The 72,089-nt window shown below is 34.6% G+C and overlaps 2 protein-coding genes and 1 non-coding gene across 3 annotated transcripts; 2 read left to right on the top strand and 1 right to left on the bottom strand.

Annotated features, from left to right (window-relative positions):
• Positions 1-27,707: 27,707 nt before the first annotated feature.
• On the bottom strand, positions 27,708-27,814 carry LOC145161904 (small nucleolar RNA R71). The gene has a single exon (XR_013738761.1). It is a non-coding gene; the product is annotated as a small nucleolar RNA R71 (small nucleolar RNA).
• Positions 27,815-44,125: 16,311 nt separating this feature from the next.
• Positions 44,126-44,701, top strand: LOC145157495 (uncharacterized). The gene has a single exon (XM_079076528.1). The coding sequence runs from the start codon at positions 44,126-44,128 to the stop codon at positions 44,699-44,701; it is 576 nt and encodes a 191-aa protein (XP_078932654.1).
• A 764-nt stretch (positions 44,702-45,465) lies between these two features.
• LOC145159162 (1,4-alpha-glucan-branching enzyme 1, chloroplastic/amyloplastic-like) lies at positions 45,466-57,702 on the top strand. The gene is made up of 22 exons (XM_079078076.1): positions 45,466-45,822; positions 46,773-46,897; positions 47,393-47,625; positions 48,301-48,399; positions 48,713-48,755; positions 49,217-49,276; positions 49,422-49,502; positions 49,756-49,872; positions 49,959-50,042; positions 50,573-50,694; positions 50,843-50,962; positions 51,817-51,946; positions 52,031-52,141; positions 52,935-53,063; positions 53,291-53,394; positions 53,964-54,108; positions 54,895-55,042; positions 55,235-55,335; positions 55,594-55,671; positions 55,891-56,046; positions 56,675-56,749; positions 57,361-57,702. Exons 1-22 carry the CDS (start codon positions 45,687-45,689, stop codon positions 57,484-57,486), a joined length of 2,523 nt encoding a protein of 840 aa, XP_078934202.1. The 5' UTR covers positions 45,466-45,686; the 3' UTR covers positions 57,487-57,702.
• The last annotated feature ends 14,387 nt before the right edge of the window (positions 57,703-72,089 follow it).

Here is a 72,089-nt window from a genome sequence, read left to right as displayed (position 1 = left end):
CTTTTTCGAACTTTTGTGTATCTCCATACACTTGGTCAACAACTATACGAGGAATTTCTTTTTCCTTTGTAACTTCCTTTTTCTTCATTTGTTTCTCTTCTTTCTCATCATCACTATCATTTGTTTGGCTGTCTCTGACTTCCACAAAGTCCACATCACAAACTTTCGAAGTTGAGGGTTGATCAATGTCAATCTCAACCAACAAATCTTTACCTTTTTCTTTTCCTCTAAATGATGATGCAACATTTATAATAGACAACTGAGAACAATCAACATCCTCAATATCACTGATTTCACTAATATTGTCAGAATTATCCTCAATATCAGCAAAATTAGATTGAGAATCAGATGTTGAATTCTCAGTCTTTTTCAAGATGTGAATTTGTTCAGACTTAGTCAAAGTGTCATTTACAATGTTAACCAATTCAGTTGAATCAAGACATTCATCTACTTTGACTATTCCATATCTATACTTATCATTCGGAACTTTGTTAAAATCAGCTATTTCTTTTTCACAGTCATACGAAATGTTATCTACCGTAGCTCTTTCATAAGCTAAAAATGGCAGCAATTTTCTATGTTGTTCTTTACTAATTTCGCACGAATGATGTAGTTCAGTTAATTTCCCATACAATCTTTTAGCCGAATTACAGTAAATGTTCCTCTGAGCTAACAGTTTAGATTCACTAGACAAGTTATCCCTATCAACCATGATATTAGTTATTTGAAGTTCTAAACAATCTATCTTAGTAATTTTCGAATCTAGTTTCTTCTGTGTCTCTAGCAACTGCATAGACAGATTCTTAGCCTCATTGCCAGCAGATACCACAATTGAATCAAATTAAGTAACAGTTTCATCGAAAGATACTAATTCAGAATTATAAGCATGTACTGGAATATTGAAAGATTCAAGAATATTACGTACCTTCGTGGTCATCAGAGATTTGTCAGCGGCTTTTGATACGAAGCATCTCCCATGAACTTCGTATCCCTCCTCATCTGATTCTTCTTCCATCTTTGCAAACATTGCTCCATGGGTTGGATTTCGCATCTCCTCATCATCTGATCCAGATGACCAAATTTGATAAGTTCCATTTTCTTCTTGTTCACCACGAGCAACTAATGAAAGATTTGTTGCCTTTGCACGCACCTCCTCTAACTTTTCCACATAGTACGCTTCATCCTTCGTCTTATTCTTTTTCTCATCTTTCTTCCTCAGCATGCAATCATTAGCTAAATGATTAGCCCCGTTGCAATAATGACAATCAATCCCAGCATCTCCCTTTAACTTCTTCTCTGTTTTTCCCTCAACAAACTTCGTATCTTTCTTCTCTTCCTTCTTCTTCTCATCCCCAGCACTTTTACTCATAAAATTCCCTTTTGTCTCAGATGACTTTGCCTTCGGATTGAATGGCTTTTTGAAGAACTTTTTCACACGATTGTTTGAATAGAAAGCAATCGCCTCATCATCTGAATTCATGATGAACCCTTCGTCTTCATCTGAAACATCTTTCTCAGCTTCCCTTTCAGATATCTTCGAAACCAAAGCTAGTGGACCTCCTAAACTTGCCTTCGATTCTTCAGCAATTTCATTCACTTCGCTTTCATGAGACTTCAGCTGATTGTACAAGTCATTCAAAGTTGACGTATCAAAGCTCTGTTGATTCTTAACCATCATGCTCACACTACGCCACTCCTTACGAAGACCCATAACAAAAATTAAATTGAACTCCATGGCTGATCTGGTGATACCATATCGATTGCATCCATAAATTAATTCATTAAGACGATCATAGTAAACTTCAATCATTTCACCATCTTTCTGTCTGAAGTCCTTCAGTTCCACTAAGCATTGCTTCACAGAGTTAACTTTTGTCTTCTCACTCCCCTGAAATTTCTCCTTGGGAATGTTCCAGATCTCCTTTGCAGTTGTACAACTCCTCACATGGTTGTAAACAACTGGAGGCAAAGCACCTCTTAGCTCTCTCACGCATCTCTTCTCTAGCTTTTTCAGACGATCAGACTGATTCTCAACTTCAGAACTTCCAGAAGATGATCCAATTAGTTGAACATTCGTTGGTGGATTGAGATTCCCAGAAATGCAATTCCACAGTTCTTCATCCAATCCGTTGAGATAATCCTGCATACGATCAGCCCATTGATCGTAATACTCAGGGATTAGCATAGGAATTTTGGTGGATGATCCTAGAAGATGAGAAAATGAAGTCATGGAATTAAGATTGAAAGACGCCATTGATGTACGGAATAAATCCTTGAGAATTTTTTAAGAAACTTTGAGAATTTGACAACAAACTATATGATTCAAATCAGAATCACTAGTAGAACACTCGATTCAATGATTCAAGTGCAGAATCGAATCACAGACTTAGATCCAATGAATTTTTCACTTTCAAAAAGTGCGGAATTTCTTAAACCAAAAAGTTGATTTAAAACCTTTTGAAAAGATGAAAATCAGATCAGAGATGTGATTCCTGCTCTGATACCAATTGATGAAACAATGAATCGAGTATAAAATGAATCAGAGTTTAATGATCAAAGTAAGATTGTGAGATTTGAACACAGATGTAAATATGATCTTGTTTCAGCTCTATTACGCTCTCAAGTTTTACAGAGTACAAATGACAATACTGTAAAGACTCGTATCCATGACTCTAGTAAACACTCCTATTTATAGGAGAGGAAAGCTTACAAAAAATATACTAAGGACTATGCGTTAAGCTTTGAATACAATGCCCTAGTAAAATAGATTACATAAGATACGAAGACTCAGTACATTCGAAGACATGAAACCCTTCGACTGATTACAACTCTATTTACCCTTACAACAGGAAATGAAACGGAGAGCACACATCCTATTACCTGTCGGACTCTATTGGTATATATATATCCTGTGATGTATACATTCAGGAATCATAAGACTAGCATTATGGTCCTTTCTTTTAAACGTAGCCTTCTACCAAGGCATCTTCTGTTACGTATTAGACTCGACTGTTCCGCTTGTCGATTGTAAAAATGTATATTTTCCCTAGTTTATAACTATCTTGACGCGAAAATAGTTTGAGTTTGACTTTCAAGTGGTACTGTCACTTTATGAAAGAAATGGGAAAAATGAAATAGTACTGTAGTGTTGTATTAAGTAACTACCGATGTACTAATTACTTTAAACCTATTGTTATTTAAAGTACCATGTGATCGGCCTGTATCCTACTACCGACTCTATAGAAAAACGACGATGTAAGACGTCGTAAGAAATGACGTTTGGCACCCGTAGACTTGCAAGTCCCACTGTAGCGAGCAGCGAGGTGTAGGATAGTCAATCCAGTATAGATCTATACACAAACTCATACGCTCCCCATTTAAGGAGATTCTGGATACAAAACGGGTCATGACAGGTAGTGTCATGCCCCCGTTAAGTGGCTCACATAACTGAATGTAATGTATATGTATATGTATATGTATATGTATATGTATATGTATGTGCTATCTGTATTGTGTGTTCTTACTCTGTCTAGCCTGTATTGTTTGTTTCTCATCATAGTATCTATTGTTTGTTTCTCATCATAGTATCTATTGTTTGTTTCTCATCATAGTATCTATTGTTTGTTTCTGTACTTCATTGTACTAGAAGTAATGAAAAGTATTCTCCTAAACTATACCTATTATAGCTTACTAATGTTCTATTTGGACTGTTACTGAAAAGACTCGTTTATCTACCAAGTTATGTTTGTACTTTAAAAACGGAGTTTTGTATAACTATAAAGTAACATAACTTTAAAAGAGTTTTTGAAATGTTTTGACAACTTATAAATGACATAAGTAACATTTTGAAAGATGTTTATAACAAACATTTACACAATTATCCTTGTGTTCAACTTGTATTCCCCCCCTTAAAACAGTTAAAACAGTTAAAAGATTCATTACGGGGTATGAACTCACCTGATGTGGGTGATTCAAACGGGTATGCGTGTAAGGATGAGAAGTTCCACGAATGAAGTCCCGAGACACAATAAGTCCTAAATGACATATATTGGCATATATTGACATCAATATAGTGTTTATAAGCAACCAAATGCAAGGAAACACCTTCCGGGACTAGGAAATACTTTGACCAAGTGTTGGAATCACATGTGATTCAAACTAAGGGAGTGTACGGCCATTTTGATGGGTGTGCGGCCAGGGGAGTGTGCGGCCGCACACTCATGGTAGAGTGTGCTCAAAACGTTTTCCAATTGGTGGGGAGGCTTGTAGGGCTGATGTTCATCAAGTGTTGAAGCTAGAAAGGCATTTTGGAAGCCCTAAATCACCAAACAAAGGGGTGTGCGGTCACATGAGTGTGTGCGGCCGCACACTCCTTGATGAACATGTTTTGGACGTTTTCTAAGGCTCATAACTAGTAGTAACAAGCTTTGGGAATGGTCCTTACAATATGGAAGCCTTTAGGGGTGTTTGAAGGGTGATTTGAGGGGTTTTTGAGGGGTGTACGGCCACCACTGTGTTCTCATCAAGTTCTAAGCTTAACGAAAGAATACTTACGATCTGGAAGCTCGAGAAGGTCCAAAATCGCCAAGAACAAATGTGTGTTCTTGGTGTTCTTGGTGAAATGGATGAAGATTTGAAGATCTAGCCAAATCACGATTTCAAATGGATGAAATCAAAGAGTGTTACTAGTTTGGAAGGATTAAAAACAATTTAAGTGAAGAACACTTACATTCTTGAAGATCTAGGCTGAAAATCGGATGATAGTTGAGAGAGAAATCGAGTTCTAAGCCTTGGAGGGTGAAAAGTGATTAAAGGAGGTTGAGTTCTACACTTATACTCGTGAGTATGCTGCCAGGAGAGGAGTGTGCGGCTGCACACCCATGTGTGCGGCCGTACACTCCTTGTGTTGGAGTGTAAGGCCCGGTTATGATGCTAAAAGCGCACACGATCCTTTTCTATGTTCAATGCTTGAATGTACTAACCTTTGGACCTTTAAATGGACTCTAAACAAGGCTAAATGATAGCAGACATGAGTTTGACACTCAGCTGAGTTGACTGGCTGAGCTTTACCAGGCAAAATTTTAAAAAATTTCGGGTTGTCACATCATCCCCCCGTTAGAGGGAATTTCGTCCCGAAATTAGCTTTCTTAGCCATACTACTGGGGTTGCGCTCCTCTGATTTGCAGAATACCCACTCGTAGACCTGGCAACTTTTGCCCTTCTGTTCATAATAGGATTCGTACTTGGTCCATCTATCATTACCTCGTGTATACAAGTCGTATATGATTAGAATTAGTTAGACGGTTGGATGTGCGACTCTGCCCCAGGTCCACAACCAAACAAGGAACAGGAGACAGGGCGGAAACACACATACTAAATCTGCGTAATCATAATCATATACCACCCTCGCGTATACACTGAATAGTGACAGGTGGGCTGTATTCGTCCTTAGCCTCTGTGCTCGAGCTTGGTCTATTGGACGAGTGGTATTTCGTGACGGTCTGTGGACATCTGACGATAAGGCTTCGGAGGACAAAGTACTCTTTGCACGAGTGCTTCGGGGTTGAGACTATGAAAGATAAAAACGAGGTTTAGGTCGTACTTTCGATACGAATGACGGAAGTTTCTAAAACTTGTCGATCGAGGCGATAGAAACATATTAACTCAGTATGGTGAGGACCACGCCAACTCATGACGAATGAAAGTAACTGACTCTTTACCGAACAATATTTTGGTCAAATGAAAGAAACGTCGGTTATACGACGATGTATCCCTTGTATGCTCGATACTGTACTCCTAGTGTGTTCGACAATGTACTCTTTGTAAATGTTCCCGTGTTTCCTGTTTTCTTTTTAAAGTTAACACTCCTACGTATCGTACCGCTATGTGCGCATACATACAAACAGAAGTGCTCTACTAACTGGTGGGGATAATTTATATCATAATCCTCCTTGGTACCACTCCAATCGCCTGCCATATACAAGTTATGAATATTTAAGATGAATCAGGCAGTCGACTGAGTAACTCTGCCTCAAATCCTCAACCAACTAAGGAATGGGGACCTAAGCGGAGTCACTCACTCTTAGTCTGCAACATCTTAGTTATGCACAACTCTGCTGTATATGGTAAGCCATAATAGCTTCTCTAAACGGATCTTTTAGTTCTCTTGAATATTGTGACCTATTTTAACATGTGAGTTGTTATAATTACTTTTAAGTGTTGTCCCCAAATTTAAATCTTATACCAATATAAATTATTTTTAAAAGTAATTACTATTTCGAAAACGTACCTCTACTCGTCGACGACTCCGGCGTAGATTCTCCTGCGGTGATCATCAGAATGCGTCCATCTGCACCTGAGTTCCTTATTATCGGACAGTCCCTCTAATAGTGTCCAGTCTCACCACAGCCATAGCAGGCTTGGTTTTCTTCAGCTCCGGGTACTTGGGAGATCGGTTGAGCCGGTGACCTGCAGAAACGGACTGTGTGTCCCTTCCTGTGGCAGTTCAGACACTGCATTTTCCGGCATACTCCTGTGTGGTGAAAGTTGCACTTTCCACACTTCGGAAGGTTTCCAGCATATCGACTGGAAGGTGCTGAAGCAATAGGCGTCGTAGCGGCGTACATAGTACTCGCTCGTTGCTCTTGTGGGGTGTCTTGTGTTGTTCGCTTCTTCTTCCTCTTGTTCCCCGACTTCTGATTATAGTCCTCGTCCCTCGATGGCTCGGAAATAGGGACTTTTACACCATGGCAGACTCCATGGTCGATGAGTCGCTGTGCCAGGCGTTTAGCACTATCGAACGTGGTTGGGTTAGAAGACAACACATTTCCTTGGGTCAGAGCAGTCAGACCCCAAATGTATCTTTCTATCTTCTTGCTCTCCGAGGTAATCATCCCGGGGCATAGAGCTGCTAGTTCGCTGGACCGGTCAGTATCGGTCACTATGTCTGAGCCGACCATAGTGAGATCCCACAGCTCTTGTTCCAGTTTTTGAATCTCGCCTAACGGGCAGTATTCCTCCCGCATTAACTCTTTTAGGTTTTCCCAGCCTATTGAGTTAGCCACTGATAGAGTCAGTGATTTAACGTGGCTGTTCCACCATGTTAGGGCCTTGCCAGAGAAGGTGCAGGCAGCAAACTTCACCTTGCTTCCTTCTGGGCATAAACAGATTTCGAAGATCGACTCTGTTTTCTCGAACCATTGCATGAGGGCGATGACTCCTTCAGTCCCATTAAAGGACAATGGCTGGCATTTGGTGAGGTCCTTGTAGGAGAACTCTCTCGTGCGCCCGAGGACCTCACCTTGAGTAGAATCAGTAGGCGTTTCACCTCCGCTGGTACTGATGGAGTGATATTGATCCATGGTTGTTGCCACAGCCGCAGCCACTGCAGCGTTTATAGCTGCCATATCGATTTGTGTAGGAGGCGATATTGGAGTTATCGGAGTAGTGCGTCTGTTAGATCTGCGAGGAGCCATCTTTGCTAAAAGAATACAAAGATGAGACGGAATAAGTCTAAAGCAATGGACACAAGCTGAAAGCTGAAAAGGCAAGGTTACCCTAGTTCTGGATGTATCGGGTCCTGACTTCCACAGGGTTCTAGAAACAATTCATAAAAGAGTCTATACCTAATAAACTCTATGAATTTGAAATAACTATCCTCGAATGAATATCTGTTTCCTGAATAATTGTTACCAGCTGCATGTAAGAAAATAATCTCAACATAAAATGTGAGCAGTGTTTCCACTCGCTCATTTAATTAACCAGATTTTTATTTATTAGTGTGACGTGTAAGACGTTTTGGTTACTTCGGCTGATCCCTCTTTGAAAACTTCTCGTGAACTTGTTCTTGTTCCTCCTGGACTCTTCTGTTGTATACTATGAGGAAGTGGTTACATCTATCTGGGCTTGTCGTGCGAGAATGAAAGTAACTAAAGAATCTATGAGCTTTAAGGTAACTTTATGGGGTGATCCTTACGGGGTCCTCCTATAATTGTACAAGGTACACAAGTTTGTATATAATTGAAGATTAAATAGACCTTCGAATAAGTGATCCTACTCCAACACTACACCCTTAAGAGGAATGGATAGCGAAGCGTAGACCACATATTCTAAGTCTATAAGATCTTGATTATATATAAAACTTTAGGAATATACCTTGCAAGATTATAGACCTATCTGTAAGGGTCTTTAAGTTGTCACATAAGTTATTTATATGAACTAAAATACTCCTATAGTATTCTAACGTAATGTACTTGTTCTGGTGCTCAGGTAAGTTTTAACACTGTTGCAACACCACATCATTCCCAAACACATGTCGGTCACATCTCAAATGAATAGAGTTGATCAGGCTATATTGATCCTAGCTATGATTACATAACTGTTCAGGTTAACAATAGTGCCCAACCTTTAAATACTTTTAGTTTTGTTCTCCTCGTGACACTAGTTCTATTATGTACATGAATAAGCAAGTAGGTATATTTTTATAACTTGTAGTTATACTCTAAAAATATATCATTATCCAGAGCACTTAAGCCCCATTGTATTTATAGTTGTATATCTTTTATCGGTTGATATACTTAGTTCACTATAAACAATGCTCTGATACCAATCTGTCACACCCCAAAACCGAAACGGCGGAATCGTTCGGGGGTGGAGGACGTCATGTTTAGTATCACGAGATATGTATATGGTAAGCAAATAATGAACAACCATTTCATTTCGAAAGAAAGTGTTTACAATGTGTGTGTTCACAAAACATAGAATTCATAAACAAATAACAAAACAAGACTTGAAGCTATAATGCTCTTCTAAATTCCCAGCATGAGCACCTGCCTAATAGTCTCCTGAGAATACAAGTTATTTGAAAGAGTTGATCAGCAATTAAGCTGGTGAGTTCATAAGATTTTAGTGATGTAAGTAAGTTGTAAAGTGTTGTTAAAAATGTAGATGTAACATGTAGTTGTAAAATGTTGTAAGTTGTAAGTTCTGTTTTGAAAAGATCGCATGTTCCTCTAGAAAATCCTATATTTCCTACTTTGATGGAAGTTTAAGTAAAATGACACTACAACCCCTTCTATGGGTACTAAGTGGGTACAAGTTATATAAGAATCAGAGTAAACAAACAATCGATTGTGCGCATCTGCCCTAAGCTCACAACCAAACAAGGAACAAAAATTTAGGCGGATAGCACACATCCCATTGGTTGTTAGATCATTGTCATATATAACCCAGGTGTATTCACTTGTTACTCATGGAGTTAATTGTAATGGTTTCTTTATATCTAATGAAAAGTTCTTTAAGAAAACCCTTATTTCTTATAATAAAATGGTGACCACAATGACTACTTTTATAATAGCTTAGTTTATACTGATATATATAATCTAATATCGGATAGAAAGTTAATTGAGTGAATCTGCCCTAAGCCCACAACCAAACAAGGAACAGGAAGTAAGGCGGAAAGCACACATCCAACCTATTGGGTATTAGTTTTATATATAAACATGATGTATAAACTAAGGTATTATAGAGTTACTCACCTAAGGTCCTTTAAATTGTACTGGTTTAATAAAATGGATTAAACCCTTTACTGGGAAGTTTCTAGTTTTGTATACCAAGAGTACTAATTTTGGAAAGTATGTTTTGTACTAGAAAAACTGTGCTTTGACTCTGTGTCTTAACCTAACCCATACCTGGTATCCTTATGATGACTTAATGTATACTGAGCATACATATATATAGAATCGGGTAGAAAATAGATTGGGTGAATTCGTTCCAAGCCCACAACCAAACAAGGAACAGGAAATGAAACAGAGAGCACACATCCTATTACCTGTCAGACTCTATTGGTATATATATCTTGTGATGTATACATTCAAGAATCATAAGACTAGCATTATGGTCCTTTCTTTTAAACGTAGCCTTCTACCAAGGCATCTTCTGTTACGTATTAGACTCGACTGTTCCTCTTGTCGATTGTAAAAATGTATATTTCCCTAGTTTATAACTATCTTGACACGAAAATAGTTTGAGTTTGACTTTCAAGTGGTACTGTCACTTTATGAAAGAAATGGGAAAAATGAAATAGTACTGTAGTGTTGTATTAAGTAACTACCGATGTACTAATTACTTTAAACCTATTGTTATTTAAAGTACCATGTGATCGGCCTGTATCCTACTACCGACTCTATAGAAAAACGACGATGTAAGACGTCGTAAGAAATGACGTTTGGCACCCGTAGACTTGCAAGTCCCACTGTAGCGAACAGCGAGGTGTAGGATAGTCAATCCAGTATAGATCTATACACAAACTCATACGCTCCCCATTCAAGGAGATTCTGGATACAAAACAGGTCATGACAGGTAGTGCCATTCCCCCGTTAAGTGGCTCACATAACTGAATGTAATGTATATGTATATGTATATGTATGTGCTAGCTGTATTGTGTGTTCTTACTCTGTCTAGCCTGTATTGTTTGTTTCTCATCATAGTATCTATTGTTTGTTTCTCATCATAGTATCTATTGTTTGTTTCTGTACTTCATTGTACTAGAAGTAATGAAAAGTATTCTCCTAAACTATACCTATTATAGCTTACTAATGTTCTATTTGGACTGTTACTGAAAAGACTCGTTTATCTACCAAGTTATGTTTGTACTTTAAAAACGGAGTTTTGTATAACTATAAAGTAACATAACTTTAAAAGAGTTTTTGAAATGTTTTGACAACTTATAAATGACATAAGTAACATTTTGAAAGATGTTTATAACAAACATTTACACAATTATCCTTGTGTTCAACTTGTATTCCCCCCCTTAAAACAGTTAAAACAGTTAAAAGATTCATTACGGGGTATGAACTCACCTGATGTGGGTGATTCAAACGGGTATGCGTGTAAGGATGAGAAGTTCCACGAATGAAGTCCCGAGACACAATAAGTCCTAAATGACATATATTGGCATATATTGACATCAATATAGTGTTTATAAGCAACCAAATGCAAGGAAACACCTTCCGGGACTAGGAAATACTTTGACCAAGTGTTGGAATCACATGTGATTCAAACTAAGGGAGTGTACGGCCATTTTGATGGGTGTGCGGCCATGGGTGTGCAGTCACATGAGTGTGTGCGGCCGCACACTCCTTGATGAACATGTTTTGGATGTTTTCTAAGGCTCATAACTAGTAGTAACAAGCTTTGGGAATGGTCCTTACAATATGGAAGCCTTTAGGGGTGTTTGAAGGGTGATTTGAGGGGTTTTTGAGGGGTGTACGGCCACCACTGTGTGTGCGGCCGCACACACCACATGCTCTTGAGTTCTGGGCATTTTCAAGGCTTTAAACAAGTGTTCTCATCAAGTTCTAAGCTTAACAAAAGAATACTTACGATCCGGAAGCTCGAGAAGGTCCAAAATCGCCAAGAACAAATGTGTGTTCTTGGTGAAATGGATGAAGATTTGAAGATCTTGCCAAATCACGATTTTAAATGGATGAAATCAAAGAGTGTTACTAGTTTGGAAGGATTAACAACAATTTAAGTGAAGAACACTTACATTCTTGAAGATCTAGGCTGAAAATCAGATGATAGTTGAGAGAGAAATTGAGTTCTAAGCCTTGGAGGGTGAAAAGTGATTAAAGGAGGCTGAGTTCTACACTTATACTCGTGAGTGTGCTGCCAGGAGAGGAATGTGCGGGCGCACACCCATGTGTGCGGCCGTACACTCCTTGTGTTGGAGTGTAAGGCCCGGTTTTGATGCTAAAAGCGCACGCGATCCTTTTCTATGTTCAATGCTTGAATGTACTAACCTTTGGACCTTTAAATGGACTCTAAACAAGGCTAAATGATAGCAGACATGTGTTTGACACTCAGCTGAGTTGACTGGCTGAGCTTTACCAGGCAAAATTTTAAAAATTTTCGGGTCGTCACAGAGAAGCTTTGATCACAAAGAGTTATGAGGAGAGCATGAAGATATTGGATATAATAGAAACCAGTAATTACAGTGGCCCACATACAAGGTACCAAATGAAGTACAATATTTGAAGCTCGTCTTGCGGCGCAAAATGATACGTTGGCAATTGAGTTGGCTACAATCAAGAGCATGATAAAGAATATGATGTCGAGTGGTGGGTTAAATGAAAAGAAAGTTTTTGCGAGTTAGAGCATGTTTCGAACCACAAAACAGTCCATACTATGAAACATACAATCTAAGATGGAGAAATCATCCTAATTTCTCATGGGTTGGGTAACAAGAACAACAAATGCAACCTCAACAAGACGAGTTTTAGCAAACGCTTCAAAACCTACCTTGGTTTTATCAAATACCAAATCAGCAAGTGAGACAACAAGGAGATGCATTCCACCAAGCATCATGTAGTAGTTCAAAGCCAACGCCACCTCAAATGAAGAGATGTCACATTTCGATAAAACCAAGATGGAGTTTATGATCAAACAAGATCAAAATACCAAGGCACGTGAGAAGCATGAGGCAGTTGCTATGAGAAATTTAGAAAATCAATTAGGGAAATTAGCACAAGCACTAAACTCCCAAGAACCTAGAACGTTGCCAAGTAACACCCAAAATCCATGTAATGGAAATGATAAGAGGCAATGCAATGCCATCACACTTAGATCAGGAAAGAACCGACTCCAATGAATCATGACTTTTCGACAACCAATGACGAGCAACAATTTATAAGTGTTGATGGTGACAAGAAGAATCAAGAATTGAAAAATACTGAAAAAATAGTTTGTCGAGATTGAATACCTTACTGATGAGGAGTAATTCAGAAGAAAGTGTATAAAGAAGGTCCACCAGTTATAAGTTCAAGTGCTAGAAATCAAATTAAAGCCCGAGAAAAAGAGGTTTGTGTTGAATCTATATGCCCAAGAATCATTATTGAGTGACATTGCTAATAATATATGATCCTACAGGGTCACACCTTTATCAAGTTGGCACATTTTGTATATTTATTATTAATAAATAATATCAATTCTTGTATTTTAATTAGGGAATAATTATTGTTTTGTGAAAATAATAATTATAAGAGAGTATAACTAGTTATTATTTCATATGGTATAAATTAATAAGTCATGCACAACTTTTTGGACTAGTTGAATCTTTTTTGTCTTTTACTTAAAGATAAAGTTTATATTTTATAAACTTTGAGTTTATAAAATTTAAACTAATTCTTTTGTAGCATGAAGAAGTTAGAAGACAAGTTTTGTCTCTTTCTTTTGTCTTTGGCCGAAAATGCTTTCAAGCATGGGAGGTTTCTTGTCAACCTCCCTCCCATGCTCCCTATGCTTCTAAAAGCTAGTGAATACTTTATATTATTGTATGGTATAGCTTTGATTTTCATGGACTATATAAAGGAGTGTTTGCTTGCATTTTTGATGATCTTTTTTCTCAAAAAGATGGCATGGTCGAAACTCTCTTCTACTCCCCACCCCTCTTTCTTTTGAAGCTAGTTTGGTGATTAGAAGACCTCTTGAGTTGTCTCCTTTAGTTCTTATTTGAGTTAAGAACTTAAAGGCTTAAGAAACTCAAGAATACAAGAAGGAACTAGCATTCCAAGTGCCTTACTCTTGATGGTAGATACACATAGAGAAAATCATACTCTTTGATTTTTTGCTATATTCATCAACACCCCAAAACATAGTGGGTTCAAAGGCTTCAAAGGTTGTCATTCTGAAAAAACTCTTTGGTTGTTGTTTAATTCATTCTAACCTCTATAAATGGATCCATGATGGTTTGGTTTTGTTATTAACTAAAAATAAATTTGTTATTTTTTAAAGTCTTCTGTTGTCATTCTGAAAAAACTCTTTGGTTGTTGTTTAATTCATTCTGAAAAAACTCTTTGGTTGTTGTTTAATTCATTCCTCATGTTTTTTGTATTATTATTATTATATTTTTATTTTTTAAATGAAAAAAAAATATTCATTACTTTTGACTTATATTAACAGTGTATTGAGGAGGCTCACAGACCGGTGGACTGTGACACTGTGCCAAAGTGGATAATGAAGAACAGTGCAGAATCTGAAAACATGAATAGGTATTTAATTATATTTACTTATTTGCTCCTATACTTTTGTACTTAACTTTACCGGCTTACAAAGGGTTACAAAAAACTTTGGAGTTTGGATCCTCAGATGGCTTGGCAGAATGAAACTGGGTGTCGCATTCTCATTCCAATTCAACGTCTATTTGTTGCATTTATTGAATTTTGTAAACTTTTTTAGCTTTTGATTTGCGTATGTTTTTTAGACAGAGAAAGAATCAACCTGCTTATGAAATTTTCATTCGTCTTATAGAAAGATTTGCATCTACATATGACTTTCACTTTCGTTTACAATTATTACAATTATTTGATTTGGGTATTATTTTCTGAAATTCATTTTAGTTTACAATTATTTGTCAAAATATTCTTTTTAGAGTCTTCATCTACACAAACCATTGTCCCATTGTGATATTTGACACTCAAAAATCAGTAACCTCCTAATTTCTTCATCCTTATAAAAATTGTTGTTTTTACTCATATTTTTTCCTATTAATGGTATACATATCATATTAGTTACAAGATTATCATTTATAAATTATGTGCACACTCCACCAAGTGTGTTTCCACTTTAAACAAGAAAACAACTCTATGATAGTTGTAGTTGACTTGGCAGAATTTCTTTTAGCTAAAACCCATGTTTCTACTATGTCTATTTCAATAGTCTACATTGTATGTTGAGAAAATTCATCATCATTTAATTCTTAATATTCTTTTTTGTGCTCTATAAAATCTGAGTACAATTGATTGGTTATTATTGTTGTAGTCGTATCGGAGGAAATGAATATGAATGTCACTTTTTGTTGATAAATAAGGCATGTTCAATGTTAGTATTGTAGTCCATAAAATAGTCTACTTATGTAAATTAAAGTTTTACATTTTAGGTTTCCACATACGAACCCGTTACATTTTGATGTATTGTGATATTTGAGGCAGAAGTGATGGCGCTCTTCTTGGAAGTAAAGAGAAGGCATCTAGAGGACAAATATGTGGTAACATGACTTCAGGAGGAATAGATAGTATATTGTTAGTCAACTTGTTATATCTTATGTTGATCTGATCAAATTAGTTAATAACATAATTATATAACAAATCTATCAGGTAGCTAAACTTGATTATGTGATTAATAAAATCTTTTTTGTTTCAGCTAATGTTCAAGTCATTACTTGCCATCCACGCCCGACGGACAACGGCCCAGTACACCAGCTGGTAAACCAATGATATGGAGGATGTTTTTGACATGATATCTGAAACAAGAAGGTGCCCTTAATAACAATGTAGTATTAGGTTATATAGTTAGGGAAAACCTCTTAATAACAATGTACAATCAGATCCCCTTAACATCAATGTATTACAATTTTTTGACATGATGTTATTGGATGAAATTGATTATTTTGGTATATATTTGTTTCCATATTTTTGTACTATGCATAAACGAGTATCATAAAGACGCGTCGTAAATGTATATCGTAAATGGTTGCTGAAGTTTATGACACGCAAAATCTTCATTTATGACAGGGGCTTTAATGATACGCAATGCGTGTCCTAAACGCACGTCGTAAGGTTATGTCACACCCCCGGACCAGACGGCGGAAACGTCCGGAGGCGGGTGACTTCATTGTGCAGTATCATAATAATTGAATATAAATGAAACAGAGCAATCCAAACATCATACATTGAGATAACAAACTTACATTGTTTACATATTGTATTTGTCCTTCGAATTACACAAAAGAGACATAAGCAGAAAAATCCAAACTATAGCTAATATTCTTGCATCCGCGTCCCTTGTTACCTGCTTACTAGATCCCTGAGAATACAAGTCGTTTTGAAAAGCGTCAACTAAAAAGTTGGTGAGTTCATAAGCATTTTTGCATAAAATCATTTAGACTTGTTTAGAATCGTTCTCATTGTACTTTCATAAAATCCGATATTTTCTATGAAATCGTTTGAAGTCTTGCCTTGAAAATCATGAATATATGTGTGTGCATATCATTACTTTTGTTCATCCTTATAAGGAGTGATTTTGAAAAGTAGTGTAATTTGTAAAAGCGAGCTGTGTACGAGAATAGTTCTTTTGAATAGTAATAGTCAACCGTTTCCAGAAAAATCCCTTATTTTCAAAAAGATAATAGGGTTAAAAATCTTGTTCCTCTTATCGATTAAAAATGAGTGTGCGTTCTAATTTATCGTTATCGAAATCGTAGAAAATCGTTTTCTCCAGAAAATCCTATATTTTCTGCTATATAATATTCATAAGTTCTAGTTCCAACTATGTATATGTGTGGGTTAGTTTATCGTTTTCAAAACCGTTTACAAACGTTTTCCATAGAGTCCTACACTTTTTAATTTGTAAAATAGCAGTATTACGACTCTATACTTGTTAGGAGAAAGAATCAACATGGCAATTGTGGACACTCTACGCGATGAAAAATGACAGTCAACACAACAAATGCGAACCATCACCTACCACGTGTAGGACAGTCAACACAACGTGCCAAAACTTATTTATGAGGTTTTCCTTACATAAATTTCTAGTTAATATAACATATTCTAATGAGTCGTTATAACCATACTAATCTGACGGAATGCCCGTTTTGGCGTTTCTAAGGCACCCTAGTTTTGGAAAAGACATTTGTCACCCTAGACTGGCCTGTCTAGCTGTAGCGAACAACGAAGGTGCAGGGTGTCAACCCCGTATAGATCTATACACATATCTCCGCTCTCCCTCCAGGAGACTCTGGCTATAACTCCTTACAGGACTTTAGACGTACACTAATATTTTTATATTTAGGTACTTTTGAGATTTGTCTGACTAGAATATTAACAACCTTTTGAGCAATCGTTAAAGATCCATTATTTGTTAGATAAATAATGTAATTCGTACTCATTGAATAGAAATATCGTTCTCATTCCATATCGTTGACTGTGCTCGTTAACTGGGCGCTCGTGTTCGTTCCTTTTCGTTTATTAAAAAAAATACGTCATTTTAGTCAAGAGGAAAAAGTGTCAAGTTATAATTTGTATAAATTTATAACTGCCAGTTATGACACGCATTTTCTGTTTTATGACATATAGAACATTACTTAAGTTAATGGAGGTTTTACGACAACAGTTTACGACATGCAAATATTTATGTCATAAAGGCTCTATTTGTATATTTTCTTGACGCAAACTTTTATATCGAATATTTATAAAATACTCCCTGATAGTTTGCAAATAGTCACAAAGTTCCCATTTTCGAAAATTACTAGAAATAGTGTCAACTTATGAAAGTCCCTTTTTATAACTTTTATCTCTAGACATGAAAGCATAGATAAAGGGGTTAAGTTGGACACACCCAATAGTTGGGAGGCTCTTTTGTACATAAAGTATCCTCTGTTCTTTATGAAGTTGTTAAATCTTACGCTCATGAGAATATTACTAAAATAATGATTTAATAATATTTCACACACATACAAACATACGTATACATGTAATTATTCAAGTATTTAGGCAAGATTTGACTTGTACTCTCCCCCAAAAACATTAAAACATTGAAAAAGGTGGGGTATGAAGCTCACCTTGAGTTGGTTGAGGAGTTGTTTGGAGTTATGGAGTGAAGATCTCAAGCTTAAACTTTTGGCTGAGATGAAGAACTCCTCTGGGAAGAATGTTGTCCTAAGGTTGATTATCACATATTATCATGAATAAGATAATATGGATTCATCTAGAAATTTATATAAAATGTTAGATGAGTGGAGAACTTACTTTAAATTTTCCAGGGAGAAGTTGAGAAATCTTGTTTTCAGCAAGATCCTTGATTTTTGCTCTTGGGAGGAGTAGGTGAGAGAATAGGAGAAAAGTGAGAGGAAATGTGAAAAGCCCAGTTTCCTTCTACTGTCGTGCTTAAGAGTATAAGAAAAGGGAGGGAATCTTTGGTGCATGGGGATCTGATGGTCCATGCGTTGTTATTTGGTGGGTAAAGCATTGAATACCGTGATTTGCATAGAGAAATGGAAGATTACATCAAATCACAAGGTCAAACCTCCTTGTCCTTATCTTGATTTAGGATAGGATCTTCCTAAATCCTAAACTTTTATTTTATGTAAATATGATTTAAATAAGTAAATTTGGCATAAAATAGAGGTTTTAGGGGTCTTAGTTAAGAAAAACATGAGTTTGGTGGGATTCCCGACCTCAAAATACCCCAAAATGGAGAAAAAGTCAGAAATAGTCTAAAATCCGGAGCCAAGAGGTGAATTCCAGAGTCATAGGGTGATTTCCGAAGCTCTAAATCAAATTCTGGAGGGGAGGGGAGGGTCTGTGAGGTTCCGAAGTGGTTGGCAGGGAGGTTCCGGAGGCGCTGGACGAGTTCCGAAAGAAGTTCTCAAGTTCCGGAGTCAGGTGCGAAATTGGCCGGTCCGAACCGAGGTGCGAGATGGACTAGGCAATTCCGAAGTCAGGCTTAAGCGAAGTCATTCCGGAGCTTACTCCTTCCGGAGTCAACCTTCCGGAGCAGTGAGGAGTTCCGAAGCATGCTGAATTCCGATGTGAGAGCCTTCTTAGCTCCTTAGAAGGTATCCGGCCAAGAGGGTTCAGGAGCAAGAGCGTTTCCGGACCAAGATGGTTCAGGAGCAAGAGGTTCATGACTAAGAGGGTTCCGGACCAAGAGGGTTCCAGACCAAGAGGGTTCCGGGAACAAGAAGAGTTCCGGACCAAGAGGGTTCCGACCAAGAGGTTCAGGACCAAGAGGGTTCCGGACCAAGAAGAGTTCCGGACCAAGAGGGTTCCGGACCAAGAGGGTCCTATTGAGTTTTCTCTTCCACTTTTGAGTTGTTTTCGACTGAGGAAGGTACTTAGAGAGATTTGAGACAGATTTGTGATACGTGGAGAGATTTGAGAGAGATTTCATATTCTTGGAGAGATTTAGGAGAGAATTCACATACTTGGAGAGATTTCATATTCTTGGAGAGATTTGGGAGAGATTTCACATACTTGGAGAGATTTGGGAGAGATTTCACATACTTGGAGAGATTTGGGAGAGATTTCACATACTTAGAGAGATTTGGGAGAGATTTCACATACTTGGAGAGATTTGGGAGAGATGTAACATACTTGGAGATATTTGCATTCTAAATTTACATGGTCCATTAGGAGCTCATATTGTACACTTAAATGTGTTAGCACAAGTCTCACAATAGTCCTTGCTTTCCTGAGGACGGAATTTCCTAGCCGAAAATGCTAGTTGTGACATCATCCCCCCGTTAGAGGGTATTTCGTCCCGAAATTCTTTCGAAAGATAGGGTCATAAATATGGGAATATGTGAAGTTACTTTCGATTTATCTGGTCTTCGCGTTCCCAAGTGAATTTCGGCTCAGGTCTGGCGTTCTCACGAACCTTCACAATCGGGATGCGGCCTTGTTTTGTAAACTTAACTTTCTCGTTCATTGCCTTGATAGGCTGATAAATGATTAGGAGGTTCTAGTTCGCTTTAATCTTGTCTATTGGAACTGGGAGGGTTTTGTCCGATAGACACCTCCTAGGTTCGACACATGGAATACAGGGTGTACGTCACTAAACTCGGAGGGTAGTTGGAGTTCCTAGGCTGCCGGGCCAATTCGTGCAAGGATTTCGAATGATCAGATGCATCGGGGATTTAGTTTACCTTTCCCTTCAGCTTGAGTCATTTTTCCCCGAGGGGAGTTCTTAAATAATACCCCGATTCCCTACTTGGGATTTCAAGGTTTTAAGATGTTATCAGTATATCTCTTTTGTCGACGTTACTATGTTTGGGGTTGTGTCGGGTTTGACTATCCTTTTTGTGGTTTCTCGAATAATCTTGGGTCTAGGGAGTGTGCTATTGCGTGTTTGTCCTCTTGTCAGTTGGGTGTCTCTCACCTGAGTCCGACAGAGGATGATCTGCACTACCGGCCACGCAGGGCCTCGAAGGATGCAACTTCTATGCTCAAGTGGTAGTTGTTGTTATGTGAATACTCGATTAGAGGCAGGTGGGTATCCCAAAATTTATCAATGTCCATTACACATGCTTCTCTTTGGGGTGTGGGTTCTTGTTTACCTTGACCTTGACAAGTGAGATTTCTAGAGTTTTGGTGGTCTGACATTTATGAGTGCCGAACACATGGAAGGTAAAATGTTTGAAACTAGGTTCTTAGGTCCATCGGAGGCTATGAGTTATCGGGCCCTTCCTTGGCGAGGCCTTTTGAATGGTTTTCTAGGGATCGGGATCCTGGTGTCCTAGAAGTAGAGTTTTCAGGGCCCTAAGAGTTGGTACTATGGTCACCAAGGTTGAGTTTGTGTGTGATGTAGTTAACTTTATGAGTCTAAGATTATCTTGGGAGTTTTCTCCCAAGGGTTTTCCCAAGCTAATGGTAGGTCGGCCTTTGCCAATTCCTTGCTGGTGGTTGAACGAATCTCCGATTCGGGGTAGGGAGTATCGATCCTTGAGGATGGGTTTGTTTGCCTTTCTCGTAGTCAGTGGTGCTTATGGTAATTTCGTCTTTCTCCCTTATGAGTTAGACAGGTGCTTCCTGTGGTTAGGGACTGGGTCTGATGTTTCCTTTACATAATATGCCGATCTTATGATCAGACACTATTTATTCTTGTGATCGTGCTAAGTGGTATCGGGTGTTTGGTTATTGGGGTGGTTCTAGGAGTCGGGGTGATTCTATCTCTACTTAGCACATGGTTGAGGCTTCCAAAGGGATTTTAGGAACCTTTGGAGGAAGGTTGGAAGCCTTTCGGATTCCCTTGATTCCCTTTGCTTTTTGGTTTTTAATCTTTATTGGGCTAGGGAGGGGCGTGGTATTTCATACACCAGAACTTAGATGTCTGGTTGCTAGGGATTTGTCGTTACCGGCTGGAAGTGTTTAGTTATTCGGCTGCGTAGAACAAAAGTCTATTGGTAGTGCTCGGGGTTTGTAAGGTGAGAATCAAGCCTGTCCGTGTCAACTGATGACATTGGACTCATTTTTGTTACGTCGATTTGAGGAGTATTGGTTGCTAGGAATGTCAGGGTGTTCTATGTTCATGTTCTTATCGTTGCTAGTTTCGTTTTCGTTGTTACTATTGGGTCTATCTTGTTTCTGCTTGTTAGGTGTTCTGATGTTCATGTTCTTATCGTTGCTAGTTTCATTTTCGTTGTTACCATTGGGTCTATCTTGTTTCTGCTTGTTAAGTGTTCTGATGTTCATGTTCTTATCGTTGCTAGTTTCATTTTCATTGTTACCATTGGGTCTATCTTGTTTCTGCTTGTTAAGTGTTCTGATGTTCATGTTCTTATCGTTGCTAGTTTCATTTTCGTTGTTACCATTGGGTCTATCTTGTTTCTACTTGTTAAGTGTTCTGATGTTCATGTTATTATCGTTGCTAGTTTCATTTTCGTTGTTACCATTGGGTCTATCTTGTTTCTGCTTGTTAAGTGTTCTGATGTTCATGTTCTTATCATTTCTAGTTTCATTTTCGTTGTTACCATTGGGTCTATCTTGTTTCTGCTTGTTAAGTGTTCTGATGTTCATGTTTTTATCGTTGCTAGTTTCATTTTCGTTGTTACCATTGGGTCTATCTTGTTTCTGCTTGCTAAGTGTTCTGATGTCACAAGGGCGCTGCTATAAACCAAGGGAATTCGGAATCCAAATTCCGCTAGGTTTTTCTACTATAGATGGATGTGATCTAACCACACATACTTAGGATTTTTATAAGGTAACTGATTGTGGGGTTCTGTCCTAATCAACATCCAGGCCTGGGACAGGAAAATAATGCGGGATCGCACGCTCTTAGTTTATGGAATCCTAACTATATATGATACTAACGATCATATGGAACCATCATGGTCCATTCGTAAGGATTCTCTAGCTTCTCCGTGATTTATGGATTTGCTCGTATGGGGAAATAGTTTTTGATTATGTTTTCAATTTAAAAGACCTTTTTGTGAAAATTCGTTACATAAAGTTTATTGTTCGAAACGTACCAAAAATCTCGGTAGGGTTTCTTGTCGTCTCTTCCTGTCTAGTTGTCAACTCCCTCGTCAGTCATCCCTGTTGGACAATTTCTCTTGAAATGTCATGTTGCACCGCACTTGTGACAAACTGGACTTACTTCTGGGTTGAGGGTTGGGGCGACACATGGGGCCGGAGCCCTACAGTAGCGGGAGGTGTGCCCCATCTTGTTGCACCTATTGCAACAAAATGTCTGGCAGGCTCCCCAATGATGGTATTTGCACTTGTTGCAGGGTGGATTGTTCCCAAGGTATGATTGTCTCGATGTGGAAGGAGTAGGGTTAGTGGGGGTAGGGACTAATTCCACTTGTTGTCTTTTAGTAGGCCTCTGAGTCGAACTGCCTCCTTTTTCATTTCCAAACTTTCGTTTCTTGAGCTTAGGTTTAGGTTTTAGGGTGCATTGGCAAGTTGTCCTTCGTTGGTTTTCCTGGTTATTGTTAGGATTGAATTTACCGGTACTGTTTCTATTTTTGTTCGTGCTGTTGGCATTGAAGTATGTCATGACAGCTGCCACGACAGCTGTTACAGTGGCTTGGAGTGTGGTGGAGTCTATTTGTAGGACTGGTGCATCGCCAGGGTACTCGTTATCTCCATGGGAAGACATGACCCTGTTGCACACGAAAAGTGAGCTCGTAAGTACTTGTAGCTAGTTTCAAGGGAGTTTACTCGTATATACGTGTCAACCTACATCCCCATGATGTAGTTATGATAGAGAGTGGAAACATGTATTGTATGACGTTAAGTCTGTCAAAATAGCACATAGTTAGCAATGTCATTAATGGACTTGGTTATATGGACTCTTGGAGAGCGTACTCCACATGGTTTACTACTACTGGTTGCGATTAAAGGCATTATGAACCTAAGGCGAGTAGCGCGGTGATTCTCTTTTATCGCCATGGTGCACAAGGTACTTGGCCTTTTTACTCCTATCTTTGGTGTTCTTTACTCCGCTAAGGCTGCCCTAGCCTTGATTACAATGAGTTGTGGTCTCCAAATGACCATTTCCTCTTTTAAGGAGTGTACATGGTCTGGATAGTTTTCTGGTCCTACTTGTGGGTTTCGTAAGGCATTTGGAATGGTGTTCTTGTTACTTGTGGGGGATCGGATTTACATTGTTTCATAATGGGCTTCGTCTACGGTCTCCACTACTCCATGAAAGAGAGTTGGAAGTCAGGAGTCAATTCGGGTTACTCGTGGCCCATACGGAGGTGATGCTTGATTTGTGAGGGTGTTGGCTATCGGAGTTCGGTGCATGTCGATTGTGGATCGGGGTGTCTTTCGTGAAGGTGCGACCTAAATTGGATAAGAGTCAATCACTCAACTTGTTTTTGCGTGGGTATCGTTTTATTTCTAGGTATGCCTATCCCAGGAGTACCTACATGGGGTGTTTTTGTATTTGGGAAGAGAAAGGTGAAAGGGTCTTCTGCCAATAGGAATAAGCTTGCTATGAGTTCCCTTGGTGCTTTCATCCTTGTTTGGCCCTTAGTCGAAATCCTTCCTTTCACAATTCATCTCTTGGTATTCCTTAGGATCCAATTTTGGGTTTTCCTCATGGACTTCTTTAGGTCTCTCCTTGCCCCATTCGTAATTTACCGTGACAGGGTAGTAGAAGTCTTGGCGAGGAATTTCGAGAATCGAGGTACGAGATATACGGGGAAAGTTTAGGTGTGGGAGGGGTTTATAGTATCCTAAAATACTCCAATAGTATTTTAAACTTGATGTTCGGTTCGAGTATTCTCTTGTATTCATAGTTGGTAGGTTTTTGGTTTGTTGCAACACCACCATCACTCCCAAGCACATGTTGGTCATATCTCAAATAAATATAGTTGATCAGGCTATATTTATCCCAGATATGATTACATAACTGGCCAGAGTTGACTGTAGTGTTCAACCTGTAGTTACTTTCGTTTTCTTCTCGTTATGATATTGTGTTAGTAGATATGTATACTTTTATAAAATACTTATCTTTTCAAAGTATACTTTTAAGCAGAGTGTGTTTTAGTCCCATTGTATTTATAGTTGTATATCTTGTATGGCTAGATATACCAGTTCACTATAAACAATGCTCTGATACCAATCTGTCACACCCCCGGACCAGACGACGGAAACGTCCGGAGGCGGGTGACTTCATTGTGTAGTATCATAACAATTGAATATAAATGAAACAGAGCAATCAAAACATCATACATTGAGATAACAAACTTACATTGTTTACATATTGTATTTGTCCTTCGAATTACACAAAAGAGACATAAGCAGAAAAATCCAAACTACAACTAATATTCTTGCATTCGCGTCCCTTGTTACCTGCTTACTAGTTCCCTGAGAATACAAGTCGTTTTGAAAAGCGTCAACTAAAAAGTTGGTGAGTTCATAAGCATTTTTGCATAAAATCATTTAGACTTGTTTAGAATCGTTCTCATTGTACTTTCATAAAATCCGATATTTTCTATGAAATCGTTTGAAGTCTTGCCTTGAAAATCATGGATATATGTGTGTGCATGTCATTACTTTTATTCATCCTTATAAGGAGTGATTTTGAAAAGTAGTATAATTTGTAAAAGCGAGCTGTGTACGAGAATAGTTCTTATGATTAGTAATAGTCAACCGTTTCCAGAAAAATCCCTTATTTTCAAAAAGAGAATATGGTTGAAAATCTTGTTCTTCTTATCGATTAAAATTGAGTGTGCGTTCTAATTTATCGTTATCGAAATCGTAGAAAATCGTTTTCTCCAGAAAATCCTATATTTTCTGCTATATAATATTCGTAAGTTCTAGTTCCAAGTATGTATATGTGTGGGTTAGTTTATCGTTTTCAAAACCGTTTACAAACGTTTTCCATAGAGTCCTACGCTTTTTAATTTGTAAAATAGCAGTATTACGACTCTATACTTGTTAGGAGAAAGAATCAACATGGCAATTGTGGACATTCTACGCGATTGAAAAGGACAGTCAACACAACAAATGCGAACCATCACCTATCACGTGTAGGACAGTCAACACAACGTGCCAAAATTTATTTATGAGGTTTTCCTTACATAAATTTCTAGTTAATATAACATATTCTAGTGAGTCGTTATAACCATACTAATCTGACGGAGTGCCCGTTTTGGCGTTTCTCAGGCGCCCTAGTTTTGGAAAAGACATTTGTCACCCTAGACTGGCCTGTCTAGCTGTAGCAAACAATGAAGGTGCGGGGTGTCAACCCCGTATAGATCTATACACAAATTCCCGCTCTCCCTCCAGGAGACTCTGACTATAACCCCTTACAGGACTCTAGACGTACACTAATATTTTTATATTTAGGTACTTTTGAGATTTGTCTGACTAGAATATTAACAACCTTTTGAGCAATTGATATTGCCATATTTATACATATTTTTAGGCAATATTTAAGTACATTTTTATATATTTTTTGGTCATTTGCATAGAATAATGGTACTTATAAGGTTAAATTATATTTTGCAGCCAAAAAGAAGACATTTTGAAGAAAAGGGACTAGAAGCGTTAAAGGATGTAACTTTGGAGGTTGAAGGCTTGAAAGACAAGAAAAACACCCAAAAAAAGACGTACTCACGACGTGAACAGTTGATGGTTCACGACGTGAGTGCAAAGAGTTAGAAGATAAGCATCCGGGTGAAGGAATCCTTGACGATCACGATTACCTCGAGTTCACGACGTGAGTTTTACATTCTCACGACGTGAACGGTGATTTTGGAGAAAATATATATACCCTTCTCCATTACGATTGGGGGACTTTTGGCTGGCTTAGAAGGGTTCCTGGAGACGAAATTCAGAGGAGAAGAAGCTCTGGGAGCTGGTTTTAACACCAAGGAAGAAGAAGTTCATAATTTGTTTTATAGATTGGTACACTTAAACATGTCCTTGATTATAGTTTTTGTTTATTTAGCTGTTAGTATGTCCAGCTAAATCTAGCTGCTTCTGTTAGCTAGATGAAGCTGGAACTCATGGTTTTAATGCGTTAGACTTGACTTTACTTGTTGGTGATACGCTTGTGTTGATTGATTTTACCTAGCATGCTTGAATTAATTATTTGATTGCTTTAAATTCTTGTTCTGTGTAGTTAGTGAACACAAATCTGCATGAATATGAATACCTAATAATATAATGAACACTAGTTATTAGAGCTAAGATCAAACCAATCTTAGATAAATAATTGAATCATTGAATTAAGCTGTATTAGAGAACTCATATTATGACTGTAATTGTGTTTTGATTAATCAATCTTTCATGGCTCCAATCTTATTTAATAATTGATTATGTGTTAACTATGGTATGACCATACATAGATTTACATGAATTGATTAATAATTAGTAGATTTAGAACTAAATTGCTAATACTTCTTAATTTGGTAACCAACAGTAATAGTCCTATCTAATATATAAATATTGAGTGAAAGCGGATTCGAACTAACAGAAGTGTTTTGTTTATAGATTGAGTTTTTGTTAAAGAATTAAGTTCATCTAAACTTGCAAAATTAGATAAAAACCCCTTTTTAGCTCGTTAGTAATTAGGTTAGTTTAGTAGTAAATAAATTAATTAGTCAACACCGTTCCCTGTGATCGACACCCGACTTACCAAACTATTCTATAATTCGACTAGGTACACTGTCTAGGTGCAATTTAGTTAGTTAGTTAGTTAGGTTATAAATTATAAAATTAGTGGGTACTATCGTGCACATCAAGTTTTTGGCGCCGTTACGGGGAACGGCTTAGTTTATTACTTATTTATTTGCTTTAGATTAACCGGTACTTTTTGTGGGATAAAACCTGCAAAAAGTTAATTTTCCAGCAAGGTTTGAATTGTTTTCATCTGTTACAGGACTCACGACGTGAATCTTAAAGATTCACGACGTGAGAACTGTGATTTTTAGTTTTCTTTAGTTTTTAGTTTATTTTTCTATTTTAGTTCGTTTTTACGTTGTTATTTTGTTTAGTTTGCAGGAGTTCATGACCAGAGGCTCTAACACACCTTTGGTGCCACCACATGAAGATCCGGAGTCAGCCCTTCACAAAAATAAGAATAAGAACGCGAAGGAAGATCACACGCCAAAGAAGACGACACTGCAAGAATTAAAATCAGCCTTTTCAAGGAAGTCGGGAAAGAAGACAGGAGAGTCAAGTTCAACCCCAAAGGATAAAGGCAAAGTTGAAGAACTTGATCCAGTTTCTAATCCACACGAATCAGAATACGAGTCAGACCCAGAATTTGAAATATTTGCGAGTGAGCCCGAAGACAAGCAAGAGGACGAAATGGCAAACATTGAGGAGATGTCCATGGGAGCTTACAAGAAGCGGATTCGAGAGGATGTGGGTCCCGGTTTAATCCAACCCGTAATACCTGCCACTGCCACATTCGAGCTGAAGGGGCACATCTTGAATGCACTGAAGGATATCCCATTTTATGGGAAGGATCATGAGGATGCTTTCAAGCATCTCGATGAAGTCAATGACATTGCGGATTACTTCAATGTCCCAAATGTCAATAGAAACACCATCTTGCTCAGGATGCTGCCCATTACTTTTAAGGGAGCTGCTAAAGAATGGTTAAAATCACTTCCACCGGGTACGATCACCACTTGGGCTCAAATGCATGAGCAGTTTCTTGACCAATTTTGCCCACCATCCAAGATAGCTAAACTCAAGAAGGTAATAGCCAACTTTGAACAACAACCGGGGGAGTCATTATACGAAGCATGGGAGCGTTACAAAGGCTTGATCAGAAATTGCCCTCAACATGATCTTAATGTTCAACAAGAGATGTCAATCTTCTATGATGGGGTCAATGTTATCACAAGACAACTCCTTGATTCTCAAGGACCTTTGAAAAAGAAAAATCCAAGGGAGGTCAAGGAGCTGATTGAAGAATTCGCGAAGCACTCTCGTGAGTACCACAACCCTAGGAAAGAAGGAATCAAAGGAAGTGGAGGTGCACAAACTGAAGAAATAGCAGCTATGATGGCTATGCTGAATAATATGGACCGGAGGTTAACACAAATGGACCAATCAATTCATGCTATAAGAGTTGGTTGTGAACGGTGTAATGGTCCACACTTGACCAAGGACTGCAATTTGGATGAGTATGGGAATAAAAAGGCTCAAGTATGCTACTCGAGTGGGGACAAGTACGATGAAGACTGGAGGAAACCGAAGAAAGAGTGGCTGCCATATGAAGAACACAAGAAGCAAAAGGAAGAGAAGTATAGGCAAACAAGCCGAGGCTTCTACCAAAAGGAGCAACCACCAGCTGAGAAAAAACCCAATCTAGAGACCATGATAGTTAAGTTTATGGAAGCTTTAGAAAAGAGACATGAGGCTACTGATTCTGCTATTGATGAACAAAGAACTTTGATGAAGAATCATCACGCAATGATGGTAGAACAACAGGCTTTAATAAAAAAATCAACAAGCCTCTATCAATAATCTTGAAGTGCAACTTGGTCAACTTACCACTTTGGTTCATGAGAAGATGTCCGCGAAAAATCCTGAAAAGAAGACCCAATCTCACGTAATGGCCATCGATATTGAAGAAGAGGCAATTTCTGAGTTCCTGGAAGCCTTGGAAGAAGAGCCACAACAGCCCGATCTAAAGCCAAAGGAACCCAAGCTCGAAGATCATAATGCTGCTGAATTAACGAATTCACGACGTGAGCCATATCAGCTCACGATGTGGGCCCGTCCTGAACAGAAAAATCCTGAATTTATTCCGACATTTCAACCACCTTTGCCGTTTCCTTCTCGAGCTGCCCTTAGTCCACTGGAAAGAGAGCATATAGAGTTTATTAAGCACGTGAAGGGTATCCCGATTAATACTCCCTTTGTCAAGTCGTTATCCAAAATTCCCGAATATGAAAATTTTTTACAAGACTTGATAGACCCTCGTCAGCAACTAAAGAAGAATTCTAAAGTTATTCTAAGTGAACAAAGTTCAAGGGCTATATTGGGAGACATACCTAAGAAGATGGGAGATCCTGGACGCCTCACTCTTCCATGTGAGTTTGGGAACAATATGAAGGTTTATGCTTTAGCAGATTCTGGGGCTAGCATAAATTTGATGCCTTATTCGTTTTATCAGAAATTGAATATTCAGAAGTTAAAAGCTACAAAGATGACTATTCACATGGCGAACCGTTCGGTGACACAACCCAGGGGCATTGTGGAAGATATTCTAGTGAAAATTGGGAAATTTGTTTTTCTAATAGATTTTGTAGTATTGGATATGAAATAAGATCCCAATGTTCCAATTATCCTTGGTCGTCCGTTACTTAACACCGCTGGAGCTCTTGTTGATATACGCGAATCCAAGCTCACCTTGAGAGTTGGAGATGAAACAGAAGTTTTTGGGATAGAAGATGGTTTCCAGGAGAGTGATGCGCAAGAAGAGGTTTTCAACATTGATGAAGAGAATGAACTTGAAGAATTAGACAAGCTCATGGAAGAAGAAATCAAAACAATTCAACAAGTTAAAAGAACAAAACCGAGAGCATCCGTTCCATTTTTAGTTGAAGTTATTACTTACACAAATCCCACTTCTTGGGTAAGCAAAGAGGATGATGAGATGTCAAGTGATGAAGAGGAGGTTACTTCAAAAGTAACAAGTCCAGTGGTGAAAGAAGAAAGGGATACTATGGAGATTAAGAATGAAGAAAACTTGGGCACAAAAGGAACAAAGAGGAAGCTTGATGAAGACGAGGTCAAAGCTAAAAAGGAAAATTCGAAAAAGGCGTACAAAAGACGAGTTCAAGCTTACAAGAGGCGTTTCAAGGAACAAAAGATCCTAGTGGTGGATTCTTCGGATGACTCAACGTAGGAGGCAAGGAGTCCGGCTCATGACTCCAAGAAAAAGAAGCGCTTCTCGGGAGGCAACCCGAGTTTGGTTTGCAATTTTTTTTCTTTTCTTTTTAGTTTTTGCATTTTAGTCTTAGAAACATAGATCATATCATCCAACTCGTTTTATTCATAATTAAACACTGAGTGTGGGGTCCCCAAAAATGAAGTGGTGATAATTAAGAATTTAGTTAATAGACAAACTTTACTTATTAAAAAAAAATTTACAGTATTCACGACGTGAATCCTTAAGGACTCACGACGTGAGTTTTGAAAAACACGGGACCACAGATTAAAGGGTAAAGAACCAGTTTGACCCCCTTTTGTTTATTCCTCACGAAGTGAAACACGAGATCTGGTCCCCCCTTGCTCCGATTTTGGCCGACAACACTCAATTTTCGTTTTTACTTACCTAATACTTCAATCTAAGGTAATGATTCTTAATTATTAAGTTTAATTTTTCTCTTATAGTTGAACTTAGGGTTAGGGTTTGTTAGTTAGATGAAATGTTGAATTTATTTCTTAAAATCCCGTAATAGCCTTGGAATGTTGATGCTTTGTGCTTGGGATTAGTATAAAAGTAAACCCCATTAATATTGTGACCTGATTTGCCTTCTGATTTTAGCGATTTTGGTTGCTGAGTTACGAATTCACGCTGTGAATCCTGAAGGATTCACGACGTGAATACTGGGACTGGACAATTTCAGTTTTATTAATTTCTAATATGTTGGGTTGTTTCTTTCGGATATGTTTGTTGTTTTTTTTTTGCAGAAATGGCTCCCAGAAGAGAGATTCCAACTGGAGTAGCGGGTTTACATCCATTTTACAAATTTCCAACAACTACACCCCGGGATATCTCTATGCGATGGAACAATCGGTTGGGATGGCTTTACAACCGGGAGTTTGCTATTGCCCCCACTATTCAGTGAGCACGGTTGCGGGAGGTTGGGTTGGTGGATCGGATGTCCCAATATCTTACTAAGATATTTTTGGGGGATGGATTTTCCTTCACGTGCAAGGGGTGGTATAATTTGTTTGCCATCTAAGAGCGGGTCTATAAAGAGCTTTGCGTGGAGTTCTTTTCAACGGTGACATTCCATGAGAATGTCCAAGATCCTACTTTCCCGCAAGCTTTGGTTTTTCGTCTAGGAGGGGAATTTCGGGAGTGCAGTTTGGTGGAGTTTTCACGCAGAATAGGGTTATATGAGGCTCATGAGATCATAACTCATGAGTTTATTTTATTTTTGAGGGACGCCACACGTGGTTATGCGGATGGGGTTTCAGGACCGGAGTTTTGGAGCAATATCGCGGCCGGTGTGTTCAATTTCGGTGTATCCCCCGAAAGTAGCATCAAATCACCGATACATCGCCTTATCCATCGCCTTATCACATTTTCTATTCATCACAAACGCCATGGTGATAAGGTTACTAAGGTCAACTTGTTCTTTTTGTGGTGCATTTTACAGCCCGGCGTGTGCTGTAACATTCCGTATTTCTTGGCCCGATACTTGGTGGAGTATGCTACAAGTGCTCGTCCCGGGAGCCCCATTTGTGGAGGGCACTTTGTTACGCTCTTGGCCCGATCTTATGGCCTCCTTGTTTCCGGCATCACTCGTTCTTTGACATGCATGGAGGGGAACGAGTTTAGTATGGGGTATTTAGAGACAATGAAGGTGGTCAAGAATTATGGGACACATTGGGGAATTCTTGAGGATAATGATGATGGTGATGAGCAGCCGACCGACCAACCTGAACCACAACCGAGGCCGAGGCGCAGGAACGTAAGAGGAAGGGGAGAAAGAGGGCAACCAATACATCCACCCGCATCCATGGTAGGAGCACCTTTTGGGGGTGATATGGCTGGTTATTTTGACCAGTTATCTGTGAGTGTCAACTGGATTGGGGGCACCATGGAGAACGTCGTTCGACACCTTGGGGTGGAGCAGCCGCCTCATTTGGGGTATCACTACCCAATTTGCCCGAGGTGGACGGAGTATAGAGGACATGGAGTCGACGGAGCGGGCACTAGCGGGGTGAACGAGGATGACGAGGATGATTGATCGTTTCTTTTAGTTTTGTTTGGTTTAGTTTTATTTTTATTCGTTTGGGATTGTAAAACTATTAAGATATTATGTTACTTTTCTCTTCTTGGTAGTTATTTTTCAGAATTGCTAGGAGCGCATACAAAGGATGTCGACATATGAGTGCATATGTGTTTAGCCGGGAGTGTTTAAAGTCGAGAGTCGAGACCCATAATTTAAATTAAGTGTGGGGTGAGTCAAGCGAGAAGAAAGTTAGAGAGAAGAGTCGAAATTAATAGGGTCAGAACAGTCTTAATCCATTACGACATGAGGGTGAATATAAGAATTGAAAGAAAGGTTGGAAGAAAAATATTTTTGGGATTCCAGTTTTCACGTCGTGACTACTTTGTTATTCACCTCATGAGTCAGTATATGGTGGCTTTCCAGAACCCGCTTCATATCAAATTCACGTCGTGAATCTTCATAAACTCACGTCGTGACTTTGTAATTTTCACAAAAGGAGTCTTATTTTTCCATATTCATTGTGTGGTTCACCACCTTTCATTTTGGGATTATTATGAAGATAATCATGGCTCATTTTCTCTACCATGCAATGTAGCGTATGCTTTCCCACATTGTTCTGTTCATTCTGCACATTTTTCTGCACCACATTTGTTGAAGATTGAAGACTCGATTCCATATTTTGCCGGTACATTACTTATCTCGCGTGTTCAAGATCCAAGTTTCTATTTCGCAAAGTCTGTATTCAAGATGCACATTCCATCCGCACTTTTGGAGATGATCACGCCACTATCCCAGGGAGTCTGTTCCTTTTTCTCCCTTCTCTTAATTTTTATATTATTTTAAGCATACAATGAGGGCATTGTATGAAATAAGTGTGGGGTAGGGGGTAGAAAAAGTAAATTGCTAGAAAAATTTAAAATTTTAAATTTTAGGCGTAGGTTTGAAATAATAATCTAATAATTTATTCTAGTAATAATAATTTAAACTTAAGTTGCTAGTGTTGCATTGGGATGATCCGATAAGAGTTCAAATGTTTAGTTGAGCCAACACACGTTATAGTGCATTTGTGGCCTCCCTTATTTTAGTGAAATCATGGAACAAAAACATAACCTCGCTTAGTTTGAGGGATGCAATATGTTTAGCAGCCTAAACCTGAAATGTATCCAGGAAAGCTATGTCTTAGCCAATAAAGGTTGAAGTTAAGCGCCCATGCTTAAGCATGTAGGTTTTTGAGTGATATAGAAAAGTGAGACACATGTTAAAAAAAAAGAGAGAAATTACCGAAAAGTAAAGAAATTGAAGAATTTTGGAGCATAAAAGTATCAAAGTTTGAAGATCAAAAGATCAAAATTCTAAAAGTTGAAAGTTGAAGATGCCAACAATCATGAAAAAAGTGAATTTAAAGAAATCAGAGATCAAACATCAAAGAAAAGAAGAATTCAAGAGCTCCAAGTTGTGGTATCTTCTAAAAAGCTGTAATTCTATAATTTATGTATGCTTGGGTAGCTTTACAAAAATACCTTGAGGTTAGTAAGATTTTTGGGGATGGATTCAGAGGGTTGCATAAAATGAGCATTGTTCAAAAGAAGTGGGTGCGTGTTTATGAAGATTGTGAGTATTTAGAGTATGGGGGTGCTTTAGGAAAATTTTAGACACAAATGCATGCGTTGAGGTCTTGGCATAATGGCTGAGTTTGAGTTGGATTGTTCTATGTGATGTTAGTGATAAATGTTTAAGTTTAAAATAGTTAGATTTGCTTGAGGGCAAGCAAAGCACAAGTGTGGGGTATTTTGATATTGCCATATTTATACATATTTTTAGGCAAATATTGAAGTACATTTTTATATATATTTTGGTCATTTGCATAGAATAATGGTACTTATAAGGTTAAATTATATTTTGCAGCCAAAAAGAAGACATTTTGAAGAAAAGGGACTAGAAGCGTTAAAGGATGTAACTTTGGAGGTTGAAGGCTTGAAAGACAAGAAAAACACCCAAAAAAAGACGTACTCACGACGTGAACAGTTGATGGTTCACGACGTGAGTGGAAAGAGTTAGAAGATAAGCATCCGGGTGAAGGAATCCTTGACGATCACGATTACCTCGAGTTCACGACGTGAGTTTTACATTCTCACGACGTGAACGGTGATTTTGGAGAAAATATATATACCCTTCTCCATTACGATTAGGGGACTTTTGGCTGGCTTAGAAGGGTTCCTGGAGACGAAATTCAGAGGAGAAGAAGCTCTGGGAGCTGGTTTTAACACCAAGGAAGAAGAAGTTCATAATTTGTTTTATAGAGTGGTACACTTAAACATGTCCTTGATTATAGTTTTTGTTTATTTAGCTGTTAGTATGTCCAGCTAAATCTAGCTGCTTCTGTTAGCTAGATGAAGCTGGAACTCATGGTTTTAATGCGTTAGACTTGACTTTACTTGTTGGTGATACGCTTGTGTTGATTGATTTTACCTAGCATGCTTGAATTAATTATTTGATTGCTTTAAATTCTTGTTCTGTGTAGTTAGTGAACACAAATCTGCATGAATTTGAATACCTAATAATATAGTGAACACTAGTTATTAGAGCTAAGATCAAACCAATCTTAGATAAATAATTGAATCATTGAATTAAGCTGTGTTAGAGAACTCATATTATGACTGTAATTGTGTTTTGATTAATCAATCTTTCATGGCTCCAATCTTATTTAATAATTGATTATGTGTTAACTATGGTATGACCATACATAGATTTACATGAATTGATTAATAATTAGTAGATTTAGAACTAAATTGCTAATACTTCTTAATTTGGTAACCAACAGTAATAGTCCTAGCTAATATATAACTATTGAGTGAAAGCGGATTCGAACTAACAAAAGTGTTTTGTTTATAGATTGAGTTTTTGTTAAAGAATTAAGTTCATCTAAACTTGCAAAATTAGATAAAAACCCCTTTTTAGCTCGTTAGTAATTAGGTTAGTTTAGTAGTAAATAAATTAATTAGTCAACACCGTTCCCTGTGATCGACACCCGACTTACCAAACTATTCTATTATTCGACTAGGTACACTGCCTAGGTGCAATTTAGTTAGTTAGTTAGTTAGGTTATAAATTATAAAATTAGTGGGTGCTATTGTGCACATCAGGAATCGTTAAAGATCCATTATTTTTTAGATAAATAATGAAATTCGTACTCATTGAATAGAAATATCGTTCTCGTTCCATATCGTTGACTGTGCTCGTTAACTGGGCGCTCGTGTTCGTTCCTTTTCGTTTATTAAAAAAAAATAAGTCATTTTAGTCAAGAGGAAAAAGTGTCAAGTTATAACTTGTATAAATTTATAACTGCCGGTTATGACACGCATTTTCTTTTTTTATGACATATAGAACATTACTTAAGTTCTTGGAGGTTTTATGACAGCAGTTTATGACATGCAAATATTTATGTCATAAAGGCTCTATTTGTATATTTTCTTGACGCAAACTTTTATATCGAATATTTATAAAATACTCCCTAATAGTTTGCAAATAGTCACAAAGTTCCCATTTTCGAAAATTACTAGAAATAGTGTCAACTTATCAAAGTCCATTTTTATAACTTTTATCTCTAGACATGAAAGCATAGATAAAGGGGTTAAGTTGGACACACCCAATAGTTGGGAGGCTCTTTTGTACATAAAGTATCATCTGTTCTTTATGAAGTTGTTAAATCTTACGTTCATGAGAATATTACTAAAATAATAATTTAATAATATTTCACACACACATACAAACATACGTATACATGCAATTATTCAAGCATTTAGGCAAGATTTGACTTGTACTCTCCCCCAAAAACATTAAAACATTAAAAAAGGTGGGGTATGAAGCTCACCTTGAGTTGGTTGAGGAGTTGTTTGGAGTTATGGAGTAAGATCTCAAGCTTAAACTTTTGGCTGAGATGAAGAACTCCTCTGGGAAGAATGTTGTCCTAAGGTTGATTATCACATATTATCATGAATAAGATAATATGGATTCATCTAGAAATTTATATAAAATGTTAGATGAGTGGAGAACTTACTTTAAAATTTCCAGGGAGAAGTTGAGAAATCTTGTTTTCAGCAAGATCCTTGATTTTTGCTCTTGGGAGGAGTAGGTGAGAGAATAGGAGAAAAGTGAGAGGAAATGTGAAAAGCCCAGTTTCCTTCTACTGTCGTGCTTAAGAGTATAAGAAAAGGGAGGGAATCTTTGGTGCATGGGGATCTGATGGTCCATGCGTTGTTATTTGGTGGGTAAAGCATTGAATACCGTGATTTGCATAGAGAAATGGAAGATTACATCAAATCACAAGGTCAAACCTCCTTGTCCTTATCTTGATTTAGGATAGGATCTTCCTAAATCCTAAACTTTTATTTTATGTAAATATGATTTAAATAAGTAAATTTGGCATAAAATAGAGGTTTTAGGGGTCTTAGTTAAGAAAAACATGAGTTTGGTGGGATTCCCGACCTCAAAATACCCCAAAATGGAGAAAAAGTCCGAAATAGTCCAAAATCCGGAGCCAAGAGGTGAATTCCGGAGTCATAGGGTGATTTCCGAAGCTCTAAATCAAATTTCGGAGGGGAGGGGAGGGTCTGCGAGGTTCCAAAGTGGTTGGCAGGGAGGTTCCGGAGGCGCTGGACGAGTTCCGAAGGAAGTTCTCAAGTTCCGGAGTCAGATGCGAAATTGGCCGGTCCGGACCGAGGTGCGAGATGGACTAGGCAATTTCGAAGTCAGGCTTAAGCGAAGTCATTCCGGAGCTTACTCCTTCCGGAGTCAACCTTCCGGAGCAGTGAGGAGTTCCGAAGCATGCTAAATTCCGACGTGAGAACCTTCTTAGCTCCTTAGAAGGTATCTGGCCAAGAGGGTTCAGGAGCAAGAGGGTTTCCGGACCAAGAGGGTTCAGGAGCAAGAGGTTCAGGACTTAGAGGGATCCGGACCAAGAGGGTTCCGGACCAAGAAGAGTTCCGGATCAAGAGGGTTCCGGACCAAGAGGGTCCTATTGGGTTTTCTCTTCCGGTTTTGAGCTGTTTTCGACTGAGGAAGGTACTTAGAGAGATTTGAGAGAGATTTGTGACACGTGGAGAGATTTGAGAGAGATTTCATATTCTTGGAGAGATTTGGGAGAGATTTCACATACTTGGAGAGATTTCATATTCTTGGAGAGATTTGGGAGAAATTTCACATACTTGGAGAGATTTGGGAGAGATTTCACATACTTGGAGAGATTTGGGAGAGATTTCACATACTTGGAGGATTTGGGAGAGATTTCACATACTTGGAGAGATTTGGGAGAGATTTCACATACTTGGAGAGAATTGCATTCTAACTTTACATGGTCCATTAGGAACTCATATTGTACACTTAAATATGTTAGCACAAGTCTGACAATAGTCGTTGCTTTCCTGAGGATGGAATTTCCTAGCCGAAAATGCTAGTTGTGACAGGTTACGACACGCAAATATGTGTCATCTTCCTTTATGACAGGGCCTTCCTTGACACGCAATGTGTGTGGTAAATGTGCGTCATAAATGCGCGTCGTAATTGCGCGTCGTAAATGCGTGTCGTCTTTCGTTATGATAGGGCCTTCCTTGACACGCATTTGCGTGTCGTCTGAGCATTTTACGACACGCATTGCGTGTCGTAAAAGGTTGTTTTTGTAGTAGTGTCTCGTGGGATAGGGTCACCTGGGCACTGGTTGAATGTCAATGGTACAAGTTTTTGAAGAGGATAAAACATAGACCTTGCAGTCTATTATATGATGTTTTAAAGAACTATTTACTTTATAAAACTTTGGAATTATGCTCACTGCAACAAATATATATTGAATAGATATATATATATATATATATATATATATATTTTCCAACCAAACAAGTGGGTTAAATACTTTCATTAGACTAAGAATGTAATGGTTTGTCCTTATCTAAAAGGTATGGAGTTATGGAGCTTATGTTAGACAATGAGCTTAACCACTCTAGCATCTACTAATTGCATTTATGTAGACTATCCTAAATGATTGTTTAAGATGATGTTTCCATTAATCCTACTTATTGTCAATCCAGAAGACAAGTGCTTAGAAAGTTCTTTTTTCTAAGTTGGAGCAATTTGGAAATTTAAGAGCTAAAGATTTATAAGATAAATGCATCATAGTTTGGAACTAGCAAGTTTTCAACTGTTATTGAATCTGCTCAATAGTTGATCAGAAACTAATAAAACACATAGAGATGCATTCATGTATGATTATCAAGTATGGGCTTGATTAATCTTCCTCGATATAGTTTGACTATAAAGAGTAAGTGAGTTTTCAAAGGAGAAAACATAGATGAATGAAAATCTTCTCATATTTAAACTTACATCTCAAAGTAAGAATCTTCTTTCTTATAAGATAATTACATAGTGTGATTTAATTATAAATCAAGATGACTCTTGTGTTTCTATGAAGCTTGTGGGAGTGTAGTAACATTCCTAGTCTCATATGTAGTCGACATACTGAGTTCTGGAATAAAGATCTATACAGATAGATCATGGCAACTTAAAGTATTAAGTAAAATTGCATTAATTGTCAAGGATATTAAAGAATTTAAGATAAATAACTCTAAGAGAGTTTACCTTGTCAAATACCACATGACATGATTTTGAACAAAATCCTAGTGCAAATGGTTTGAACTAGATAATGTGATTGTATTCCGTATGCCGTTGCAATTGGATTAATCATATATGTCATGATTATGCATAAAGGCCAAATAAGTCATATGCTTAGAGCATGTCGATTGATACCAGTATAATCCGAGAACAAGTCATTGTGTGAATTATAGAAACATTCTAAAGTACTTGCGAGAACTGGAGAAATATTCCTAATTTGTGGAGTATTTTAAATAAAACTATGTTTAAAGCTGTTACACATGTGCTAAGCTTTCAAATAGATTGAGATGACTCTCAGTCACAATCGGGCATATCCTCATTATGAATGAAGAGAAAGTTACATGGATAGTGTTTCCATGTAAATTTTAATTACAGTTACACATCAGAGTTAGAGTACATTATGGTTTGGAGAACCACATATAAAGATGCTTGATATGTAGTTCATTATGACTATGAGTAATCCCATTACGCAAGTATTGGTATCTAATTCATATTTAAGCAATCAATACATTCTCAATAATTTTCTTTATATATGAGTTATATATATATATATATATATATATATATATATATATATATAACTGAAAATGTTTTGTATTCACAAAGTTATACAAATCAAGTTTTTCAAATCTACTTAACAAAGATCCTTCATTAGCTAAAGCATGAAAGTCAAGCTGGTACTATAGGAACTTGTTGATATAAGTAGATGTATTTGATTGAAATTTAGTATTTGGATATTTGAACAATAAAAGCAATATATATTGTAATGAATTGATATATTAGATATGAGTCTTTCATTGAATACTTGGTGTGTTCTATATTAGCATGTTTAAATCCTTGAATAACTAGGTTATTCTAAATGTGCATAGTCGTTTATAGTTGTGGGAGAATCTATGAGGTACGACTAATATGAATGGATTGGTGGATTCTCATGGAGATGAGAATAGCAAGAGTTGTTACTAACTTCATAGGTACTTCATTAAAGAGATTAAGTATTAGACTTGACCCGCATCAAAATCACTTTATGGATCGTAGTCAAGAGTGATGCTTTAATCAAGGTTGTATCTCTATATTCTTAGACCTGAGATACATATTTGGGACTTGAAGTGTAGGAAATGTTGTGCTTTGACATGGTTTAACATTGTTTCATAAAAGGCAGTCATAAAAAAATTCATTGCGTATGACATAAACGATATTGATGGGTGTATGTAGTCGAAATGTGATTTTTCCCTCTTATTCATCGAGAGTTAGACATCTAAGGTCTTACTAAAAGTTGAACACTAAATGAGATTGATGGCGATCCATATCTCATGTTCGACATGATATTTGAGACAAAGGAATAATTGATACCACACCGTTAGTAACAATTGTAGCTTAGAGCTCCTGGAATTGGCTGTTGATGAGATGACACCCTTCATATGTTGTTAGGGGCAGTAGCCCGTTGCTAGACGTCAGATGCTGTCTATGTCAGTCTGTAATGAATCTTGTGCAAGTGGGAGATTGTTGAATCTATATTCTCAATAATCATTATTGAGTGACATTACTAATAATATATGATCCTATATGGTCACACCCTTATCAAGTTGGCACATTTTGTATATTTATTATTAATATGATTATTAATAAATAATATCAATTCTTGTATTTTAATTAGGAAAAATTATTGTGTTGTGAAAATAATAATTATAAGCGAGTATAACTAGTTATTATTTCATATGGTATGAATTAATAAGTCATGCACAACTTTTTAGACTAGTTGAATCCTTTTTGTCTTTTACCTAAAGACAATTTATATTTATAAACTTTGAGTTTATAAAATTTAAACTAATCCTTTTGTAGCATGAAGAAGTTAGGAGACAAGTTTTGTCTCTTTCTTTTGTCTTTGGCCGAAAATGCTTTCAAGCATGGGAGGTTGCTTGTCAACCTCCCTCCTATGCTCCCCATGCTTCTAAAAGCTAGTTAATACTTTATATTATTATATGGTATAGCTTTGCTTTTGCATGGACTATATAAATGAGTGGTTGCTTGCATTTTTGATGATCTTTTCTCTCAAAAAGAAGTCATGGCCGAAACTCTCTTCTACTCCCCACCTCTCTCTCTTTTGACGCTAGTTTGGTGATTAAAAGACCTCTTGAGTTGTCTCCTTTAGTGCTTATTTGAGTTAAACACTTAAAGGCTTAAGACACTCAAGAATACAAGAAACAACTAGCATTCCAAGTGCCTTGCTCTTGATGGTGGATACACATAGAGAAAATCATACTCTTTGATTTTTTGCTATCTTTATCAACACCCCAAAACCAGGTGGGTTCAAAGACTTCAAAGTTTGTCATTCTAAAAAAGCTTTTTGGTTGTTTTTTATTTCATTCTAACATCTATAAATGGATCCATGATGGTTTGGTTTTATTATGACCTAAAAATAAACTTGTTATTTTTTAAAGTCTCCCGTTGCCGATTTTTGTGAAAAACAAACTTATATTTTATCTCAAAACCCATCAGTTTGAACTGCTGCAACACTAACACCAACAACTTTGCCTTTCCCACCTAGGTAAATAACTCCAAAATTGATGACGGACAATTCAAGAAGTTTCTCGAGATCCTTTCTCAACTTCATATCAACATCCTTTTTTTTATGTTGAAGCTTTGAAACAAATACGTATATATGCTAGGTTTATGAAAAATGTTCTTACAAAGAAAGAGTTTAGAGAGAGTTTGAGACTATTGCAATGACGAACAGTTGCACATCAATAATTCAAAACAAATTACCTGTGAAGAAAGATGATCTAAGGAGTTTCATTCCACCTTACAAAATTAGAAAATTTGACAAGATAGGATTGTACGACTTGAGAGCAAGTATCAACATGACGTGTTTATTAATTTTTCAAAAATTAGGACTTAGTAAAACTAGACCGACCATAATTTCACTCTAGTCGGTAGACCGATTGATAGTATATCCAGAAGGTAAATAAAGGACATCATTATCAAAGTTGATAATATTTTCATTCCAACTGATTTTATCATCTTGGATTATGAAGCTGAAGATTATTGTGGAATAATTTTGGGGATGCGATTGCTGAAGCATTGATTGATATTAAAAAGGGAGAGGTTACACTGAGAGTAAATGTTGAGAATAAGACTTTTAATGTGTTTAAGGTTGTCAAACAACCTTCAAATGTGGAAGAATGCTCGTTCATAAGAGTTATAGATCATTTGGTAAATGTGAAGGAATCCTAATTAAGTAAGGTTACTCATGATGTTGAGGAGAATAGAGAGTGCAAGGCAAAAAAGAAGTGATTTGATTCTAGGAAGTGTTTAACTTGTGGGATAGTGTGATTGGGTTAGTTGTACCATCGACTGAAAAAAGCATCCATTTTAGAGTTGAAATGACCTCGAGAGCAACTGAAAAAAGCATCGATTTTAGACTTGGTGAAGCTAGACCAACCACAGTGCATTCCAATTGGCAGACCGATCGATAGAATATTTTCTAAAATTTTCAAGTAATTTCGATAAAAATATATTCGATCGATTAACCATAAAACTCCAAATTATAGTTGTTCTACATACTTAAATGTATTATGGTTATCAGAAATCCCTTATAACTAGTTAGCAAATTATTTAAAAAAAAAAACAAACTATCAATGATCAAATTAATTTTTTTTATAATAAAATCGAAAAAAACCAAATTAATGGTTTTCATAGAATTTGGCTAAGTATTTATATTTTTTTAACATTTCTGAAAAATTAATACTTGGTTAATACATGTATAATTTCAACCACTTATATCAGATATATACATTTACCTTGGCAAATATATACATTTACCTTGGCAAATTTAGGAGCTCATGCCTTATTGTTTTATTATATTTTTGCAAATTTTTAAAGAGTTCTTATCTTTCACAAATTTCACAAATTTTCACAAAATGATCATTATAAAATTATCTAATGGTCTTTATATTTTAGAAAACAAAAAAACTAATCCTTGTGTTTAAAAAATTTAAATGTTCTTGTAAAATTATCTAGTGGTCCATATATTTGAGAAAGTTGTATAAATAGTCCTTGTAAATTGTCTAATGGTTTTCATACTTGAGAAAATTATAAAAGCCGCGTGTAAAAATCAAGTTTTATTTATTCCTTATGTTTTAGAAAAACATAGACATAATCCCTTCAAATTTATATAATGGTCTATATATGTGTAAACTATAGAAATAATTCCTATGTAATATGCAAATTACAAAAATGGTCTATATAGAAGATAAAATTATAGTAACGGTCCCATGTAAGACAAAGTTACATATATGGTCTTATGTAATACCAATATTATAGAAATAAATCACTGTAATTTACAAAAGTAGAGAATGTAATACTCAAATTATAGAAATGATACCTGTACGTAATGCTTCTGGTGTATTAGTGAAATTATAGAAATGGTCCATATATAAGAAAATATTATGGAAATTATGTTGAAAATATAAGATTAATAAATCTGTCACAACACAGGGATATCCCACTAGTTATTAAACCTATTGATACTAGATAAAATAAATACAACTAAAAGAAAAAACAGCCATCACAAAGTATATGCAAGAGTTTTATAATCTTCTACTTTGTTTCATCATGAAAAAAAAAGTTTTTTATGGACAATAAAAGTGTTAACAAGTAAATATACATGTTATGATCCATCCTAAAAATTTACCCGAACCATCTATTTTACAAACTCACATTAACTATGACAGTATATCTTTCTAGACGATCGGGTGTGGGCAACGCGGACATCGCATTATCTGACGTGGCACACGCCTTAACAGCGCCATAACGCGGAACACCGCCCCAGGTCGCCGTTATGGGGCGTTACGCCATTAGCCGTGACCATGGTAACGCCATTTTTTTTGACCGTTGCACATTTGGTTCCGTTGAAAAACGGTAATATTACCGTTTAATACGGTGAATGTAAAAAAAAATTTACTACTTAAAAAATTAACTATATCAATACATATACCTCATTTTTACACTTCTATTTCTCTATATCTATCTCTATTTCTCTATCTCTATCTCTATTTCATTCAAAACAAAAAAAACCACTATAGATCAAAACCCGAATACCCCTCCTCCGAAGACAAACACATCGACTCCATTAGGTTTTGCGGGATATGAGGGATACATGAACCTTCTAACCTCCCAAAACTCACCACAAATTCCATATTCCGGCAATTTTTTCAATCCTGCCTCACCCCCACTACAATTCCCTACCTCGCCATTTATGCAACAAAATGCAAACATTCAACAAAACCTTTTTAACACATTCGGTCCCATGCGCCAAACAGTCACACAACCCACACCCACGCAAGAACCCGTTGTCGAGACGCAAACCGGGGGTAGTCAGAGAGCATCGGGAAAAAAGGGAGACCAAAAAAGAAAGGGAAAGAGGTTGTCGGGACAGATGAAACGGAAGCACCTCCAACATGGTGGACACCGGAGGAAGAGCATGCGTTGGCGGAGGCTTGGTGCGGTACTTCAAAACAACCAACTATGGGGAACGATATGAAGAGAGTTTCTTTTTGGGATGCCGTAATCGTCAAATTCCGCACAATTTTGAACAAGGGTGACACATATCGCAATAATGATATGCTTAGTGGCAAATGGACTCAAATTAGTCGGAAGTGCACCAAATTCAATTCCATATACAACAAACTTTCTTCGCAACGTCAAAGTGGTGCCAATGATTTCGATGTGTTTAGAGCCGCGATGGAGGAATATCACGTGCAAATGGGGCACGTATTTGAGTATGAAAAAGTATGGGACATAGTGAGGAAAGATCCAAAATGGATAAAAACGCCAACATCATCGGAACAACAATCAAAGAGGTCTCGTGGTTCGGGTTCGGTTGACGTTTCCGACGGACACACGAACATCGACCTCAACGCGGACACCGATGACATCCCGGACGAGTTTGATGACATCGAGGAAATCTCTCCGCCACGACGACCGATGGGGCGCGACAAAGCCAAGCGCGCGCAACGACATGTGCATGAGAATGAAAGTCGGCTTCGAGAGCACGACGAAATGAAAAAAAAAATTCGACGCCCACACGGAAATCGCAAATAAAAGATATGAATTGTAACGGGAGCATTTGGATTTCCTTCGTAAAGAAGCCGAAGAAGATCGTATATCGAAGGATTTGACAGTTCTTACGACAAACGAAGCAAATTTACCACCGAGACGAGCTGAAGTGATACGGATGATGAAGGCAAAGATCGAGAGCAAATACTTGGGCGAAGAATAGTTTGTTGGTGTTTTTTTTAATTATTAGGACTATCGTGTGTTTTTTTTCAATGTTTTTTTTTTGTTTGTATGGTATTTTTAATTTACTATTTAATGAAATTATGTTTTATTAATTTATATGTTTTTTATAGATATATGACATAAAAAAACGAATTAGAAATATATGAAGTAAAAGAAAATAAAACAAATTAGAATAATAGAAATTAAAAACATTAAAAAAAAAATTAAAAAAAAATAGAAAAATACAATGTGTTATCTCATGTTATTTGGTGTTGCCCATTTCCACCTTTGGTGTTATAACACCAAATTGTGACTAGGATGATGAGATGGACAATTTAGGTGTGATAACATGTAATAACATGTTACCCCACCTAGTAGTCTAAGTGAAAGAATATCCTACCATATTCTCATAAAGGCAAAAAAAAAAAAAAAAAAAAAAAAAAAAAAAAAAACTTTCTAAATCAAGTGAAAGGGAAAAACCTTTTGTGTAATGGCCTCTCATATCTCATCTAGTCCCCCCATGTGAATGGGCCATACAAGTAACTTTTCAAGTTTCAAGTTTCAACAATGGAGAATCCAAAATAACCCACAATGGGCCCCACATATGCACAGATTGCAAAATCTCCATCACTCCATGCATGATGCAACACGGCCGAAGCCCATCCACTTTCACATGCTGATGCATCAGTTAATTTATCACGGTTCTCTTGGCGCCTAGAACTCTGTGACTCTCTACCCCATTATAGATCTAAAATCTCACAAAGGGTTCTTGTTTCTTGATTATTAATCCAGAAACCATACAAGAAAAATGGTTTATACACTGCCTGGAATTCGATTGAATACTCTTCCATCAATTTCACACTCTGGTGCTGATCGGAGGAGTACGGTTGCTGCTTCTAGCTCTACAAATCTGTCACTCTTGTTGAGGAAAAGTTCATTAAGTCGTAAGTGTTTCATTTCAAGCATGCAATCCATGAAATCTGTTTTGATGATTTTGGGATTTCCGTCTCCACTTGTTTATGCTTAATTGTGTGCTTGAAAAATGGGTTTTCGTTTCTTTTTGCTTATGCTCAACTGGGTATTAAATATTTGAATTTTCACCGATGTGGGTTCTCGTTTTTGCTATATTTGTAAAGTGAAGGTCTCGATTTGTCGATTTGTTTTATTCTGCTTATGTTGAAGTGGGCATTTAGTGGTTTGTTTGATTGACGATCGAATGTTATGAATGCGCGAGTCTAAACATAAATTATGTCGACATTAATGGTGGAATAGTATTCGCATACAGAACTACCTTTCTTCAAATCCTAATTTTTCCTATCTGACATTGCATTTTGTTAGCGATTTTGATTGAATGTTTGCAAGTTTTTATGCGAACAAATACACAATCATAGGGGCGTTTTCAAAGTGATTATTGCAAATTCCAAAGAATCATAATCAGATAATTAGGTGTATACCACTAGGGCTAGTTAGGTAATTCTACATTTATCTCAATAGTTAATTTTCTTAAAGCAAATTCATATCTGCACATCTCCATATCTGGATCATTTGTCATCAAATAATAAAAAATTCAAAATCATAAGCTGATTACTTTGAAGTCAAATCATAATAATCAGTTTAAATTCACATCCAAACAATCTCCACATAAACAATTGTATCTTATTCAACTATTATGCTACTCTTTCAATCTTATGAACAATTCACTATATGAAATTGAAATATTCTGTTCTTTTTTTTAAGGTTTTGATTGGATCAATGGGGATATAACTCAATCCTGTAAACTATATATAGAGTGTTTTTCTTACTTAATACAAAAAGAACAACTTATTAAGTCCAAACTTTTTACAAATCTGCCCTCATATATGTTTTCCTTGTGTAATTTGATCTTTCTTTATAGGGAAGTTTATAGCTGGAAGATCTGAATCCCAATCATTTATAGTTAGTGCAACAGAGAAAGTGATTGATAATTCTTCTTCAACTGAGCAATTAGAAGCACTTGATGCAGATTCTGAACATTCCAAAGTATGTTTATATGCATGCATTCACATTTTCAAATTAGGGTATGTAATTGTATTATCAGAACAATTTTTATTCCACCAAAATAACAAAATTTTATTTTCATTTGTAGTTTTTTACACTATAAGATATTATAACACCCGTGGAAACTTTCGGGAGGAATGTTTTTAAATGGAAAATGATATGCATTTTGCTTCTTTATCTTTTGTATAAAGTTTTTGGTTGTTTATGTCGATTTTGACTTGAACAATTGTAATCAAGACTAATTCTTGAAATGTTACTTATAATTTTATTAGATCTTATAACACTATTTGTAAACGAATTTGAAAATAATAGTAGTATCAAGTATATGTTTATAAAATCTTATTGTTCTTTCTAACTTTCTAATTGAAGCTCTTTACTTTTGTAAACATATTAAGAGATAAGTTGTTTGATACTTGATTTAAGTAAATCATTTTTCCTCATACATTTTCCATGGTGCTTTCTGATTCTTTGATTCAGATAAATCTTGATGAAGAACAACTTGATGAAATGAATGAAAAGGATTTTGTTGCTTCACCAGTTCTTGTTGAAGATATTGCAGCTATGGAGGAAGTAGATTTAGTTTCTTTATTTGATATTGATAAAGAAAGTGAAGAAATTAGAAAATTATCGATTCCTCCTCCTGGAAAAGGGGAAAGAATATATGAAATTGATCCACTTTTAAGCAATCATCGTGAACATCTTGAATATAGGTGAGATATTTTTATTTTTATTAATTTTTAAAGCATCTTACTTTCATTTCTTTCTATTACAACATTCTACTTTGAAAAGTCTATCCAACTAATCAACTATTGCAATATCATTCAAATACATAGCACTATTCATTGCTATGATTTGGTAGATTTTATAATAAGCAATGCTTTAATAAGAATAACGTGAAATCTACAGAAAAGTCCCAAACTTTTGGGAAAAGTTTCAATAAAGTCATAAAAGATTATTTAACATTTTGCCCAAATTAACAAAAAAGTCCTTTTTTTATATTTGAACAACAAATGACAGATTATATGATTTTCTCAAAATAATGGGACTTTTCTGTTTAAAAAAATTAGGACTTTTTTGAAACTTTTCCCAAAAGTTTAGGACTTTTCTGTAGATTTCCCTAAGAATAACTGTAAGTGCAATGATGTAATTGAGTAGATTTTTGAAAGTAAAATGTCTTGATAAGAAAAAAAGTTTTGAAATGTCTTAATAAGAAAAAAACCGAAAGTATGCTATAAATTGGTAGATTTTTTAAAGTACAATGTTGCAATAGAAAGAAATTAAAGTAGGATGCTTTAATCAACAAATAAATGAAAGTACAATATTCATTTAGCCTTTTTTCTTAATACTTAATAATCATTTTGCTTTATGTATTCATTTTAATACAGATATTCACATTACAAGAAAATACGTGAAGCAATTGACAAATATGAAGGTGGTTTGGAGGCGTTTTCACGTGGTTATGAGAAATTAGGTTTCACTCGAAGGTATTTAATATTTATATTTATATTTATAAATAAATATTGGTGATATAATTATTAGTTTATTACATTGAAGCATATAATGTTATACAAATAACAAATTAAAATGTGATTTCGCGATATGATCTTGAAAGTTTGACTTTTTAGGGTCAAAAAGATTATGGAACCCTTTTAAGTGTCAAACTTTCAACCCATTTCACCCGTTTTGTTTTACTAATTTGACCTATTGAAGATAAAATATAACCCAAATCGACCCGTTTAAGGTAAACGGGTCGAAATTGCTACTTGTATTTGATTCTATTTTTGTTTATTTTTTCAGCAAAACAGGTATCACATATAGAGAATGGGCACCTGGGGCAAAGGTTTGTTATTTTTTCTGAATTTAAACTAATTATTATTGAAAATTGAAGTTACAATAATTATATAAAGATGTTTAGAATTGAGAAATGAAGTGATTATATCTATTTCTTTCTTCTAAATGACATGGGAATAATACAAATAAAATTGTTAAAATCATGTTTATATGCAGAAAAGTCATTATTTTGGGAAAATCACATAATCTGTCATTTCCTGTTAAAATTAAAAAAGGACCTTTTTGTTAATTTGGGCAAAATGTTAAATAATCGGGACTTTTCTGTTCAAAAAAAAAAATTAGGACTTTATCAAAAATTTCCAAAATAATGAGACTTTTCTGTATAAAACCCTAATGCTATTTGTATATATTTATATACATATGTTTGTAGTAGTACCTTATACATTTTTTTATTATTTATTTTTTTTTCTAAATGTTAATTTAACTAAAGTTATGTTTATTTAATTCTAGTCTGCTTCACTTATTGGAGATTTCAACAACTGGAATCCAAATGCTGATGTTATGACCCGGGTATGTAATATATTATTGATTGAATTATAACATATTTAAATTGGAATATTTTGCGATTTAAATCTCCAAAAATCAAAATTCGATTTTTTTAAGCGATAAATGGAGAATAATTTGTAACTTCTGATGCCATTTTTATTATAAACAGAATGAATTTGGTGTGTGGGAGATCTTTTTGCCAAACAATGTTGATGATTCTTCACCTATTCCTCATGGTTCTCGAGTAAAGGTAAAATTTTATATTTTTGATGACGTGGCATGATTTTGTTGCTGATGTGGACATATGATGTGTCAGGCTTATTAAAGAAGTTTCATTAAATAGTACCCAAGTTTTAGTTTTGTTCCAATGTAGTGAAGATATTGAAACATCAAAGGGACAATGTCACTATATATTCTAGTAACCAAATTCACAATTGTTTTATTGTTTTATAAATAAATGGAGTCAATCTTTATATTATATGAATATTTATGACAAATTTTAGATTCGTATGGAAACGCCATCTGGCATCAAAGACTCGATTCCTGCTTGGATAAAGTTTTCAGTACAGGCACCTGGTGAGATTCCTTATAATGGAATATACTATGATCCACCACAAGAGGTATTTATCATTTAAAATTTAAATAATTATTTTTTTAATTGCATTTTGTTATGGATAATTGATGATATGGTGAAAATTTTTAATAGGAAAAATACGTGTTTCAACATCCACGACCAAAGAAGCCGAAATCTCTTAGGATTTATGAGGCACATGTGGGAATGAGTAGTACAGTGTGTATCTCTTTCTCCTCTCTAATGATTATATAGATTAAATCTTTTGTTTTGTAGTGTTGTTAGATAAGAGATAAAAAATGAAAAATAAAAAGTTGTTATTGAACTTATTGGAAGGAATGGAATCCGTTAAAGGAATTGGAATATGAAGGAATTGTAATCTTTCTTGTGTTTGGTTGATAGAGGCGAAAAGAGAACGATGAAAAAGAAAGAATATGTGTGTGTTATAATGGATTTATAAGGACAATTTGGTCTTTTAGTGAAAAATTCAACAATGAATTTCACTTTCTACAACTCCATCCCTAGGAATGATAAATTCCCTCAAACATGGATTTTGAATTCCGGAATTCAATTCCAATGGTTTGGCACTTTGAATGGAATTTGAGATTCCAATTCCTTCTATGAACCAAACATGGCACATTGGTTTTTTAGCGTTAATGTTGTTAGGATGTGATGTTAATATGTGTTATGAATGTAAATGATAAGTTATTATCACAAATATTGATTGTATTTTATATATTTTTTTATAGGAACCAATGATCAACACGTATGCTAACTTTAGAGACGATGTTCTCCCTCGTATAAAAAAACTCGGTTACAATGCAGTTCAAATCATGGCTATTCAAGAGCATTCATATTATGCTAGCTTTGGGTACTTCTTTATCTGTTATTGTTATTGTCATTGTTATTGTTATTGTTTCTGTTATTGTTATTATTATTGTTATTGTTATTGTTCATCTGATATTGTTATTGTTATACTGTGTTTAATGAAAAGTTGAATATATTGTTTGATGAAATAGGTACCATGTGACAAATTTTTTTGCACCTAGTAGTCGATGTGGAACTCCAGATGATCTTAAATCAATGATTGATAAAGCACATGAATTAGGTCTAGTTGTTCTCATGGATATTGTGCATAGGTAAGTATTATATGATTGTTAAATTTTACTAATTTTTTTTATGCCATCTTTACCTGAAAAACAAAATAAAATTTCTGCTACTATGCTTATTAATGTGGTTATCTAAGTTGCTAACAAATTTATAATATCATTTGACCACTTGACCATTTTCTGCAGTGATTAAACATATATAGTTTTTTTGACCTTTTGAAAAATAACCATTTCCCCCATTTTATCAATTTAGCCACTGAAGTATTTTTATAATAAATAAATGTACAAAATGGTAAAGGTAAGTTGTGCTTATTTGTAATTTAGACTTTTTAAAAACCGGGTAACCGTTAAATGTTCTTTTAAATGGTCAAAAAAAAGTATAATCTTTTAATTACTATAAAAATAGTTAAGCAATTATTTGGTTTTTATGCAGAAAAGTCCCATTATTTTGGGAATTTTTTTGATAAGGTCCTAAATCTTTTTTTTTTTTTTAACAGAAAAGTCCCATTATTTCGGTAAAAACACATAATCTGTCATTTCTTCTTAATATAAAAAAAGGACTTTTTGTTAATTAGGGCAAAATGTTAAATAATCAGGACTTTTCTGTTCAAAAAAAAAAAAAATTTACGACTTTATCAAAAAATTTCCCAAAATAATGGGACTTTTCTGCATAAAACCCAACAATTATTACATTTTACTTTGTTTTTTGTATTTTTAACCGAAATTGACCCACTTTTACATAAACATGTCTAAATCTACCCCATCTTATTATAAGATAACAAATGAAGTAAAACTGAAGGCTTTTTTTTTTCCTCTTTCAGTAATATGGTATCTACCAATTTGATTCTATTATTTATTTATATGAATTAATTTTTTAAATGCAGTCATTCATCAAACAACACATTAGATGGTTTAAATATGTTTGATGGAACTGATAGTCAATACTTTCATTCTGGAGAAAGGGGTTATCATTGGATGTGGGATTCTCGCCTTTTTAACTATGGACATTGGGAGGTAAAATTTTGAAAAAAAAAAAAAAAAAACTTAATTGATGATGAATTCATTTGTTATTAGCACATAAAATCAATGTTTTTTCAGGTGTTAAGATATCTTCTTTCAAATGCAAGATGGTGGTTGGATGAATATAAGTTTGATGGATTTAGATTTGATGGAGTCACTTCAATGATGTATACACATCATGGTTTACAGGTAAATTAGTGCATTGTGTATAATACAATGAATTTTTCAAAGTGTAATGTTTTAATAAGGAAAAAAAACTGAAAGACTAATGTTGTAATAGGAATAAATGAAAGTAGAATACTATAATACACAAATAAATGTTGTAATAGATGTTAAGTACTTTTCTTTATCGGTTTATTAATATTATATATAGCATTCTATTTTCATTTCTACTTTGAAAAGTCGGGTTTTATGCAGAAAAGTCTCATTATTTAGGGAAATCTTTTAATAAAGTCCTAAATTATTAAACAGAAAAGTCCCGATTATTTGATTTTACACGATAATCTTTCATTTTCTGTTAAAATAAAACTAAGGACTTTTTCGTTAATCTGGGAAAAATATTAAATAATTGGGACTTTTCTGTTCAAGAAAAAAAAAATTAGAACTTTATCAAAAGTTTTCCCAAAATAATGAGACTTTTCTGCATAAAACCCTTGAAAAGCCTACCAAATTATACCAGTGGCATTCAAATACAAAAGCAACTTTCCCTACAATAATTGGATAGATTTTTCAGTGTTTAATTTCGTAATAAGAAAAGAAAAGTGAAAAGTCAATGCTATGATTGGGTAGACTTTTGTCCTAGAAAGATAATAAATTGAAAGTATAATGTTGTGATAATAGGAAGAAATGGAAGTAGTAGTATATAATACAGATATTAATGAAACTCTGTTGCTATTTAAGTAGCCTTTAATTATATGCATTTAGTATTGAGTGTATCAAATCAAAGCTAATTTTGTAATTAAACTCATTTTATTATATTTAGGTAGCTTTTACTGGAAACTACAGTGAGTATTTTGGGTTAACAACTGATGTTGATGCTGTGGTTTATTTGATGCTTGTTAATGATCTTATTCATGGCCTCTTCCCTCAAGCAATCTCCATTGGTGAAGATGTATGTCTCTTTTCATCCTATATTGTGATCAAATATTATCTTCAATCTAAGTTATAAGGGTAAAATGGTCATTTAGACACGGTTCATTCAGCCCTAGAAGGATCATGTATTTGTTCATACAACACTTTGTTTTTTAGACAGACATCAAATTCATCTATCTGATTAAACACTTAATGAGATAATTTGTGTAAAGCTTTATGCAAAGTTTGACTTTGACTTTTTTGCAGGTGAGTGGAATGCCAACATTTTGTATTCCTGTACAAGATGGTGGTGTGGGATTTGATTATCGTTTGCATATGGCAGTTGCTGATAAGTGGATTGAGCTTCTTAAGTATGCAAAATTCTAAAATTCTAATTTCTTTTATGTCTTTTCTTATGAGTAAAAAGTTTCATATTGCAATAATTAGTTATGATTTTCTGATTATGATTTCTTCACTTCATTCTATGGATAGATGTTGAAAGAAAAGATGAAAGAGATAAGAGAAAAAGTGTTAAGATGAATGTGTGCATATGGATAATAGATGTTTATAGATTTCCTAATTTACCCCTTGGGCATCTACTTATGTGAAATAACAATGCCCTTTTATTCTTCCTACCAATATTGTCTTTTTACACATAAATATACCTATAGTTTTCACTCATAATAGCAACATACTTTTAAGGATATATATGTAATTTGACATTTTACAAGGATATAGATGTAATTATAAAAGTTTACAAGGATATAGAATCTATAGATGGAATTCTCCCTTTAGTTTTGGGAAAGTATTAGGTTTAGGAGTGCTAATACTACTAGCCAATATTTACATATAACTTATATATGACCATAAAAAAATTGCATTTTGAACATTATTATTATTATTATTATTATTATTTATTTATTTATTATTTTTGGCATAGGCTAAGGGATGAAGATTGGAAAATGGGAGATATAATTCACACACTTACTAACAGAAGATGGTCAGAAAAGTGTGTTTGTTATGCAGAAAGTCATGATCAAGCTTTAGTTGGTGATAAAACTATTGCATTTTGGCTTATGGATAAGGTTATAACTATTTTATTTATTATTTATTTTTTTTTTCAAATAAAATACTCTTTTACCATTGTGCATTTCAAAATTTTGATTGTTTTGGGTAACTTTGATACGGAAACTGTAAAGTAATCTTAAAAAAGACATTATATTTTGTGTTTTATCCGGATTAAATCTCAAATTTATTTTTTGCCTGAAAAAGACCTTGTATTATTTCATTTTTTTCTGGCCCCTTTAGTCTTTTTTTTTTTCAAAAAAATTGTAAAATGTGAGGGTTTTTTGAGGAAAGCTAAAAAAAATTGAGGATTTATTTTGAAGCATTTAGAAGGTTTTTGGAAAAAAAAAATACAAAGTTGAGGGCTTTTTCGGAAAAAACGAAAAAATACAAGGTCTTTTTCAATCAAAAAATAATTTTAAGGTTTAATCCAGAAAAAACACAAAATATAAGGTCTTTTTTGAGATTAACCCTTTTTATAACGATTTTCAAAAAGGACTAAATGTTCATTTATCAATAACTTTGTATTTTTTTTTCACAGTTTATGCAACAAACTGTTTTTTATATGAAATATGCATTACTTTATAAGTAATCTGTTTAACTAGTTGAAAATTGTGGTTGCATAAATTGGTTAGAAAGTGAATTATTGTTGCATAAATAAGTATTTAACTGTTGCATAAATGGTTTTAGTAACGTTTTTTTTTTACCAATTTAGAAAAGAAGTGAAAGTGCTTTTTTTATTTTTTATTTTTATTTTCATGAAGTTGAGTCTAAATTGAAATAATATTTTTGTTGAATTGACACAGGATATGTATGAATTCATGGCATTAGATAGACCTTCAACTCCTCTTATAGATCGTGGAATTGCATTGCATAAAATGATACGTCTTATTACAATGGGATTAGGTGGAGAAGGATATTTAAATTTCATGGGAAATGAATTTGGGCATCCTGGTATGTATTTTACCATTTTACCCTTCTTAATATATAATATACCAACATATGTATGTATACCTACATTTCTTTATCCATAATAACAATTCCCTTTAGAAAGAATAGCATCAACATACTTATGTTTCTTTAACAATAAAAGTACATATTGGTAAAATGTAAATATGTTAAATTCCAATTTTGCCCCTTGATCAGAGTGGATAGATTTTCCAAGAGCTGATCAACAGCTTCCAGATGGAAGGTTTATACCTGGGAATGGTAATAGCTTTGATAAGTGTAGGCGAAGATTTGATCTGGTAAGATCAGTTAATATATTAAATATGATTATAATCTATAAACACTAATTAAATTAATCATGTAATTATTTAAATTAAGTAATTCAGAAGGTTGGAATTGGAATTGAGATTCCATTCCATGGCATGTTTAACTGCCAAATGGAATTGGAATTCAATTCCTCACTCGAATCCTTTAAATTTCATGTTTAATGGATTTCATCATTCCGTTTTTCTTTTTCATCAAATTACCAAAATACCCTTTTTCACTCATATTCATAGGGCGATGCCGATTATTTAAGATACCATGGATTGCAAGAATTCGATCAGGCTATGCAACATCTTGAAGAAGCTCATAATGTAAGTAAATTTGTCTTTAAATTTTTCATTTTTTTTCTTTGTGGGCCCCATTTGTTATCATGTCGAGACAAAAGTTGCAATCTTTTGTCCTACTTAAAAAAGGTGGGACATGGATTGTGCAAAAGACCTAAATGCCCTCCACATCTTTGTTATTGAAAATAGATTAGATTGCTATTATGTGTAAAAGTAAAATATATTGCTATTATTGCTATTGTGCAGTTCATGACTTCAGGACACCAATATATATCAAGGAAACACGAGGGCGAAAAAGTAATTATATTTGAAAGAGAAGACTTGGTTTTCGTGTTTAATTTCCATTGGTATAACAGTTATTCAGACTACAGGGTCGGATGTTTACACCCCGGAAAGTATAAGGTATGCTTTTGTAAATTATACTTATCCGATTTTTTTGAATATTTAGTGTCAAAGTAATCAGAAAATTAAATATTAAAGTTAACTGATTATCTGATACTTTAAGGGTTAAATGCAAGAAATAACAATGTATTTTTTTTCCTATATCAACATTATACTTTGACATTTTTACCCAAATACAAAATAATTTCCATTTCTATAAGTGTGTAGACTTTTTAAAGTTTAATTTCCTGATGAGAAATTAAAGATTAAATGGACTAAATAGCAACATATTTCATTTATTTGTTTTTTATAGCATTCTACTCTCTTTTCTTTCTATTACAACAATCTACTTCCAATTTTTTTTTCTTATTAAGGCATCATACTTTGAAAAATGTAGCAAATTATAGCATTTTACTTTTAATACACTATTTAATGAAAGTATATTGATGTTTTTTGCATTTAACCCTATGTCAAAAAAAAAAAAAAAATTGTAAGTACAAGTGATGTTAATAGGAAAGAATGAAATTAGGAACATGTAATACACAAATAAATAAAAGTATTCCTTGCATTTAATCCGATACTTTATTTCTGATTCTAATTACTTTAAAAAAAAAAATACACATTCTATTCTAACTATACATTTTTTCAGATTGCCCTAGACTCTGATGATAGCTTATTTGGAGGCTTCGATAGACTCGACCATGAGGCAGAATTTTTCACCTTTGTAAGTAATTTCAATTCAAAATGTTTCATCCGACGGAATCGGAATTCCAGATTCCATTCCAAGGCATGTTTGGTTGCCATATGGACGGAATCCAATTCCGTCGGACTCCTTCAATTCTATTCTACCTTTTTATTTAGGGTTAATCTAAAAAAAACCCTTATATTTTGTGTTTTTTCTTTATTAAACCTCAAATTTATTTTTTGGCCGAAAAAGACCTTGTATTTTTTCATTTTTTCCGAAAAAGCTCTCAACTTTGTATTTTTTTCCAAAAAAAACCCTCAACTTTCTAAATGCTTCCAAATAAACCCTCTAACTTTTTTAGCTTTTCTCGAAAAAACCCTCACATTTCACAATTTTTTTGGTAAAAAAATGACTAAAAGGGCCAGATCGAAAAAATGAAAACACACAAGGTCTTGTTTAGACAAAATAAATTTGAGGTCTAATCCGGAGAAAACACAAAATATAAGGTCTTTTTTGAGATTAACCCTTTTATTAAAAGACCAAAATACCAATATTATAGAGTTGAAGTTTCTTTGGATTCCAAATCCTTTAACAGATTCTATTCCCTTTTTTTTTTTTTTTTTTTTTTTTTTTTTTTTTTTTTTTTGTAGGAAGGAAACCATGATAACCGACCTCGATCATTTATGGTGTATGCACCTGCCCGAACTGCAGTGGTTTACAAGCTCATAACTGATGTGGTGGACCCCACACCATTAGGGCAGCATCAAATTAGTTGACCGGATTCTGGATGCTGACGTGGCATAAAATTTGGGGGGATTTTTGTTGGTAATCTTGTTGTTAGCACTAATAAAGTAAGGTAATTGCGGTGTATGTGTAGTTAAAATGTTTGTTGCAATGTATAGCCTTTAGAAAAACAAATGTTTTTTACAATGAGATTGTATGTAGTTTATACATCTAGTAATCTTTAGAGTAAATATATAAATGTTTTTAAATTTTTTTTTGAAGTTTGAGGAAACGAGAGTGGAATATTTTGATTTATCTATATGCAGAAATGGGTTAATTTTAAGTTATAGGGGTAAACTTATAAGGCCCGTTATAAGTGTTTGTAATCTCCTAAATTTGCTTTACTTAACAAAAATGGTTCGGTATTTTAGTTTACAATTTTGAAATAATATCTAGTGATGCCTATGAGGTATTCTCTAAAATGTTGTATTTGGAAGCTTACCATATAAAATTGAAACCAATGTTTTAAAATTAAAATCACAAAATGACTACTTATGTTGTGAAAAAAGGTTTGAGATTTTCTGACATAAAACTTGTGAATTTCTTGAACTAATGTTAAAATTGGTTAAGATTAATATTTTTATTAAAAATGCATTTAAAATTGAAAACAAATAACAATCTAAAAAAGAAAACGGCTGCGGTTTTATTATTGAAAGAAAATTATGTAATACAAAGAAAGGTAAATAAGACAATAGAAAAATTATGTGTGATTAACCTAGCTAAATGGCTAAATAAAAGACCCAATATAAATAAGCCCCGAAAAATATTTTATTAAACTAACATCACCCTCAAACTCACAATGTGACCGTAATAAATACCAAGAGTTTGTCAGACAAAAAACAGAATTGAGATGTCGATTGAACCTTCATGAAAAAAAATCAGCAATCTGTAAGGTTGATGGGACATATGGTGGCGAGATAGTCCCGAGCTACAAGTAATGACGAGTGAAATGACAATCAATCTCAATATGTTTTGTCTACTCATGGAAAACAAAATTCTTCGCAATATGCATCGTACTTTTGTTGTCACAATATAAGGTGGCAGGCTGAGAAATGACAACACTCATATCTGCAAGAAGCCATCCTAACCAAATCAAATCATAACTAGTCACAACCATAGCATGATGCTTAGCCTTTATAGAAGAACTAGAGACATCATGTTTCTTACTTTTCCATGAGATTAATGAATATCCAACGAAAATACAAAACCTTGTCGTGGACTTGCGATCATTAGGATCACCATCCTAATCAACATTATTGTAGGCATGCAACTCTAGTGAAGACGTGCAAAGGGACCAAGAGACTATGAAACTGAGTTCCATGAAGATATCTCAAGATACGAAGAACAACTCCCCATTAAATAGTAGGAGGAGCTGTAATAAAATTGACTAACTACATGAACTACATAAGCTATGTCGGGGCAAGTGACATTAAGATAAACTAGAGTGCCCACAATAATATGACACAAGCTCGGATCTGAAAAAGGAACACCATTAGTTGTAAAATACCGAACATCGGTTTCAAGGGGTGTATCAACAATCATTTTTTCAGTGAGCCGAGCACATTCAAACAGATCGGATATGTATTTCAACTGAGATAGAAAATAACCCTTCGAAGATTGAGAAACCTCAATACCCAAAAAAATAATGCAACATTCTTAAGTCTTTCATAGCAAATCAATGAGCCAAATCACACTTTAAAGACTCAATATTATTATCATCATCACTAGTAATAATCATATTATCCACATATAGGGATAAGAGAATGCATCCTACACTCGTACATCTAACGAACAATGCCAATTGTGATTACAAGAAACAAAACCAATAGAAGTAATAATTGTAGAGAAATTCTCAAACCAAGCTTGAGGAGCTTGTTTGAGACCATATACAGCTTTCTAAAGTCAACAAACTTTACCTAGCTGGTGAGCAATACTTTGGGGAAGGAGCCATGTAGACCTCCTCATGAAGATCACAGTTCAAGAACGCATTCTTGACATCCATTTGGAAAATCTTCCACTAACATATGAATAAAACTGCTATAAGAGTATGACTTTTCATTATCTTCTCAACTGGGGCAAAGTCTCTTTATAGTCCATACCATACTTTTGTGAGTATCCTTTTGCAACAAGTTTGGCCTTGTACCATTCAACTGACCCTTTAGACTTTGTTTTAATCTTGTATACCCAACGCCAACCAATCATATGCTTTTTAGGTGGGAGTGGAACAAGATCCCACGTATGAGTGTGGTGAAGAGTCGTAGTTTCTTAGGCAAATCATTTTTCCAAAAGGATTATGTATATTGGTAATAAACGAAGTAAAAAAATCCAAATAGGATGAATAAGAAAACTCTGGGAGGTTGGTAGACTTATGAGTACGAGTGGACTTACGAAGTGGTGGAAGACCCATGGTCACAACAGGTTGAGGACCAGTCTAAAGAGTAGGTGGAACAAGAATAATGTTTGATGTTGTAGGTGTATCATGTACTTAGTCATCAGATTTAATATCATCGTTTTCAACATTAATAGGATCAATAACTTGTATATTTGACTTTATTAGGTCATACGGGTGAGCAGGAATGGAGAAGAACAAGATATGCCCCAAAAAAGAGACATATCGTGGGACATACAATTTTTGACTCATTGGATCAAAGTAACAATATCCTTTCTGAAAAATACCATATCCCAGAAAACACATAAGGCTATCATGGAGACAACCTATTCCGCTCAACATGAGGGTGGAGAACAACACAGGTGTACCCAAAAACTCGTAATAAGGAGTAATCGCGTAAGCAACCATATAACTTCTTGAATGGAGACATACCAGAGTTATGTGAAGTATGGATTTATTTGATAACGTAGAAAGTAGTTAGGAGAGCTTCTCCCCAAAAACCCTAGGAATGTCATATGATAGTAACAAAGATCGGACAATTTCAAAAATATGTCTATGTTTTCTCTCCGCGACACCGTTTTGTTGAGGAGTATCTGTACATAAGAATAGTGTATGGTTCCATTAGATGAGAGTGGTTGTGCGAAAATCATTATAGGTATACTCACCCCCCGAGTCACATTCAAAATATTTTATAACAATTAGATGTTGTGTCTTGACAAGAGCTCTAAATTCTTGTAGATTATAAAGAAATTAGACATGTGCTTCATGAAATAAACCCAAGTATAGAAAGTATAATCATCTATAAACAAAACATAATAAGTGGATCCTCCTTTTGAAGACACTGGGAGACAAAATACATCAAAATACACAAGATCAAAAGGAGAAAAAGAGAAAGACACACGTTTAGTAAATGGAAAACCTAGAAAATTTGGCCAATTTACAATCATTACAATTAGAAATATCACAACTATTCAAATAGCCCAAAACACCTATAGATACTAGAAACTATAAACGTGAAGCTAACACATGCCCAAATGAGAATGCCAAAGATAAAAAAAAAACATGAGACGAATGACTCAAATGGAAAGACGACAAATTAATACTACTGGCAACAACATCCGACACTTTGAATTGATCCAAGACATATAGCTCTCCTGTATTACCGTCAGCCCCAATCACCCTTTAGGAGCGTGAATCAAGTACACAACAAAGAGAATTAGAAAAGAAAACCCAATAACCGTATCTACACAACATATTGACTGAAGCAAGGCTTAAAGCAAGTGTGAGAATATAATAGACATTAGTAAGTGATATATGAGGGATTACAATAGAACCAACACCCTCTACATGCATAGATGTAGCATTGAAAAGCATGATTGGAATGGGCGATCAATGAGACAAAGAAATAAATGATGAAAAATAAGACATCATATGATGAGATGCACTAGAATCCAAGATCTATAAAGATGAAAGAATACCTAAAGAACAAGATAAAGAAATAACTAAATGAGACGTAGATGCAGACATAGTTGCGTAATTGTAAGCAAGGAACTATCTGAACTGTTCAAAAACTTGAGGATCCAACTCAAATGATGACGTGGTGGTACATGAAGAGTAGTTTATACTAGATGTGAAACATCAATAGAATGTGGAGTACAAGGGTTACGTGGATGGAATGATGGCGAAAACAATCCAGATGGTCTGTTTTGTTGCTGCTTTGCCTTGTTCAGTAACAATGGGCACTGAGACTTCAAATGGTTCTTTTGTGTGTAGTAAGCACATTCATCAAAATAAACTTTGAGGGCTGATATATTCTTTGGATAAATACCAACAATAACCACAGCAAACAAACAACAATCAACAAATGGAAAAAGACAACGAAAATTACCAAACATCGATAAACAGTGACCAAACGAACAACTGGTGCCCAAAACAATTTTTTTTTTGATGAACAGTACCGAGTCGATGAATAATACCGAGCAATGAATAGTATCTTTGATGAACATTAGTGATAAATAGTAACCCACGACGAACAATACCCTTTTTTTATCTTTCAACGAACAATAATAAATCGATTTACAATTATAAAATGAAAAAAAGAAATTAATTTTGGATCGGATAACATTTGATACCATGAAAACTAATAACAATCTAAAGAGAACATTATTGAAGGAAAACTGTGTAATACAAAAAAAAATGTAAATAAGACTATAAATTGGAAAACTCTCTAAGTTAAAAGTAGCTAAAGGGTAAATAAAAGGCCCAAAATAAATACGTTTAAAATTACTTTATTAAGGTAACAAAAATAAGGTAAATTAAAAATAAATATTTTGCAAGTTTCTATCTACTTTTCTATTTCCTAGATCAAGACAAGTGTCAAATTAAGAAGATGAAGAATTTAATATATTTCATACATTATTATTTTGTATTTCTATGAGCAGAAAAATAGATAAAAAAATATGAAGATATTTAATTTTTCATCTTAAAATTGATTAAGATAAATATTTTTGTTTATAAAAAAAATAATGTTTTCAAAATAAGATAGGAAAACCTCCGGAAAAGTTCTAATATTTCACCATAGTTTACCAAAAAATCCCAAACTAAAATTTGTTTATAAAAAAATTCCAATTATCGGTAAAAATTACGATTTGATCATTTTTTTTTCCGGTTTCATTACTTACCTGGTTCCATTAAAGTCCTATTATTTTACCATAATTTATGAATACGTGCCAAATTAAAATTAAGTGATGACTTAGTCATTTTCTTCCTGTAACATACATATTACCGGTGTCATTGCTGACCTTGACGCATAGTCATTAAATAAGCTGATGATATGGATATATTGGGTTATATAATATTATGTTAACCATAAAAAAATGATATCCTGATCTACTGTATATTTTTTGAAATATAAAATGCATCCAACGAAAACTGCAATAATTACATAAACTAACAACAAATTCGTCATTTTTAAGTTTATAAAAAATTTCAAATTGTCTATCTAATCTTATATAACCCAGTATATCTATCTCATTAGCTCATTTCCCACCATTTTCCCAAAAAACACACATTTTACCGGTTTCATTGTTGATCTGGATACATAATCATAAATGAGCCGATGAAATGGATATCAAATTTTACGTTAAACGTAACATTATATAACCCATTATATCTATCTTATCTGTTCAAAAAAAAAATTAATGACTAGACGTCCAGATCAGCAATGAATCCAGTAAAATGTATGTTAAATGGAGAAAATGGTCAAATCATTACTTAATTTTATTTGGGACTTATTCGTAAATTATAATAAAATAAAGAGACTTTATGTCACACCCCGCTAAAGCGGAAACACGAGGCGTGGCAGTATAAAGGGTCTCATAGCAAAAGTTTAAAGATAACACCAACCATAGTATTAAAAATCATTACAAATTTACAATGAGTTTGAACAACTTTTAAAAGAAATTACAATGTAAATTGAAATACAATGCATGCGAATGCTCCTAAAAGTGATGTGTCCCTAAGTGTGACTTACTCGATGATTCCTGAAAAATCATGTAAAACGAGCGTCAACTATAAAAATAGTTGGTGAGTACTCACAGATAAAAAAAATATAATAATAATATTGGTTTCTGGAATCGAAATCAAAGTTTTGATAAAAGTTTCCATAAATAAAAGTATATTGTTAAAATGAGTAAATAAATTTCGTTGCTAAAATAAGTATACAAGTTTCATTGCTAAAATAAGTATACAAGTGTCGTTGCTAACATGAGAATACAAGTTTCATATCTGAATAAAGATTCCATTCATGAGTTCACAACCCAAGCCTAATGACCGAGGGTGCCCTATTGACTACTATGTGTATCGCAAACATAGTGTATAAAATGGTAAAATGCACTCAAGCGAATCGTGCGAGTGAGGAGTTGTCTACCACCTGATAGCGCTATCCATAATGACCATGGGCTCAAATGAGTTAATGAGTTGTGTGTAATGATTCCAGGGACTTATCCGCGATATAGTCCTCATAAACAAAAGTAACATAAACATACACGAAAAATATAGCAACCAATTTTGATACGAGTCAAAATAAATACAACAAACATAAATACTTTAGGACATGCTTTTCCACCCCAAAATATTTTAAAACGGAAAATAGGGGGAGTCGTGAATACTCACAATGCTTTGAGATGATGCATATGATGACTTGAACTACATTCCCCTTGTACCACTATCGATTCCTACACGATGTTACACACTAATGAGTCTCTAATAGAAAGCTAATACTAGTATACTTGCTACTACAATAGAATTATGCCAATATTGTGTCTACATTCTAGTTCCCCCTAATTCGAGTTCTACATTCTAGATTGTAGGAAATTAGGATCATGTAAATCATAACCCAACCATGGCGACCTAGTTGAAAAAAGTTCATCTAGTTAGATATTGTCTAAATTAAGAGAGCGGTATAAGTTTTGCTGAAGCACCAACTGCACTGAGCTTTAAATCCGCAATGATCCTTAAGTTGCATTCTAAATTAGAACTAAGTGTAAATTCGCCGCCTAGTAAAGAAGAGATTAGGAACAATTTGCTCACTTCTGGGTTGGCTACTACATCTGGAAAAGATATATTCTGAAATAAGAAGGGGTAGCACGAATGAAAGGGAAGCGATCGAGGGTAAGTTCCTAAAAATATGTACTAAGGGTAGGCAACGAAGTTTTGGTACATCTCAAATGTAAAGGCTACTTAAGTGTCGTCTACAAAATAAATTATGAAGTAATTAAGGATCTCCGAGGCTATAATTACTACTACGGTTACTCTTACAATAATAGAACTATATTCGAAGAGTATATATAATTAGAGAGTCATTGTTTCTAATGAAGGCGGTGAAAGTTTATGATATTTTAAATTACATTGTGTAGATAGCATTTTAAGTGTTTAGAAGTGATAAAAAATCTCACTGTTATCAAAATGTGTGTTTATAAATAATAATTAATCTCATTATTATCAAAATGTGTAATAATTCCAAAATAATGAATATACATGTGTGGCGATCAAACGAAGTAGTAAAATAATATAAAGATTAATTAAGGTTACAAGTTTAAGTCATCAATAAGAGAATTTATACGTAAATATTTTGATTACTCTTTTGAAAAATTGTCTAATTGTCTAAGTCAGGACAAATTCAAGCTTACGAGTCAAAATATTTATGAAAACAAGGTTGAGAGTTTAGGAACTCACTGAAAATTACAAAGTACAATGCTATTTTTGAGGAAGGTGTAAAAATATCGATCATTGAAAATGGTGCATTTTTTATTTAGTGATTCTACCAAAAACAAAAATTTGAAGGATAAATAATCCTAACATTTAAAACTTTCTATGCTTTTAAAGAAAAGAAGAAACATAAGAAAATGTGTTCTTTCGCATATATTTTCTGGATTTAGAAAAATGATAAGAACAAGGGTAGTCATCTTGTGTATTAATTGTAAGGAAAATGCAATGAAAATTACATTTTAAATCAAGTTTCCGAATTTAGAAGAAAGAGCGAATGTAAATAAGGATCACTTACTTACTATAGATTTTATAATAAAAATAAAATGTATGTGATAAAAGGCGTAATTGAATATATCAAAGTTGACTAAATCAAAATTATGTCTCACGACTATACACGTATTAATTGCTCAAAACGAAAGGGTAGACTTCTAGTCTGCATATGTAAGAACATGATACCAACAGAAGCAAAATATACAAAAACCAAGTGAGACAATATATTATGTTATTATCATGGGCGTGCGAGATCTAAAATCAGAAGGAGAGCGAGAAATCAAGTTCGGGGGAAATAAAAAGGAAGATAGCGGCGACAATGATTTCTATTGTTAAAATTATAAGGACAATACCTATAGGTAGATTTAAAACCAGGTTGAGATATATTTCAAAATTAAATATTTGATGTATGTTGATGATTAAATAGACATGTGGGAGTTTTAAAGTGTTTCCTAAAAATTTATGAGTTATCTATTAAGTTAAACTCCATTTGTGAATAAGAAGAAACACTAAAACTTGTAATTGAAAAATCTGACAACTTTGACCTTTTAGACTGAAGTTCAACCGTAGTTAAAACGGATAAGGTAAAGAATCAATATATTTAGAAGTGTAATTATACATTGTTGAGAGTGTATCACTGGAAATTTAACATTGAACACTATGTTTTGTAATGCGATAAAAATCTAGGAACTTTATAGATTATATATCTAATTTGTAATAAAATATACAAATATGGTAAGTTTTAAAATGTAGCCATTAGTGATGTCTTGTAAACAAATTTAGAGTGAAAGTTTGTAAAAATACCATGTTGGGTTTCGAGAAAACACATTTAAGTAAAGTATAATGCCTAAATGAGAAAGTGGCCAAAAGAGCCAAAACAAAACTGGTTTGAAAGATCCGATGAAACTTTTTCATATAATATGAACTTCAATGTCATATGTTTAATTTTTATAGCATAGAGTTTAAACACTTCTATAAAAGAAAATGTTTCTAAGTTTTTCGAAAAAGTGTCAAAATAGTAAGCAAGGTTTAAAACCAACATTAGTTAAATTGAGTTTTGAAGAAAAGTGTTAAGTTAAAGAAAGTTGTAAAAAGATTTTAGAAAGAATATGGCTTACATTCTTAGGAAAGGTCTAGTAAGTTGTATGAAGTGGTGATAAATATTTTATCGATGATAAATAAAACCAATAAAGTGAAATAACTTTTCGATGGAAGATTAAGAAGTAAGGAATAAGTATGTTAGTGTAGCTGATCGTACCTAAATACTAAGGAGAGTACAAGACGAGTCTAAGGCGAGTAGCGGTGTCTTTTCCCCAAAATAAAGGACAAGAAAAATTGTTTGTAAAACGTTTTATGGTGTCAATGTAGTTTACGACCTTTTATAGAGTTCAAAGGGACATCCTATGTTAAGTTTTAAGCTCAAGGTGGAAACAAACTAGAGCTAAATCGTAGCGTAGTAATAAGGTCTCACGTATGGGTTAAACCTTCGTGTCTCCTCGTGAGTCTAATCCGGAATGCCCGCCAATGGTATCCAAGTGATTACTAGTGGCGACTCATATACCTCCTAACGTGATGCTCCAGTGGTCTCCCGTGTTGGTATCGGAACGCTTTCCTAGTTGTAATTCTAGTACGAAGACGATGAAGAGGTATTGAGGAATAATTGGTATAGGTTTCGACTTAATATTATTATTAGTCTATATCTACCTACTAGTCTTACATCTAAAGTCAATAGCTACCCAGGAATACCATTCTCAGTACTAAGTGCATTGCTCCTAGAGTGGCTAGTGATATAACCTAAGTGGTTAACCTAGCACTTGATAAGGGATAAGAATATTTCTACATAAAGGCATTGTTATAAAAGTGCACTTAGTTTCTAAGTGTATCTAGATGAATGCCTATAATATGCAATGCCCGTATGCACACCGAAAATTTTTGTTTTTCAAAAGTTTAAGTTGAAAATTGTTTTGAACATAATTCTACTATAACCGTTTCCAGCCTCTCATTAATTTTCCCTAATTAAACATAGTTGGACAGGCTATACTTAATTAGAGTTCAATAATGCGTACTCGAATTAGTTATACTAGTAGTATGTTCAGTATTAAAAACGTTTTGAAATTTTTGGCTATAGTTGTGGTTCTCCAAAGGAAAACCGGTATTCTCTATAACCTTCGGCTCTGATACCATTTCTATCACACCCCGATAAAGCGGAAACACGAGGCGTGGCAGTATAAAGGGTCTCATAGCAAAAGTTTAAAGATAACACCAACCATAGTATTAAAAATCATTATAAATTTACAATGAGTTTGAACAAATTTTAAAAGAAATTACAACGTAAATCGAAATACAATGCATGCGAATGCTCCTAAAAGTGATGTGTCCCTAAGGGTCACTTACTCGATGATTCCTGAAAAAGCATGTAAAACGAGCGTCAACTATAAAAATAGTTGGTGAGTACTCACAGATAAAAAAAATATAATAATAATATTGGTTTCTTGAATCGAAATCAAAGTTTTGATAAAAGTTTCCATAAATAAAAGTATATTGTTAAAAAGAGTAAGTAAATTTCGTTGCTAAAATAAGTATACAAGTTTCATTGCTAAAATAAGTATACAAGTGTCATTGCTAACATGAGAATACAAGTTTCATATGTGAATAAAGATTCCATTAATGAGTTCACAACCCAAGCCTAATGACCGAGGGTGCCCTATTGACTACTATGTGTATCGCAAACATAGTGTATAAAATGGTAAAATGCACTCAAGCGAATCGTGCGAGTGAGGAGTTGTCTACTTCCTGATAGCGTTATCCATAATGACCATGGGCTCAAATGAGATAATGAGTTGTGTGTAATGATTCCAGGGACTTATCCGCAATACAGTCCTCATGAAAAAAGTAACATACACATACATGAAAAATATAGCAACCAATTTTGATACGAGTCAATAAATACAATGAACATAAATACTTTTGGACATGCTTTTCCACCCCAAAATATTTTAAAACGGAAAATAGGGGGAGTCGTGAATACTCACACTGCTTTGAGATGATGCATATGATGACTTGAACTACATTCCCCTTGTACCACTATCGATTCCTACACGATGTTACACACTAATGAGTCTCTAATAGAAAGCTAATACTAGTATACTTGCTACTACAATAGAAATATGTCAATATTGTGTCAAAATTTAATATTGTTAAGTTACAAATATTTTCTGAAATTGTGAAATTTTATAACTCATGTGATTAAGATAATTTTGGATATTATTTTCCAGATTTTTGTAATATTAATTGAGGGTATTTCAATACATTTAAAGGTGTTTTAAACTCCTAAAAATCCAAAATATTATCAAACAGTTTCCAAAAAATCTCAAACTTTAAACTTTCATTCTAAATACAGTAGAGGTCTTCCATAAATTTTCCGTTGAATTTTTTTTTGATGTGATTAACTATTTTTCCTAATTGTTAAGCCTTCATAACAATATAAATTCGTGAAAAAATAGTATCCAAATGATAAAATTTCCATAACTTTTTATAATACTTCCATTAAAAATACTTAAGCTGGGAAAAATATAAAAATGGGTTTCTAAACAGTTTAACCCGATATTTTTTTTTGTGTATTTATTCTAACAAAAATGGAAATAAATAGAATACAGTTTCCAAAATTGCCCAAACTTTTTGTAACCCTGATGTTGTACATATATAAGCTGTGAAAAATATAAAAGATATTTTTCAATTAGTTTGTCTAATTTTCTTTGTTTTATTCTCTTGAATAATCATTAATTGGTGAATAATTATCAAACTGTTAAATTAAATTACCAAAATTTTTGTAAACTTCATTTACAGTGTATATAATCTGGAAAAAATACAAATGGTGATTTTTATATAGTGTAATCGGATTTTGTGGATTTAAGTGTATTTAATCTTATAAAATAGGGGAAAAATAGTATACTGAATAGAAATATCATCAAACTTTTTATTTAGAGTTTTAATATATTTTAAGGTCTTCTGGTAAACTTTCATGAATTTTGGATGAGTAAAACTATTTTTACCATTATTAGTCCATTATAAATACAAAAATCGTGGAAAAATAGGTATGCATTATAAAATAAATTCTGAAAGTATTTTTCTGAGCCTTCCACATAGGTTAGAAGCTGCGAAAATTATTAGATAGACTTTTCAAATTCCTTAAAGTGGTTTTATGATTTATTTGAATAAAACAAAAAGAAAATTCAAAACCATAACAAAAAGTAATAACAATCGATGAAACTCACTGAGATGTCATAATTCACATTAAGGGTCATCCACGAATTTACCTAGGATTTATAGATCTAAGAAAGTATTTTATATGAATTATTTACCTGTTTTCTTGATATAATTATAATAATTCGAGGAAAATGAATTATTTTCTGAAAATTTGTGGAATATCTCATTTTGTTGATGGAATTATGGGAAAAATCAGATTTGATCAGAAAAGAAGTTTTAGATATATATTTGGGAATAAATCCTTTATGAACTTATTTGAATGCTTTTTAACAACAAACTTTGATGATCAAGCCTCTAAGCTTGAAGATCATCACATGCATGTTGGTTTTTGGGTAAAATACCACCTCTAACATCATAAAAATTGTGGTTATGAACATATGATTCATAATCCATCCATAGAATGGTGTAGAAGAAGAAGATATGTAAGAAAACTTGAGATTTTGAAGGAAGATTGAAGGATTTTCGTGATTACCTTGAAGAACAACCATAGATGATGAAGATTTAGAGTTTAAGGTGTGTTTTTGGCTTCATTTTCTGGACAAATTTCGTGGTTATAGAGAGAGGAAGAGAGAAAATGGTGTTGGGGATTTGAAGAATGAGTGAGAGAGAAGTGAAGAAGATGGAGTGTGGGGAAATGGGGGTGTTAGTGAGGATGCACGAATTTTGAGGGAGGAGAGAGGATATTAAATTTTTTCTTCCATTAATTTTATAAACTTCTCAATTCTTTTATAAAAATTCCTCCAAATTTTATAAAATGTGTATTTTAAGTAAGATTTGTTAATAACTCTTGAGTTTTTAGCTTGTGGAATAAGGTTAAATATCAATGACCTAAATTTTATTTTTCTTGAAACATTTTCAGAATTTTAATTATTATAAGATAATATTATAAGGTTCATAATTATTTTTATGGAGTTTTTAAGGTTAAAGTTTATAAATATGAGTTTTTATGGCTTTTAGGGTTTTGGAGTTTAATAAATCATTGGATATTAAGATAAATTGAATCTTTGAGACTTCAAATTATCTTATGGTATTATAAATCTTTTATAGTTATAAATAATGTTTGTAATTTAGTTTATCGGTTTATTGACATTCTATGTAGTGATTCCGAAATTCAAGAGAAATTGAGGAATCAAGTATACTAGTCCTAGTCTTCAAATTTGACTTAAGTTTTCTAAGAGACTCGGACCTAATTTATACCACTAGGTCAAGTGAATGATGTGTGTATATGATTCATGAAAAGGTGTTCGAGTCAAAGAGCGACCCGAATATGGATAGTCACTACAGTTAAGTAGTTGTAGAATTCACATATCAATGTGAAATCTAAGTGTACTATCCATTGATTCTAATTGTTTCCTAGTTTTTAGTAGGTTATAACTTAACATATAGTTACTAAGTCTAGTATGTGTCGTGCCTATATGTGCAACTAAGTTTAGTCAAATCTAGAACCGACTCGAATTTTGACGGTTGTCACAGTCTCCCCCGGTTGAAAGAATTTCGTCCCGAAATTCAATTCGTGACGTATTCTATTAGAACTTAGCCGAATACAATTGTTTAGTTGGAGAGGTGGTGACTTGAAAAGCTCTTTGATTATTTTGGGTTAATTCCTCAAGGGAAGAGCCCAACTCTTTAGCTATGATCAAATTAATGTTCCCCCTAATTCGAGTTCTACATTCTAGATTGTAGGAAATTAGGATCATGGAAATCATAACCCAACCATGGCGACCTAGTTGAAAAAAGTTCATCTAGTTAGATATTGTCTTAATTAGGAGAGCGGTATAAGTTTTGCTGAAGAACCAACTGCACTGAGCTTTAAATCCGCAATGATCCTTAAGTTGCATTCTAAATTAGAACTAAGTGTAAATTCGCCGCCTAGTAAAGAAGAGATTAGGAACAATTTGCTCACTTCTGGGTTGGCTACTACATCTGGAAAAGATATATTCTGAAATAAGAAGGGGTAGCACGAATGAAAGGGAAGCGATCGAGGCTAAGTTCCTAAAAATATGTACTAAGGGTAGGCAACGAAGTTTTGGTACATCTCAAATGTAAAGGCTACTTAAGTGTCGTCTACAAAATAAATTATGAAATGATTGAGGATCTCTGAGGCTATAATTACTACTACGGTTACTCTTACAATAATAGAACTATATTCGAAGAGTATATATAATTAGAGAGTCATTGTTTCTAATGAAGGCGGTGAAAGTTTATGATATTTTAAATTACATTGTGTAGATAGCATTTTAAGTGTTTAGAAGTGATAAAAAAATCTCACTGTTATCAAAATGTGTGTTTAGAAATAATAATTAATCTCACTATTATCAAAATGTGTAATAATTCCAAAATAATGAATATACATGTGTGGCGATCAAACGAAGTAGTAAAATAATATAAAGATTAATTAAGGTT

This window comes from Lactuca virosa, chromosome 2 (genome assembly GCF_052849685.1).
Source record: "Lactuca virosa cultivar CGN04683 chromosome 2, Lactuca_virosa_CGN04683_v6, whole genome shotgun sequence".
Taxonomy (NCBI): Eukaryota; Viridiplantae; Streptophyta; class Magnoliopsida; order Asterales; family Asteraceae; genus Lactuca; species Lactuca virosa.
The sequence above is the reverse complement of the archived record's forward strand: the minus strand, read 5'-3'. Positions and strand labels throughout refer to the sequence as shown.

What these genes read in the sequence shown, in the direction of transcription:
- LOC145157495 (XM_079076528.1), top strand. Translation starts at nt 44,126, where the DNA reads ATGGGGAACGATATGAAGAGAGTTTCTTTTTGGGATGCCGTAATCGTC.
- LOC145159162 (XM_079078076.1), top strand. Translation starts at nt 45,687, where the DNA reads ATGGTTTATACACTGCCTGGAATTCGATTGAATACTCTTCCATCAATT. An exon ending in ACTATGATCCACCACAAGAG is followed by an intron (nt 49,873 to 49,958) that starts GTATTTATCATT and finishes AATTTTTAATAG; the next exon opens with GAAAAATACGTGTTTCAACA. An exon ending in CATTTTGGCTTATGGATAAG is followed by an intron (nt 54,109 to 54,894) that starts GTTATAACTATT and finishes GAATTGACACAG; the next exon opens with GATATGTATGAATTCATGGC.